This window comes from Cupressus sempervirens, chromosome 8, assembly GCF_028749045.1.
Source record: "Cupressus sempervirens isolate cs-2001-9-10 chromosome 8, ASM2874904v1, whole genome shotgun sequence".
In the NCBI taxonomy this organism is placed as follows: domain Eukaryota; kingdom Viridiplantae; phylum Streptophyta; class Pinopsida; order Cupressales; family Cupressaceae; genus Cupressus; species Cupressus sempervirens.
Genome location: NC_143125.1, coordinates 197,070,377 through 197,142,465, shown reverse-complemented (window position 1 = coordinate 197,142,465; position 72,089 = coordinate 197,070,377). Strand labels below are relative to the sequence as shown.

General features: G+C 35.1%; 1 protein-coding gene and 1 long non-coding RNA gene across 2 annotated transcripts; both read right to left on the bottom strand.

Annotated features, from left to right (window-relative positions):
• Positions 1-36,726: 36,726 nt before the first annotated feature.
• Positions 36,727-66,581, bottom strand: LOC149542198 (transcription factor TGA2.3-like). The gene is made up of 11 exons (XM_089797217.1): positions 66,207-66,581; positions 65,066-65,181; positions 64,731-64,804; positions 64,411-64,614; positions 63,774-63,839; positions 63,603-63,662; positions 39,344-39,421; positions 39,180-39,237; positions 38,239-38,510; positions 37,761-38,000; positions 36,727-37,559 (listed from the first exon to the last, which is right to left on the bottom strand). Exons 1-11 carry the CDS (start codon positions 66,317-66,319, stop codon positions 37,413-37,415), a joined length of 1,428 nt encoding a protein of 475 aa, XP_089653343.1. The 5' UTR covers positions 66,320-66,581; the 3' UTR covers positions 36,727-37,412.
• On the bottom strand, positions 40,732-41,799 carry LOC149542199 (uncharacterized). Its single transcript, XR_016355433.1, has 2 exons — positions 41,456-41,799; positions 40,732-40,934 (listed from the first exon to the last, which is right to left on the bottom strand). It is a non-coding gene; the product is annotated as an uncharacterized LOC149542199 (long non-coding RNA).
• Positions 66,582-72,089: the final 5,508 nt, after the last annotated feature.

Sequence of the window (72,089 nt, the reverse complement as noted above, 5' to 3'; positions counted from 1 at the left end):
TTTATGGATTTCATCTACACTAACTAATATAGGGTTATCACATAGTTTAGCCTACAGTGTAGATTGATCTAGTATCTTTTTTAGATCTTCCTCTATTAGGGGATTGATGTTCTAAGTAGTGAGATTAGAAACATTCTTCACTGTAATTGTTTTAGTATTTACCCTTGATATTTGTTGAGTGCTAACATTTGGCAATTGTGTATTTTGTACACTTTCTTCTTCTTGCTGCTCTTTCTCAGATGTTGTCTAGTCATCTATATTCATTTCATTACCTCCCTTAATTGTGCCTTAATTGTTTTCATCTTCTTCATCATCCTTAACCTCAATAGTCTCATGTTTTCCTTCTTTTACTATAGCTAGCCCATATGTGACTTTCCACATCTGTGTGGACTTCCTTACAACATCTTCAATATTGTTCTGTGATATGTTGAAGGCTCTATATTTGGGAACAAATATAATAGTATATTTCTTTATGGATTTAGAAATGTGTGCCTTACTGAGTTCAAGCATAACTTGAGCAAGTGATGTCTCCCTAATTTTTCTTTCTAGGTTCAAACAATAATGTCATTTCTACTTCACTCTTTCATATAAACTCTTAGGCATAGAGTTTGCAATCTCTAGAGGGGCTTTCTTAAAGTTTTCCATCATGGTATATATTGCCTCCTCTACTTGATTCTTTTCAAATTTTCCAAGATTATCAAAATCAATGTGAGAAAATCCTAATAAATCTACTCGATTTCTAACATTCTCGCATAGGTTGTCTAAATTTGAAGATGGATTGTGACTCACCACTTTGAATTGGCTATTGTCATTAGATCTTGTTGTTTCTTCATCAGATTCAACTTGAGCAATGTACTTTCTCCTTGGTCTTTTCTTTTCTCCTCCTTCCTGCTCTATGGGTTTGGCTTTCTCTTTTTCCTTTTGTGCTATGACACGTGCACTAGCCCTTGTTGTAGGTGTTCTAGGTTTGGGCTGGCTTTTTTTGGAAATTTTCTTCAATCTTGTCATTGTTTGTCCCTTAGCCTTTCTCTTTTTTCTTATTAGTAGGAGTAGGTGCTTCCTCAACTTCTTCTTCCTCGACACCTTTTGCAATTTCTACTTCTTCCTCTTTTTGATCTTCACCTAGTCCTTGTGTTAATGCAAGTGGTGGTTGGATTTGAGTGTCTTCTTCCTCTTCATCCTCTTCCTACTCAACACCTTTACCCAACTTAGCTTTCAACTTCTTTACTAGTTTCTCCTTCTTCTTGATGATAGAGGCAGTCTTTAGTTCCATGGTAATCTTAGATTTAGCCATCTCATAATTACTAAATGCTTTGCATTTTTATCTATATCTTCTAGCAAGTAATGTTGTTATTGGTGCAAAGGCCTCATCTACATTAGTTTCATATCCTAATGGCCTTAGCCATCTTATCCTTGAACTTGTTTCCTACACAAATGTATAAATAGCATCAACTAGGGAACAAACATCATCATAATGTTTTTCCACTAATGATACTCGAATCCTCAATCTTTTCTTCATAGATTGCTTGAAGTCCTCAAAGTAACTGGTCATTATTGATTCAAAATTTTTACCTAGTTGTTCAATCAACTCTCCTATTTGAACCACCACAAACCTATTTGTCTTCCATGCCACAGTGCCTAATGTAGGAAATGTGCTTTGAACATAAAAGAAGATACATATCAAAATAGATCCAAATTTTCACTAAGCACGCTTTGTTTTCCTTATTGCTCCTAGGTTTTCAATCAATTGTTGTAACTGTAGCTCAACAAGATCATATATATGATCCTTCTTCATAATCTTGTAGCCACATCTACTACAATACAAGGCACATTGTTCAATCTGCTTGATTGGTAAAACGTATGTGCAATTACCCTTATTACAAAATCTATTAGAGGATTTGTGATGGTGTCAATTTTCATTCCTCTCTTATTCCACACAACCCCTATTTTTTTCTCAATAACCTCTTTTGACTCACTCCTCATAGTCTTAGGTCGGTCTAGGGTTGGATACCCTATTACCTATGGATTATTCTTTTGGTGATTTTGATAGGCCCATTGTCTAACCATAGTGAATTATCATGAATCCTACTCAATACAATCTTGATCCATTTAGTTTTGAAAATATTAGGGAAATCTAGGGCATGAGTTAACCCTTTCTTCTCTACAATTTTAAATTCTTCCCCTAGCACTCCATTTTCACATAGTTTTCCATATGTTTCTCTAATTTCCATGTCACTCCAAATCTTACAATTGTAACATTTTCTAACATCCTAAATCATTAAAACTTTCAGTGGTATCATGGATAATGCACCAGAGGGGTCTTGTTTGTATGCAATGTCTGGTATAGCTTTGAAAATAGGCTGTTTAACTTCATTACTAACCAACTGAACATTTAAAACCTCCTTTCCCTCTACACCCTTTGAACTAAATGCCATTTTACAAAAATAGGGTTTTAAAAAATAGAAATAGTGTAACTCGACACAAGATAAATACCTTGTAAAATATAACAAAATGATTTCAAGTAGTTGTTCAGATCTTCTACAAATGCTTTGAATGGATTTCTAGATCGCCTCTAGCTTTCCTTGCTCATTCTTGATTTTGAATGATGTAGAATGGGAAGAAAATTGATCAAATACCCCTTTGAAGTGCTGCAATTAATGTTCAGTGCTTACACAGTTGTAAGCTCAACATAAACTAATTTCTAGCTCACTCGACATCCACTAGCATTTCCATTCATTCAAAAACCATTAAGATCTTGGCAACAACTAGCCAATTTGTTGGCTCGGCATCCTCTAGTATTTCACTTGGAAATCATAGCAAACTTTCATGCTCGGCAGTAACATGAAAAACTTAAAAATTTGTTTTCATTCCTAATAACATCTTACATATTTATTCATGCTTATGTAAACTTTTCAGTACTAGATTCTTTTGGAACTGATGTATGATATAGTTTTTGAAATATCGGTCCCACATACCTCTTGATTGCTTAGTTTGATACATTTTCAATATTTTCCTTGTCTTTTCCTTTATCTTTATTGAACTCACAACTTGGTACCTTTGACCTTGTTGGACATTATCAACTGATGTGGCCAATCTTCAAACAACTAAAACATGTGGTTTGACTAAACCACCTTTTTTAGTCACTTTTGAAGTGTGTCCTAATATAGTTCTCAAGAACATGTCTATACTTTTGACAATGATGGTAGTTGTATCTTGTATTCTAATCCCAGTTATAAGAGTTTTTATTGTTCGTTACCTTTGTTTTCTTTTCTTATGACCACATGGGTTTGGATCTACACTCAAAAGCTCTATGTCCATACCTCTGACAATTATAACAATATCCTTCAAATATTTGACTAAACCACCTTTTGTAGTCACTTCTGAAGTGTGTCCTAATATAGTTCTCAGGAACATGTCTATACTTTTGACAATAATGATAGTTGTATCTTGTATTCTAATCCCAATTATAAGAGTTTCTATTGTTCTTTACCTTTCTTTTCTTTTCTTATGACCACATGGGTTTCGATTTGCACTCAAAAGCTCTATGTCCATACCTCTAACAGTTATAACAATATCCTTCAAATCTTTGAGTGTGCATGGTCTTAGTTCTACATTGATGTGCTTGATGACCCAGTTTGTTGCACTTATGGCAGTGAACCATGCTTTTATGTTTGACATTCTAATTTACAGTCTTGCTCCTACACAATTAATAGGGTGTCCTTTCTTACCACAATTATGACAAGTAGGTTTAAAATTCTTACCTTTTTTGTTCCTTTCTTCATCACTTTTGGATGACTCTCTTTCTTCAATACTTGTATATCCCAGTCCAAGTGTATCCTTGTTAGGTCTTGGGGATCTCAATAATTGCTCAAAGTATTTGATGGCTTCACTTGGTTTATTGATATTTTAGAAAATTAATTTTTCCTTTTTAGTTCATTATGTAATTTCTCATTCTACAAGTTCAATGTTGGTTGCATTCATTATTTGACTCAAAGTATCCAATTGCATGTTAGCAATCTTAGTTAGCTCTAATGATTTCTCTTCCAATCTGTTGGTCAAAACTCTTTTTTCATCTTCAATCATGGCTTTGTCTTCCATAGATTTCTTTTTCTATTCAGTCACCTCACATAGTAGTATGGCTTGTGATTCTTGCTCTAACTTGAGATTTGTGATTTTTTCAACTTGGGCTCAGTTCTTTTCCATTAGATCTGCAACTACTATATCAAATTCATTGGAGTCTTCATTAGAAAATAGCTTAGTAGTGTCCATCTCTTTGTATTGTATCATTCTCCTCAATAGAATTCCCTTCCTTCTCTTTAAACATTTATTTAGGTCTTCTCTTACTTCATTCAGTTGGTGTAGAATGAGTTGTATTTCAATTCCCTAATTCTCAATGATCTTTCCTAACTTGTAGACTTCCATTTTCAAGATCTTTCCTCAAAGAATATCAATTTCTAGAATTACAATAGGAATGGTAAACTTCTAAGAGTAGGTGGTGAATCAGTAGTTTAAACTTTGACTCATAAAACATTCACCACACATACATCTCATACATTCAATAAGTATACTAAAATACCATGTGAAACATGTACATCTAAATCATGTAAACAAGTAAACATTCACACATATATGACACCATATATGATTACCCAGAAACCCTCTAATGAGAAGGTAAAACTAGGGTGGAGATGACACCCACAAATCTTCACTATTGTAGTAATAAAGTGTATCCACTGAAGGATACAATGTTTGATTATGAAACATGATCTACCCTATGAAAGGTCTACCCTATTAAAGGCTTACAAAGACTATTAGGTCTTACCCTATTAAAGGAATTCAACAGCCTATTAGAAGTGTGCCTTGTTAAAGGACTTTAACTCACAATTAAGTAAGCACCTTGTTAGAGAATTTCAATATAGCTTTTTTAGGACTACTCTGTTAAGAGATTTAACTAATTCACCTATTAGAATGTCTCAACATTGATCCTATGGTTAGCACTTTGTTGCTTGATGAAAAATCACCTCTAAGCTAATGTATTCTTGATCCTTCTTGATCAAATGTCTCTTTGTTGTATACAAATCCCTTCCTTTATTCTCCTTTAACTGATTCTACAATGTAATTTCACTTTACAATTCCTTAGCCACCATGAATGCTTTGTTTGTGCATGCAAATTTCTCTCTTCACTCCTTCCACACTCATATGAAGTTTAGGGTTTGTCCTCCTTAATAAGATCTAGGTGACTTAGGGTTAGGGATGAATCAACAGACGTGATTCATCCATTTTTCCAATTAAACCTTCCTTTTACTAAATTGGATGCATGTCCTTCATAGGGATTCTAGCTTAAGATTCATCCTTATCATAAAAATATCATAATTCAATCTGTAAGTCATCTCAAAAATGGTTTACATAGTATTTTGTGCTAGTACAAACAACTATGAAAAAATTGTGTTACTCGACATCTGAAGTCTCTGATACTCAGCTTATACTAATTTCTATACTATGACTCGACATCTAAATTATTTGGTTGTACTACTTACTCAGCATCTATATCACTCGGCATACACTATCTGCTTGGCACTTGAGTGACTCGACAGTCACTGTGGGCTCAACCTGCTCTATTTTATACATGTTTTACTCGACATATACTGCTTGTTTGGCATGAACTAGGTAAATGACTTAAGTGTATAGACACTCATTATTCAAAACCAATCTGAGATCAACATGATTAACTTTTCTTTGACAAGTGCACTTGCTAATCTTGTCAAGCATTGATTTCAAAATGTTAGTATCAATATCAATCAAATATTTTAGTCTTCTAAAATAAATTCTAGAAGGTGTTATAATCTCTTCCATTCCATCAACATAAGGTTGAGTGTTTTGCATACCTTGAACCGAAGATGATATGCCTTGGAAATAAGATGCAAAAGATGAAATATCACCTACTTGATATGTTGATGTTGTTCCTTCAACATGACATGATGGAGTGTGTACATTTTCAGATGTAGAAATTAGTGTCTCTTCAACTTGAGATGATGATATGACTCCAACATTGGAAGATGGTGTAACTTCACAATTCAATTGTCTTCTTGAGCGTAAGAGTCTCATTTGCTCTCTTTGTCTTTCCAATTCTTCCTCTTTTTTTCTTTGTATCGATAGTTTGTGTTCCTCTTTGAAAGACAATTCTTCATTATTGCATTGCAATTTTCTTTGTTCATGTAGTGGTTTCATTTTATCTCTTTTAATTGCCAAATCTCTCTCCCTCTCTTCCATTGTTTGCATTTTTGGTTTCTTCCTTGGCATGATGATGATTTCTATATCTTAAATTATTCAAACATCTAAATTACTCACAATCCATAAATTACAAATCATTCAAATACATATATAAATTACAATTATTTTAATGAATACACAATATATTGTGATTGAGGCAAAGGTTTATTGTGTTGTTTTTGGTTGTGCGATCTTTTAGCTCTGGTGTTTGCTATAAATTTCCAAATTTTGCTGATGTAACGAGCTTGAGAAGAGATCATCAAATTGTGCCTACATAGCTTTTTTTCTCACATGAGCACACTTTCTATGGCCTTGCAATTTGATTGTTAAATTTTCTCACCGACAATTGCATCAGTGGATTCTAGGAAGCATTGCTCTTATTTTCATTGGTTTCCTACCGATTTCTTCAAAAGTTTAACTCCCAACGTGTTGTTTTTTGTAGCTTATGTTCATTTAGGATTTCAATTTCATGTTATTTTCTTTCAATTTCATTTTTTTATTTGCTAGCCCCTTGTTAGAATAGGAACTCATTTTAGTTGCACTGTTAGAATTGCATTCATTGAAAAACCAAAAAATACAAAAAAATTGTTCTTTTGTGTATTATTTTGAGACAGCGAACAGATTTACTTCATTCTGAGATCATAATAGAACCAACAAAGGCCTCCTTGTGAACAATCACATTTATCTTCAACTGTGCAGATTTTGGTACATTGCAAGACAAATATTGAACCTTGGAGTTGATCTCAAAAGATTAGCTTTTCAAGAGAGGAATTGTGCAATGGATTCCTGCCATTGACCTCGTGCAAAATGACCACCCAACATGTCTAATTACAAAGTTCATAATAATAAAAATACACATTATAAAATTACTCAAAAATCTAGGATAAACTACGGTGTTAGGTAAATTTTGAGTAGAGCAATTAAAGAATTTCAAAAAAAAAGGTTAAAATTTTTGGGGAGGCACACTTTGCACTATGTTATGTTTTTTCTGAAAAATAATAGTACTTCTTTCTATGGCCCCCTTTTTTGAGGACCTAAAATTAAACCATTTTGAAAACAAAGTAGTTGTTTAGAAACTAGATTTAAAGGAATACTACTTTTGTTTTTGTCATAGCTTAAAATTTTGAGCATAACTATCTTCAAATTCTTGTCGAAGTTCAAAAATTGTTGATTTCAAAAGAAAAAAGAATTGGCCACTTATACCCCCTTTTGGCACCACAACTTGGTGCACTTACCCTATACTTCAAATATTGGCCTACTTTCTCAAGGAGCCTAAGTCTTTGAAAGATGTTGGGTCCAAAAAGTGTTGTCATGGAATCAATGAGTTTATCCTTTAACTCTTTAGTTTGAAAATTCCACCTTTTAAGAAAAGAAAAAAAATCATTAGATTCATAAATGAATTGAAGCTACTTTTTAATTTACTTGAAGAAATTGATCGAAGGAAACCTAATCTAGCAATGAAATTAAAATACGATACCCTATGTTTATGATCGGCCCAAATAAGCACAAACATTCATCATTAAGTTTTGCATAAAATAGATTATTCCCTACAAAATAATAATGGGATTAGTAGTTATTGCAAGGGACTGCATGAAAGGTCAGTGCATTTGATTATGAATATAAGATTGTATATTAAAAGAAATTATCAATCTTCAAAGTACCTAGAAGTTGGGCTACTCTTAGGGGAATTCCATCTTCATTTCTCATGAGAAAATGATAATAATTCTTTAGCATTCCTGTACGTCTAACATGGGTACATCCAGGAATGTCCTCATTGCCTCCTGCATAAAATGAATCCAATATTACAAAATTCCCCCCTAAGAGATAATAGTTCAAGGGAAATAAACACATGAAAAATGAGAGATAAAAAGAGGAATCTACTTAACAATAGATGTTGTCATTGCATTTGTGGCCATGCTATGCATTGTCGACATTGTAGTCGACATTACCTATTCAGTTTTGTTCCTTGTAGCATGCAGCATAGTGGACATAGGATCAATGTCAAGAGCTGAAAAAATAAGACTATTAGATCATAAAAAAAAAAAATTATTAGAGCTATTAAAAAAAAAATTGAGCAAAATACAAGTGTAGGATAAAACATGCAATGTTCTTGAACCACCTAAAGTATCATCATCTGGGGCATGGCCCTTTAACCTATTCAGCATCCTCTATAAAAATAACACATATGCATTTTATTTAATGACATAAATGAAAGAGTATACTATAAAAATTTTTATTGAACTTATCTTTAAAACTACATTAATACTTACTGTATAAATCTCAACTAGGTGCATCAACTCATCCTCTCTCTATTGTGTTTGAGGAGTCTGAGTTTGAGTTGGTGCCAATTGATTTGACATTATTGATATTTCATGAAGGACCTTTTGCATTGTAGCCATAGGATCAATGGTTGATGCAAAATCAATAAAGAATGGATCATACTCATCCTGCGGCTCCTCATGGCCTACTTGTTTCTTTCCCTTTATCTAATCAGCACTCATTTTTTAGAACAATATTATTAGTGCTATATTTTAAATCAATCCAAAATAGTAGTGAAGAATAAACCATAATAAAAATATTCATTAACATATTTCTTGTATCTAATTTGTACAACAAAAATGAGTGTTACTTGTTGGGAAGAAGAAGTCATGTAAGAACCATCATTGTCATGTGTATCATGTGGTTGTTTATCCATACTATATCCCTACATTTCCAAAAAAAATCATTGAGACATGCTAAAACACATGTGTTATTATTCTAAGTTAGCAAAATAAAAATAAAGATTTAATGGTGTGTTGGATTCATTCATTGGAGTTGATTTTAAATGTGCATAATATGTACCACCTTACCCATGATAGTGGTTTTGTTTGTATCTATGCGATCCAAATTTTAATCAATAACAAACTCTTTGCCTCCATGTATTGATTTTATCACACATACAAATATGTGATTTCCCTTACACACCTCCAATATTTAATTGGGTTACTTCTTAGTTGATGTGGATCATGCACTATTTATAAAACCTACAATATTCTCAGATTCTTTTGGCCTTCCATCAACAATGTATATAGCTACTATTTTACTTTTTTCACTAACTTTTTGTTTTATATAATTTTTTGCAAGTGCATACCTACACAAGTTTTTTTTTATCTAACAATCTACATCCAACTACTATAATCGTAGCAAGGTCCAATATATTCCATCAATTCAACAACATTTTTGTAAGAGACCTTTATGTCATCCATGGAAAATGGGCCCAAACCATGTAATGAGGATGGTGTTATGCAATATATCCTCTCACCAACACAAAAATTAATGTTTATTAGAGGAAGTTCATCGGGGACCCATTATTTCGGTAGATATTTGTACCTAAAGGGCACATCGGAGTTTCCTTCACTCTCATCATCATAAGAACATGACCCCCCTTAAGAAAGGAAAAAATTCATGCGCTTGTTGAATCTTTTTCTGATATTTTGACCTCAAGTCGATCTTCTTGATTTAGACATACTAAATGTCTCAGTTTCTTCTTCCATTCCTATATTTTCCTCACTTGAGGAAGACAAATCTAAAAAATACCTATTTGTTGGTATCTGCACTCCATGAAATAAGAGAGATAGATGGAAATGAGAGAGGTATTTAGAAATGGTAAAAGACATTAATCTCTATGGGGTGTATTGACTTATACATGATGATCCATGAGACTATGTGGGATGCTCATGAAAGGGCTTCGGGTTTCTGCATATGTAAATCAATTGTCTTATGTTAGCTAAAAAATTTATGATACATATACTAAAAATTAAATTTAATATTAGCATCACATACAAATTATAAACATTAAAAGGTACATGACAAGTTAATCAAATTAATCATTGATCTATCAAGAACTCAATATTGAATAGTATAGGCATTGATCACATAACTGTACATTTCATTCTTGTCATTGATAATCAAAAACCCCTTCAATGTTATCCAATCAAACCCCCCCTCCCCCCCATTCATATTATTATTTATCCATCTCATCATTAGGATAATTATTTTTGTTGACATCGTCACCACCACTATTATGGTCATCGACGTCATCATCATCATCATCACCATCACCATCACCATCACCATCATCATCATTATCATCACCATCATCATCATATTCTTCCTCACCATCATCATCATCAGTAGAAGCATCATCATCATGATTAGTAGCAGCATCATTTGCATCAGGAACATCATCGACTAACTCTTGAACGTGATCCACTTCTTCCTCTTCCTTGGTATCTTCTTCCTCCATCACATTATACTTTGTTGGCCTTCCTCTTGGATCATGTCTAACAATAAACGACCAGCCCAGTTTATGTGGAACCTCTAAGTAAAATACCTACTCACATTGGCTTGAAAGAACATAGGGCTTGTCCCCAACTAGCTTTAACAACCTTGTATTAATCATTGAAAATCTTATCATGCTTAATAACAGCTCTATCAGGACCATTTTTATTGAGCCATAGTATGTATCATTTGATGATGAGGATAACTAATTTGAAGGAATGAAAGTCACAATCAAGTATATCAACCAAAATTCCATAATATCAATTTTAAGATTTTCGAGGATGTAAGTCATTTTGAGATGAAATATTGGTTACTTGGAAGACTACACTTATCCCAGAATCACAAGTTCTCTTCATGTCATCAAAATTTTTGATGCAAAATTTATAAGCATTTCATAACATAGCCTTGTCGTGTTTCACCTACAATAATGTCAAACATGTCTAAATTATTGCATCACAAGTTTAAAAACATACAGTTGATTAACAAAGTTATAAGTCCTAGAGATCTCTTAAACCATATACTAAATCTATCTCCTTTTGTGTAACATTAGGATATCCATTACAATGATCTTGTATAACAAATGAAGACACGGATTCCCATTTTAATCTATGACCAGAATGTTGACATCGTTCAATACATACCATCATCCAATCTTTGATTATTTTCAATAAACAAATGTATTGCATCCAACTCCTTAGCAACTATACAAAAGTAAATAGATGACTTACAAAAAAATTATTTTGAAGATTAAGAATTAATTTAATTCAATAACATCTCATAATTTATTACCTTTCACTTTCCTAAATCTACCATTTCCCACTAAGTACTCCCCTTCAAATTTTTTAATGGAGTTGAGATCCCAAATGCAATCTATATGGGTCTTTGCTGCAAGATTAGGAAGATATTGAATAACATACACTATCATCTGGTATACCATATAACCCTTAGTATGTTCTCTTTTTCAAACCAAACCCTTCAAATAATTCTAGGTCCACACAGTTCAATCTCCTCAGCTTGGTGTATGAGGTAGTGTTCTTGTGCATCAAAAAAAGTTGAAGGTAAACACTTTTGCATTTCACACATTACTCAACGGATTCTTTTCTTCCAATATTTTATATCTTCTTTATGGATTTATTTAGATGGAAACCACCTACGAGGGATTCAAGACACAAAAACATATAAATATGAGACTTTGGGTCAATGAGATTGACTCAAAAATCACACAATTAAATCCTGATAGCAATATCACAATTTGACTTGTTGTGGAAATTATCTCCTACTTATCAATTGATGAGATTAAGGTGCTTTCTAATGAATGGTTCATAAGGTACAACACTTGGTGAAGGTTTTGCAAATGGGGAACTTGCAAGTTTTGGGTTTAACCATGGAGGAAACTCTATAGTTAAGCACGCTCAAGATGGAGTAGTACTAGGATGGGTGACCTCTTGGGAAGTCTCGGTGCTTCACCCCTGTGAGCATCACCTAGATCCAATGAGTGCTTAGTATTCCATTTATTCTCATGAGAAATGGATTCATTTTGAATCACTACTCATGAAATATGGGTCAATGAGTCTGACTCAAAATCACATAGTTAAATCTTGGTAGCAATATCACAATATATTACTTGTTTGATATATTAAACAAATATCACTGCTTACCTCATGTATTTTCTAGGATCATATATCACTTGTTTGATATTATTGTTAAAGTTGTCTGGGATCAATAGAGGTGGCACATACTACAACAATTGTCAACTGATCATTTCATTCTTTTCTAATGTAATACAATGAAAATTGAATGCATTTTCATAAATATATTGTAAGTACAAAATATCATGAATTACCTTGATAAGGTATGAAAATCATGTGTTTTCAACCCTAGTCCAAATTCACTTTTCTTTGATATGTGATTGCTTATATCCGCAACAAATCCTATAAGAAATTGAATTCTTTTTATGACTTCTTTTATGGCATTAATTTGTTGCTCCATTAATAAACAAAGAAGAGCACTTGCATTAATTTGGTCTCCATTGCTATTTGATTCAATGATATTTTTCATTGCATGATTGGAATCATTAATGTCACTACAAATTTTGGCAAGTTTTTCTTTTTCATGCCTTCTATCCAATATTTTTCACAGTATCTTTCTTACATTCTTTTCAATATACATAGTATCAAAAAAATGCACAATTTGTAGCTTCTTGTTGCAGGGAAGCCTACTAAATTCTCTGGGATAATATTTTAGTCCCTTTGGAAGGGTGGTCAGCGATGCCTTGATGACCTTCATGATCATCAATTACATAATTAACTAACAAAACACAATCAAAATATATAATTTCCAAACATAAATCATTAGGTGGAGCAATACTACCTCAAATTCTACTATATTCCAACTATCACAGGTGAGGTGCCATTATTCCCATTGAAAAGATGTTTTTTGGCACTTCAATACTTATGATTTTAGTGGAGGAAGTGCCTATACTCATCAAACACCTATTCTCTTAAACTTTTGGAATGATGAGATTTCATCTTTGGACCACACATTAGACATGAAAATTTTCCCTTTGTTTGAAGACCTACAAGATATCGATACAATTGGATTAAATATGTTAATTTTTAGAATTAGTATTATCATGTATAATTAGATTTCAGCATAACATACCACAAAAATGTGTCAACCCTGGGGCATCATAAATTGTCCACACAAGCATTGCATGGAATTGAAAAAAAAAATTCAATTGGTCTAGAGATATCATACATAGTGAAGCCATTCCATAACACTAGCAACTCATCAACAAAAGGCACAATATATACATTCATATCTTTCACTTGGTACTTACCTAGTTGAATGAACAACATGAAATAACTATTGTGGTCATTTCACTCCAAGACTTATAATTACATGTAGATAACAATAAAATAATAAAATACCTAGAACAATCATTGCCAACATAATGTGCTCCCTCTTTATTAACATCCATGGAGGAAGGTTATTGTTGATAACAAAAATAGGCCACACTAAGTAAACAAATCTCATCTCTCCAAATGGATTGACACCATTAGTTGCCAAAGAAAGCTTGAGATTTCAAGGTTCTTCTTTAAAGTGTGGCCACTTTTCCTCTATTTCCATAATTTATGAATCATCTACAGGCATTCGAATAATGTCATCTCTAATTCTATTATGTGCATGGTAATCTATTAACTGTCCCAAGCTACTGCACCTAAATAATCATTTAAGAAATGGAATAATGGGGATGTAATGAAGAACCTTCTAAGGCACCTTTTTTGTCACTTGATCATCTCAATATCTTCTCATATGGCATTCGGGGCATTCTATTGCATTGTACATGATCTTTAGTACAAGCATCTATTGCTTGATACTTCATTCCAATATATTTCATAGTGGCACATAATTCTTGATACAAGTGAGGAAGAACATTTGATGGTGGTAACAAAAAGTCACCAATAGCAAAAAATATGAGTTGTTAGTATAAACAATCTTAATGGTACATGTTTTACCTTTTATAAACTATAATGGCATATATGACAAGCCTCATCATATGTGACATTGTTATGTTGGATATATCATTCATAACCTCCAAATTCACCAACAACAATACAAAAGAGAGAAGAGTTGATAGGGATCCTTTTTAAAGGGTTGTGTTTGTCTTCTCAAGTAGAGGTGTATCATGGACAGCCTCAATTTCATCCTCATCATAATCATCATCATTAGCACCACCACCACCACCACCACTAGTACAAAATGTTTCATGGATCGACAATGCATTCGTACCATCATCTTTGAATGTGTTTTCTAGTGCATGATCGTCATCTTCCATGGGATCATGATCTTCCCCTTCAATACTCACACCTCCATGTTCCTTCAAGATGTGGTGGTCCATATCACGTACTACCCTAGGGAGATCAACCTATTTTAAAATGATGATAATCAAACCCTCCATCAATGTGATAATCAAACCTCCATTATGTGGTTCATATGTATATTAATTGCAAAAAATATATAACAAAAAACTTAGCAATGGATGATAATCAAACCACCCTTCAATGTGACCATTCTCCCTACAATGTCTCTTAGTTGTTTTGATTTTGATTCTTCTTGTCTTAAAGTCATTACGAATCTTGCAAGGACAATAAAATTTGTCCTTGCCTTCTCTTTGAAAGTTAGAAAACAATCTAGCGATTGTCTCCCTATTTTAATCAAATTCCCTTATATTATCTAACATGATCCTTCTTCATGGGAATAACTTATTCTTGTACCCTTATTGAATTGGTTGTACTTGCTAGATCTATCATTGATAACCATTTAAACATATACATTGACATTAGAGAGAAAACCTTGAAAAAAAATTGGACATGGTGTTCTTAATGTTTATATCTACACATATGATTTTGAAAGAAAAAATTTGGTGTACTTAATGTGTATATCTACAAAAAAATGAGACATATTGTACTTAATGTTTATATCTATACATATGGTTTTAAGAGAAAATGTTGGAGTAATTAATGTGTATATCTGTAAAAATATTGGGCATGTACTTAATGTTTATATTTGAACATATGGTTTTGAAATAAAAATTTGGTGTAATTAATATGTATATCTAAAAAAATATTGGACATGTTGTACTTAGTGTTTATATCTTCACATATGGTTTTGAAGATGGTAGAATTATTGAACAAGTTAGTCTTTTAGAACCTACTCAAAACTCATAGCAATATACTTAAATATGGTGTTCAATTAAACTCATAAGTGGTTGGAAAACTCAAAACAATTTTGGGAAAATGCATTTCACCTCACCTCGCTCAAATTCACCATTATTCCTTTTCAACATCCCACCTTTTCGTTTCATCCTTATTCATCACATTTCTCACCCAATGATCGACCCATATCACCCCTATAAATATGCTCCATTTATATCTCCATCTACTGCATCAATAAAACTCTCATTTCATATTGATTACTTATTTGGACTATCTTTCTCCCATTGATAAGTTTTGATAGTGGCAAAAAACTAATTATCTTAGTTGTTGATGAGAACCAATAGACATTATTGTCTAGCTTAGGGACATAAGGAGAAGATAAGGGTGCAATGAAGAAATGTCATAATTTGTGTTTCATTTATGCCTCTTCATTTTGATTTTTTTCAAGGGAAGCCCATCAGTGCTAATTTAGAAACCAACAATGCGTAAGAGTTTACAATTGTTCAACAAAATCAATGTTTTACAAGAAAATGCACCTAAAGAACTATTAGCTATCAAGTATCAAACACCTATGCCCAAGTTACAACACAATGTGAAGTTGATTTTAGATATGGTAGAGGTAGATATTCAGAAGCTTGATCAGAATTTAAGGCACAGGAGAGAGTTGGTGGAAATATACTAGAAGGAGAAGGAGTGGCTTTAGAGAGAGACTACACAGCAGAAACAGTAGCTAGACAACATAGAGGATATTATGGGAGCACTAGATAGAATCTAGGAATCTATTGCAGTAGGTACTATGACATTGGAATCACTTGCAAGTGTCTTTGAGAATTTACAGTCCAAATATCGAAGGGACTACAAGTTGTGCAATTTGTCATGTATTGCATCCGCATTTCCTTTGTCATTTCTTATAAGAGTGTTTCAAGGTTGGGAACCACTTCAACATTCTTTGCATGGCTTAGAAGTAATGTCATTGTGGCGAAGGCTTCTGCAAGGGAATGAGCCTCGTGATTATGGCATTTCCATAGAAGTGGAACTTGCTTCTTCAACTCCTTACATTCAACTCTTCATTGAACTTATTCTTCTAGTAGTGAGAATAGATTCTACAAATTCCTGGGAGCCAAGGGACCTTGAACCTATGCTACATTTTCTGGAGACATGGGAGAAGTTACCATTGGCCTCAATACTTCATAACATTTTGGATCATATAGTGATGCCCAAATTAATAGCACCAATAGATACTCGGGATCCTTATAGGGAGAATATGCCAATACATGAATGTTTACATCCTCGGCTTCCATTGTTGGGCCAATGTATGCAGCCTTTATATCTAACCATTCTTTATAAGTTGGGGAATGTGCTTCATACCTGGCATGCAAGTGATGCATTTGCATATGCAATTATATCACCTTGGAAAACTATATTTGATCATGCTAGCTGGGAACAACTAATTGTTCATTTTATTGTACCCAATCTGCTGATAGTTCTACAAGAATTTGTAATTAACCCAGCTAATTAGCAACTAGACCAATTTAACTAGGTTATGACTTGGTTATCTATTATTCCCATTTATCATATCGTTGCAATGTTGGAGACAGTATTTTTTCCAAAGTGGTAGCAGGTTTTGTATCATTGGCTTTGCTCAAATCTTGATTTTAATGAAGTAACACAATGGTTCTTAGGGTGGAAAGCTATTTTTCCCCAAGCTTCTTGCTAATGAGAGGATAAGAAGTCAATTAAATGTAGCCCTTGAAATTATGCATCAAGTTGTAGAGGGTATGACTATGAAACAACCTAGGGCTAGAGAGAATGTAAGTTATCTTAGGGTGACGAAGCAATGCCAATTTGAGGCACTTCAGTAGCAACAAGAAACAAAAGCATATGCTCAATACCAAGCCTTAGCTTCCATGGGCAGTGGAATTCACCTGAATAATTCCATGGGTGTGCCTCAGTTGAGTTTGAAGGAAGTGATTGAAAAATATGCAGAAGAACATGACATCCAATTTTTCCCTAAAGTGGGACGCACACATGATGGTCTTTAGGTTTATGGATTTGGAACTATTGGTGTTTATGTAGATTTTGTAAAACAACAAGTGCTTGCACAATCAAGAGATAGATGGGTGATTGCATCGTTGGAGTAGCTAGTTGAGATGTGTCGTAATTAAACTAGAGGAAATCATTGATAAACCAAACATATAATGAAGAGAAAATGTACACTGTTTAAATGATTCTCAAAAAATATCATATGCAACATTTTTGTGGAGCTTAAAATGGATGTCATAGGAATCGTATGTTGTAGAGATTATTCCAAATGATTTAAAGTTGTATCGAAAACATGTCTTCTCATCAATCAAAATAGTGTATTACTAACCATTTTTGTTCATTTGCACTTTCTCTATTTTCTATGTTATATGGAAATCATTTTAAAAGCATTCTAAATGAATTCAAAAGCCGTTTTGGTAGGTACATTAGAAAATCTACATTTTTTTTCATTTCCTGAGAATGACATGCCTTTGAACCCTTGTTAGCCGATAGGTTATATTGCATGGGGCTAAACTTGTCTCAACCCTTAAACAAATTCCTGGAAACCACTCTCCACAATACAAGCTCAGTAAACTATTAGGAAACTCAAAAATTCCTTACATCAAGTCCAATAACAATTCCTTCTATCAAGTCTGATAACCATCATACTTGTGGCTACACATGTCTAATCATTTTGAATGCTCTAATATTGCATATTTGATGTGATCTTCTAATCTAATAAGATTTTATATCCCTAAAATGTCATTTACTATCTATAGATTGAAGGATTGATTTGGGCTTGTTTCCTTCTAAAAATATCTGCTATGATTTTTGTAAAATTTATTGTGAACTCTGCCCATTTTTCCTGATCTGCATTATTTTTGTGCAAGATTTTGAGGTAAGTCACTTAGCATGGGTTAAGTGAGTTTTATTATTTTATTATTTGGATTCTAGAATATGTATGCAGTTAGATCAATTTTTCTATTGTGCTAAGATGTAATAAGCACCTTAAAAAAGATCTCTGTGTGTGTGTGTGTGTGACGGGGTGTGTGTGTGTGTGTGTGTGTGTGTGTGTGTCTGTGTCTGTTTCTGTGTCTGTACATACATACATACATAGACACACACACATGTGTGTGTATGTATACACATAAATATACATATTCATATGTATATATGTATATATACATACATACATATATATATATATGTGTATGTATGTATACATGTGTGTATGTGTATGTATATGTATGTATTTATGTATATATTATATGTGTGTGTGTGTGTGTGTATGTATGTATGTATGTATGTATTTATATTAAATTAAATTAAATTAAGTTTTAAATCATATTTCTAAAATCCCCTAATATTAATTAAAAATATAAAAGAAAAATTATATTCTACTTTCCTTCTAAAATTCAATCTTTATATGTATTTGTAAAAAAAATGATCCGACTTCAATTTACATAAGCTTATCCATTCCATTTTCTCCACAACTTAAGTAGGAAGAAGGGCAATCATGACATTCTTGAGAAGGCCCTAATTCATGTTTGAATATGTTCAACATCATTCCACGTCATAAAAAATGGCCTTCAAAAACTTGAGAAATAAAATAAATGGTAGGATGATCACCTATGTAATGCAAGAGCATCCCAGCTTCCAAGTCATCAATCATTTCGATGGAAAAGCTCTAAAAATGTGGTCTTAAAATTTATGAGGAATTCTAATTTCTTGATGTAAATAATTGTGTTCCCTATTTTGATGAATAATTTCTAGAGAGGGTGAGTCATAGGTCTAGATGGATAGAGTCGGTTGCAATGAATTTATCTTGTTATACACTTGTGAGATTCTACGATTGAATCATTGTAAGATTTAAATAGGATTAGCTAGAGAGCTTTTAGTATCTGAAACAAATATTTTTTGTTTCTAAATTAGTTATATCTAGTTACTGTAAGCCTAAGTAGGAGAGGCATAGAGAGGTCGAGTAACAATATGATGTAGAGAAAGTGACGAAAAATGGAAGGGAAGAGAGAGAGAGAGAGAGAGAGAGAGAGAGAGAGAGAGAGAGAGAGAGAGAGAGAGAGAGAGAGAGAATGATCATTTCATTTACTGAGATCTCATATTGGAAGCTTACTCATATTGTAAGTAGTTAGAGTTCTCTCATCTTGGAGAATTTGTAAGGATTTTCAAGTATTAATGTATGCTTTGTAAAATATTTTCTCTTCTTTTTATCTCCACGTTATGTTTTTTGTTATGAGTTGGTAAAGGTGGTGTTACCCTTTGTCATAGCATGCGAGTGGCCAAGACAAAATATTATGTATCAAACCAAATATTATCAATGAATGAGAAGTAAGTGCAATGAAAATATTTTGAAGGAAACACCCTTTACAATTTATCTACTTAATCTATTCTACATGCTTTATCTCCCCATCATTTGATATTAGAGCCAAAGTTTCATATTGTTAGAGAAGAGGTGAAAGACATTTATTAGATGCATGAGATGAGTGGTATTATTTTTGGTTGATGTGGAGGTAAATTGCCAAGGAAATCACCTTTGGGATCAACTTGTGTGATGTTTTTGGTATTGAATGTGTAGAAGATTACTAGTATGTGATCATTTAGAATTTGATAATTTCAAATGTATATTAATGGTTTGATGATACACCCATATTGGATTCATTATAACTAGTGCCAATTTAAAGTGTTAGTTATAAGTATTGATCGAGTACATTGCTACATTGGATGCATGCATTCCAAACATAGAACAACGTTGAACTTGAGGATCAATTGAAAGTCTAGAGTTTTTTCTTTAAAGAGATAAATTAGTATGGTAAGAAATAATTAAGTTGAATTACCATCACCATGTGCTAACAAAAATAGTTGAATTATAGTTAGAAATCATATTCTATGTTTTAAGAGCTCCAAATTATTGTTATGAATATGCTTTAAGATGAATCATAGATGAAACCCTTTGAAAGAATAATATGCCAACATAAAATTAACTATGTAACTCATAAAGTATTTGAGTGAGTTTTATGTGGAGATATATTCTTTTGGGTGTGCCAGTGCAGAAGTAGAATATTCAAAGCATTGATATTTTGATAACAATAAATCTAAGTCACTACGCTATTGAAGATGAGGTATTTGGTTTTAGTTACAAGTTTTTGAATCATGTGGTTTTACCTTTATTGTGATGATATTGAGATGCTATTGGTTTTGGATTAATGAAGTTAGTTTTATTCATAAAATGGTTTAAAATCCACCACAAGATGTGTTAGTATAAGTAACAAATAGAAGTGCTACTTGTGTTTCAAATATGTAGTTAAGTATTATTTTTTCTAGAGGTTTGGATATAATTAAACAAATGATTAAATGTTTTGGAGGTTATATTTACAATAAATTTGAAATTATTTAACATGAAGTATAGATTTGGGGAAAATGATTGAATTCTAGTAGCAAGAACAACCCACCTACATTTTGACCCAATCTTTTGGTATTAAAATGGGTATTCTCTTTGGATCAAAAATCTTAGTTGGGTGATTTTTTTAAAAACTTATAGAAAATTTAGAATCTTAAATATGGAAGGTAAAATTTTACCATTCTTGTTATGTCAAGATCTTTACGAAATCAAGCTGGCTACTAATGTATTGTAAATCTGTTAAAGAGAAGGATCTTATGCCAAATGAGTTTGGCAGAGCACCAATACTCTAGAACTATGCATGGGGGGGCAATGGAAGAAGCATTACTTATGTTCATAGCATTCTATATTACTTATAGAAAAAACAAAAGCAAAAGTGATTTTGCTAGAACAAATTTCCTTCTTGGATATTCCTAAACTAGTCTTTCTAGTAAGCCAAAACCAAATTTTGTCCCAATTATTTCTAGAGACTAACAAATTCCCTTGCCTCTTATTGTAGTGATTATCTATTTAGTAAAGATATTTGATAGAGATTGCATCAAGCTTAGTAAAACCTTAATTTTCTTGTAAAACCTTAATTTTATATGATTCAAAGAGGCGATGTTTGATGAAGCTTAGTAAATTGATATACAAGGAAACGTAGAGCAAGGGCATGAAGATATTACTTACTCCTCTTCCTCAAAGGCAATGCAAAGTAAGGCCATAGAGATCACAAGGGCACGAAAATGAAATGAAAAGATCACAAGGGCACAACAATGAATCCACACTCTTTCACAACTGATCTCCACCCTCATTCAGAGCTCTCCACACTCTTTCATGTGCAGCTCTCCACAATCGGTCAAATGGGGAATGATTAATGTCATGTTTTTTTTTAATAATCACGTGGATCTTGCAATTACGATGCCAACATCGGTATAATCATGATGTCTGGGACACTTGCAAAAAAAAACATAAAAATCACAAACAAATCACACTGCCATCGCAATTTGACTCCAAATGTTGTAGTGCCTAGATAGGGATGTGAGGACCCATACACCAAAAATTGAAACAAACAAAAGACTTGCCCCAAGCGAGGAAAGGAAAAAAGTGAAAAGAGGGGACCTAAATTTTTGCTTACAAAAAGTAGGGATGGGTATGCATGGCATAATAGGAACCTAGTCAAGCCAAGTGAAAATACTCTTACACTTATGTAATTAAAGGTCTAAGATTGAGTGTAACTAAAGGCGTGGGTTTCATAACAAGTCTCTAAGATTGTCAACCCAAGTTTGGGGTCTTAGATGGACCATAAACCCAAGACTATCATTGACCATCTCCTCAAACTTGAGAATTAACACAAGTGGGATAGGGCATAAGGTTTACGTCATATTTATGAAAACCTTGGCCAAGGTGCATTGTGGAAGTGTGAGTCAACGTAGGTGTTATAGATACTATCTACAATTAAGTGTCTATACCAAGCAACAAGAATTTGAGGGTATCATCGACTAAGAAGTAGGAACCCTTATGCCAATACTTAGGAAGCTTGCTCCCTCTCTTACCTCATCCCTTGCAAAGGGTTGGGCCCACTACAAAAGGAAGTGAACAAGGCAAGATCGAAATGGTCCATGGATGGGTGGTTAAATGCCCCAATGATGTCTTTTCCCAACTTGAGATGAGGATCTCACATTCATTACAACAAATAAATTTGTGAGTATTCTTAATTTTTCCCATGCTAACATTTTAAAGGATTTAGATGATTAGAAAGTCTCGTATGATTATAATCGCATGTTGCATTCCAAGTTTTGTAAGAAGCTTTGAATTGTGTATTATCCTCAATTTACGCATGTGTATAGTTCATATGTGAATTTAGAGTTAGATATAATTTATATCTTGTTATTCTTTTTCAACAAAAATAAATTCTAAAAACTAGACATTGTTTTCTTGTTTAGAAATTATGCATGTCCCTTAGAAACCAGTCAATGTTTTCTTCATTCAAAAATTATGCATGTAACACATAAATCGCCACAGCGGTAGAACAAAAAACTCATTTAACAAAACTCAATTTGTGATTTCCCATATTATCTAGCAACTTTAATATGATAATATATATTATGTCAATTAAGTTTTGACTATTAATATGATGGTGTATTTTTTTCTATACATTGGGAAGGATCCCAAAATGAAAAACCTCGAAGGAAAATAAAAATGGCCTAACCCATGGGCCCACTTACTAAGATTTTTCTCATCCAAAATTGTCATTCTAAAGCATGTTGAAGTGGAATAATACACACTTCAAAGTGGTGTCACAGATGAGTAATAAATTTGATATCCAAGTCACTAACCTATTACCATTACAACATTTGACATGCCAAGTGATAGTGGGATCATGATAATTGCGAACTCAAATCCATTATAACCACTTTTCATAAATGAGATTTTCCAACCAAGTGCATGGTGCAATAAGCACAATTAGGTAAGTCAATCCATGGTAGAACAAAATAAGAGAAAATATTTTAATTTTGATCCATAAACACAATCTTCATGAATACTTCCTTGTCCCGAAGTGCATAGGTTCCAATAATCTTAAATTGTTTAGTTTTCATCAAGATGTTGAGCCAAGAATCTGGTCCTATATTTGTTTCCAAATTAAATAATTATTTATAGCAAAAATATTTTATAGCTCCACCTACAATGCTCATTTAGCCTACACATGTATGCTTCTCATTTTAACTTGTACACAACCTAGAGATTGCATTTTCCCCCCTCAATACCTTTATTCTATGCTAGATGACTGTGTTACTCAATTTTGTTTTAAGCAATTCAGAGGGAGGAAGACAAGTTCAAGTGTTTATGTTTTTTATTCACTTGCAACGTATAAAAGACCTAAATGAATTGAGCCTTAAATATCTAGGGCAATATGTTGATTTTTAGTTTTTGTGTAGTTGGAAGGTGGGGTTGCTTTAAAGCAATTCAAGTTGAATGTTTAGTAACAACTTTAGTTTTTATTCTTTAAATAGGATAATTATGAGTTAGTGAGGTTGCATAAAGCAAGAAGTAATTTTATAGATGATTTAAAGCCTAAGAAGTTTCACGATACCCAACAAGGAGACACTTGTTGCAGTGGAAGGTTCGAATTACATCTATTCTCAACGAGATGTTGTGGAACTATGCTAGTACAGTACTAACTCCACCTACGAATGATCCTAGCAACAACTTTATTTTTTATTCTTTGAATAGGATAATTATGAGTTTTTGCGGTTTCATAAAGCAAGAGTGATTTTATGTGATTTTAAAGCCAAAGAAAGTAAGGAAATTTTCTTTCTTTGTAAGCTAAGTAAAGCAGTTAGGCTCTATATATGTAAAGTTGCTATAGCAAACTCGACAATACTCTAGAGGAGAAAGTTTGTTGTTAGGTTGAATAGAAGATCCAACAATTGTAGGTTTTTCTGTTAATATCTAATTGTGGTTGGCTTATGTTTTTTTTTTTTTTGCTATTTAGTTTCAATTAATTAACCTAGAGTATTAATTTTTATAAATTAGATAGAGCTTCTTTCTGTGAATTTATTGTGTAATTGATATGTAACTGGATTATAAGAAATTAACATGGTATCAAAGCTCTAAACTTTGAATATAAAGCCAAGATTTGTGAGGTTGATTCAAACCTATACTATGTTTAGGTGAAGGGTGAACTTCTCATACTTCTATTGCATGTTGATGACTTATTTCTACAAGGGCAAAGGAGCTCATATCACATTGCAAGTGAAATCTCGCAAAGAGTTTGAGATGAGGGATTTGGGGTTGATGCACTACTTTTTGGGATTAGAGTTGTGGCAAAAAGAGGGAGAGATTTTCCTTCGACAAAGGAAATACTTAATCAATATCTTGAAGTGATTCAAGATGGAGAATTGTAAGCCCATGTCAACACCACTCGTAACCAATTGGAGAAAGATTGATGCTTCCATATCAGAAGCAGTGGACCCTACTTTACGGAGACAATTGATAGGCTCTCTTATGTATCTGGTCAATACAAAGCTAGACATTTGTTTTGTAGTAAACTCTCTCAATCAATTTATGATAGAACTTAAACGTATGCACTAGATAGATACAAAGCATATTTTGAGATATCTCAAAGGCATAGTTGATTTTGGGATGAAATATGTTCAGCAAGATAAATTGAAGCTTGAGAGGTCTATTGATGCAAATTGGGCAAGCAATACTATTGACAGGAAGAGTACTTCAGGGTGTAATTTCAATTTGGGACTACGAGTTGTCTCTTGGTATAATAGGAAACTGAAGGCAACTGCACAAAGTTCTGCAAAAGCAAAGTATATGGTTACCAACATGGTTACATGTGAGGCTATCTAGCTCTGTAAACTACTAGTTAAGCTCTTTGATCAAAAGCTAAATCCAACAGTCATTTACTGTGATAACCAAAGTTGCATCAAACTTTCTAAGAATTCAATGTTTCATGACAAGTCCAAGCACATTGAGATCAAGTACCACTTCATCGGAGATTGTGTGGAGAAGGGAATAGTGAAATTTTGGTACATTCCTTCAGAAAAACAGATAGCAGACATCTTGACAAAAGCTTTAGTGAAGAATAAGTTTGTATCCTTCAAAGATAAGCTAGGTGTTGTGCAGAACACCTTCCTCGCTAAGGGGGAATAAATTTGTATTCAATCAGAGATAAAATGGGTGTTATACATAACACCTTCCTCTCTAAGAGGGAGTGTTGATTTTTATTTCTATATGTAGCTTAGAAGGTGGAGTTTCTTTAACGCAACTCGAGTTTGATGTTTAGCAACAGCTTTAATTTGTTCTTTAAATAGGATAATTATGAAGTTGTGAAGTTGCATAAAGAAAGAATAATTTTAATTTTTCTTATCTTTGAAGGATACAAGAATAAGGTTCTGTGCTTCTAGGGACACCTTTTATATGCTAATGCACCCTTTTCTGATCTGAATACACTCTAGTAGCTCGCTAATCGTTTGGCTACAGTGGAGTCTACTAATGTTGTCCTAGTTACAATCGCAAAATGGTTGGCTTTGTTGGAATTTGAGAACCACACTCTACGAGATACTATGTAATCTCTAGTTGTTGAAAATACAAACCTCAAGACTAATCTAGAATCTACTACCATACAAGTCAGGGAGTTAGACACTATCAAGGAGAAACAATCGGAGATTTTTGATAGGCATTCTTCATTGTTAACAGAGACTGAATTAAAGGTGAAGTATTGGGCTTCTTTGTGTAGTTCTACGGCTAAGGCTTCCCTTTCAGGCATTGAGAAGTTAGTGCAAGGGAAGATGGACAATGAGCGAATTAGGCAGACCCATGAACTAAAGTTACGAGTCTGTGGTCTCTCCTCCATTGATGATCCCTCGACTGTTGTATACTATTTCCTCGAGGATTACCTAGACATTTTAGACGATCACTCTTGATAGGTGTTGGTTAGGCCCTGATGGTACTCTCTTCATCTGGTTCATCTCCCTCTTTAACAAGTTGCGGGCTCTTAAGGCAAAGAAAAAGTTAATCTCTCTTTCCCCTAAGATCTATCTAGATGAGGATCTCACCCAATCACAGGTAGCAAAACTCAAGCAAGCTCGTGCCCTTGTTGTGGCAGCAAGACAAGAGGGTAAATATGCAATCAATAGAAATCTTAAAGTAGTAATCCGCGAAACCTTTCCTACAGACTAGGTTCCAAGGGCAACCTCAAAGGCCAATTGATTGGCTCAGCGGCAGTTGAGCACAGGCTCTTTGTGTCTCAACTGTTGGAACAGTAACGGTGTCCTCTGGTTATGCCTGGCTTAATGATGTTATTGGTTATGTCGACCTTCTCTTTATTAGAGAGACACATGAGAGCCCCATGTGTCCTCTTCCCGGTATTTCTAGTTGTTAGTGGATCTCTTCTTTTAGAGAGAAAGTCAAGTACTCTGGTGGATTAAGAGGCTCTGGTGGGGTGGCCTATCTTATTCGGGACTACCTTTTTAGTAAAATTTTCTTGGTTCATTTCGACAGCTATGCCAGATTCATGTGGATTCACATTGATCTAGGAACATTGCTCTATAAAGATACTTATATCATTGTCTGTTACTTTTCGCCAGCATCTTCGTTTTATGCAGTTCACGACACTAAGGGTGGGGACCCCTATGAGAACCTTCTTGAACACATTACCAAATTCTCTGCCATGGGGGACATCATTATTTTGGGAGACTTTAACACACAAACCAAAGACCTACAACCTCCTCTCCATGATCACAGGTTTGATCCCATGTGTATGATTGATTCTGGTCCTAGTTATGTTGGTCTGCTTCAGTTCTCTGAGGATTGTCAAGGGCCCTTCACCAAGTATGGTTGTATTTTGTTACAGCTTTGTGAGTCTTCTGATTTAGTGATCTTGAATGAACTCTCTTGCTTTCTTGGATCCAAACTCTTCACTTGTAGGCAACGTGGTGGTGGTGCTAGCATTGTTGATTATGTTCTCTCTACTGCCTCCTTCATCTCTCTCATTTGTCGCTTTACCATCTCTTGCCTTCTTCTAGCTGATCATGCCCTCCTTAGCATCACCCTTTAGGGACCCCTCACACCTTCTCCTCCTTGCTTATCTGCTTCTTCTTGCCCTCCTCTTCCTTCCCCCCATGCTCGTACTTATTTTTGCTTCTTCGATGGTGACGCGGAGCTCTTTATCCATCACCTTAGACAACTTCTCCCCGAAGACCCCTCCCCAACTCCAAGGATGTCACCTCCATGTTCCACTCACTTGTGTCCACTTTGTGGGAGTCTGCCCTTCTCTCCATTCCCCACTGCAACTTATCACTCACCCCTCACCCCACTCACACATCTTGCCCCATGAACCAGTGGTTTGATGAGGATTGCAAAACCTTTCATTTCATGCTTCGCTCTACTCCACCCACTACTTCCTCCTCTTCCTCTTAGTTGAGGCTTGACTACCATCGCTTTCTTTGCCATAAGAAATAGAAATTCACTTTACTGCAATGTAAGTCTCTTTGTGCCATGTTCTTCTAGTCCCCAAAGTTATTTTGGCACACCATGTTTCTTTGCCACCCACCCCTCCCCCTCCCACCTCCCTCTACTCTGGATCTTCACTCCCTTGCCTCCCATACCTCCACACTCTATGATATTCCTGGCTAGCCCCTTCTCTGTCTCATCCTCCACCCCACCTGTTGTCACATTTTCTCCTTCTCCCACATTAGTGAGGCGGTTAGAGTTATGAACAATAGCAAAATTCCAGATGAGGAAGGATTTCAAACTAAATTCTTCAAGTTGGGTATCTCTATTCTGGGTCCCTTTCTTACAATGCTCTTTAGTCGAGTGGTTTGTGTCGGCTTCCCTGACACTTGGTCCCAACATATTATCTATCTGATCCATAAATCTGGTCTAGCTTCTAACCCTGGAAACTATAGGACCATCATGGTTAGGCATACCTTCGCCAAACTCTATGTGACTATGCTGAACGGTATCTTGTCCAGTGAGCTAGATTAGTGACATTGTTCGGGCTATAGGTCAAGTTGGGTTTCATTTAGATTTTTAGACCACTAATCGCATTTTGATTTTGCAGGCCATTATTGAGGAAGCTCACCACCGCACGATGAAAGTTTATTGTTCTTTTGTTGACTTTCGCAAAGATTTTGACTCTATTCCTTAGGCGACTCTCTTTCAGCATCTTAAGGACATCGAGATCTCAAAGATTCTTATTACAACTATTATGAGGTCATACGAGCACATTGAGGGAAGATTCAGGACTCCACAAGGCTTCTCTGATCCTATCCAAAGCACTATCAGGGTGAAATAGGGTTTTCCTCTCTCCCCCACTCTCTTTGGCATCTACATTGATGAGCTTGAGGATTTTCTTTGTGATTGCTCGCTCCCTGGCGATGGTTGTTATTTACATCAGGTATTGATCTATATTCTCCTATTTGTTGATGATGTGATTCTCCTAGCATCTTCTCCTAATGGTCTTCAACAGCTCCTTGATGGCTTGGCCTCTTTCTATGACTCATGTGAGCTAGTTGTAAATCTGGGCAAGACTCCAATTATGGTCTTCAATTGCTTGAGGACATCCCATCTCCATTTTTACTTCCAAGGTATCGAGATCGAGATTGCATCTTCATATGCTTACTTGGGGGTTAAGTTTTATGGACCTCGATTAAGCCTGAGACCAGCCATGTAAACTAGAGTCAACAAGGGGCTCAAATCCCTTGCTATTCTTGAGCGATAATGCTTTTGACACCACTTCCAGGATACCACAACTAAGATGTCTCTTCTTGCCTCCCTAGTCAAGTCGACTGTCCTTTATAGCTCTACTATTTGGGTCCCCTCCCTCTTGGAGTCTAACTAGGCCTCTGTTGAGAGATTCCAAACTCTTTTCCTTCGGTGCATTATCAAATGTCATCGGTTCACACCACACAGCATCGTTCTGGCTAAGTTTGGTGCTCACCCTTTCAGATTGGGGACCATCTTTGATTTAGTTTGGCTCCTTCATCAGCTCTGGAGCTTTGTTGATTCCCCCGAAAATCATTACAAATATTCCTACTTGGCCTATTGTTCCTCTATGGAGGTTGCGAGTTTAGACTCTGGTCACAGGTCTCATTGTTGGTACACCCAGGTTTCTACTCTGTTGGGCTCGATTGGTATTAGTTTGGATCGTCTTCCCCCTTCCAATTTTCTTTCGATGCTCTCGCCCATCTTCTTCCACCTCAATGGGAGTTGAATGAGAATTTTAGACTTGACATCTACAGAAAATATGTTATCACAACCTGGAGGAATCCCCTAGGTGGGCTTCGTCCGCACATGGCCCTCTATGTTGAGCACTTTCTTGATATTCAAGATAGGATCATCTTACGTCCTTGGTACCTCACTCGTCACTGGACTCCTGCTCTTTGCATCTCCTTGGGATCTTTTAGAGTGGGTTCTCACCGGCTACATATTCAGACTGATCACCAGATTGGTATGGAGATCAAGATCTATCGACTTTGTCACCTCAGGGAGGTCGAGACCAAGTCTCACTTTATTTTTTGTTGTCCCATTTACTATGAGATCTGAGGGAGATTCTACTATTTATTCAGAGTGGTGGTCTCTTCCCTCATTCTTCAGATATATTGACCAACATTGTCTTGCACTCTATCTTCAAGAGACCATGCAGCTTCGCGAGCACACTATACAACTCCAACCTTGCTCGACATCAACCCTTACGCAACTCATCACCTCTTTCTTTAGTCCTACAATCCCTGCCTGAGGATTGAAGCAGCCTCTCTACACTATCTCGATTCACACCAAATCTGTGAGACCTCGCAGAGATCACACTTGGCAACGTCCCTCTAGTAGACCGCAGAGGCGACCTTCCAGAGTACCTAATTACCCTAATGTCCATCTTTCCATTCTGGACTACTTCTCGCCTATGAGAAGTTCTTGTTGGGATAAGGTGACTCAATCTTACCACGTTTTATTGCTTTATTTGTGCTTTCCTGGAAAGTTGCTAAATGAAGTTGGATTCTTCCACAAGAAAAGACTTGGAGTAGAAAAACACTAAAATAATTTTTAGATGCATTGAATGTAGATGCTTTAGAACTGTTTCCTCTTGTATGAGAACTCTATAAGTACAATCATTATTGTAGAGAATTAAGAAAGAGATGAAAAGTTATTTACACAGGGTTATGTTGCCGGATTTTCTCTAGAATGGAGCAAGATGTAAATCTTCATGTGAAGGTTGAAAATGTATTGTAACTTCTTATTGAATAATACATTAGCTTGATGGTTTGGAGGGTGGGGTTTTTACCTGGAAAGGTTTTCCCCACGTATATTTTTGTTCTCTATTCTATTTCATTCTTCTAGTTCTATGATTGTAGAATAATAATCTATATGTCGTAATGATGCTGAAATTTATTTAGATCAGTAAATTGCGATCACTTTCCTTTAAGGTTTTAATTGTGGGAAATCAACTACGTATGTTTCCACTTTTATGGCATAGTAGTATGCACTTGTATTTGCTTATTAGAAGTTGTTTAAGGAACTATTGTATACAGGATGTGCATACTGATCTCAGATGACTTTATGGGGTGCTCTCTTTTCCCTTCAATTGGTATCAAAGCCCATTTTTGTGAATTGCATGTGAGGATTCACAAAGTTTTTGGTTATAGGCATTTCTTCTATTAAGATTTCTTAGCTTGCAAAGCTTGAAGAAGTTTGTTTTGAAGAAATTGACTGATAATTAATCCTTTGATGAGTAAAGTCTTGTAGTTGATTTATTGTTTCAGGAGACAGCAGACATTTCTTGAAGGATGGTGAAGATAGAGAAAATAGAGTTGGTCATGTTGAAATGACATTGATCTGGGGCTTTTGGTTGACAGCAGAATAACTCTTGATGCATGGGTATTTGAAGGTGTCTCTTTTGTTACCTGGAATGCATAGAGGCTATGGAGTTGATCATTGGATGATCTGGATGCTTCTGGATAGCCTATCTCTCTCAGATGCATGTACTAGTAGTGGTTGTGGGATTGGTCTACAAGTGGGCCTAGAGTTCCAATACTATGTTCTCCTCTTGGATGTTTATACATGCATGGCTTGGATTCGTGTTCTTTGGGTCTAAGGGGTTTATAATTTTTTCTAAAAAATTTATGGTGATGTTCATCTATGATAATCCATTATTCTGGGTTTAGTTGTTTGGTATTTTATTCAGACTTTGAGTCTTCTAGATGAGAAGTGGGTGTGGATGTGCATGGGTGTTTATAAACACAATGTTTTTGCAAGTTTTGCATGCTGAAATAAAAACTTGTAGTTTTTTGTGGATCTACTAAAGAGCTATTGTCTAGACTCTTGTTCCTTTAGAGTGGTACCGGATGAAATAGTTGCAGTTCTACATGCATGCATTCTTTGTGCATGGTGAGAGGAGGTGTTTTTCTTTCTCTGCATGGAGATGTTGATACGTGATCAGTCACTCAGCATTTTTGCGGTAATGTTTTGTTGGATTTCTAGACTATGGTACTTGATGTGAACATAATTGGCAAATCAGATTTGTGGTTGATCTGATGTTCGAGTCATGTTATCTACATGATTATTCTATTTGATCTCATTTGCATATGTCACTAATGTGATAGTGGGTTTGCATGTTGCAATGATTGGATCTACAAGTTATGCAGTTAGGTGGGTAGGCCACCCATTTAATTGCAGTGGGATAACTTGGATGTGGACTGTCTACATCCACCAGATTTGATTCAGTGTTGGTGCAGACTTGTTAGCTGGCCTTGTTTGTGGTCACTTGTGCATTTGTGTGGTTGCTTTGAGATGAGAGGATGGATGATATTTGAGTATTTGGGTAGTAAGTTATGGAGTCCTAAAGCATGGTGAATTTCCTTAGTGTGGAGATCTTGGTTTCACCCAGTGTGATGTGTGGGCCTGGATGATTTTCAAATTTGGAGGATGGTGTGTCATATGCTTGGAGAGCTTAGTATCACGCTTCAATGGGAGCTTTAGCAGTGGTTATAATTTTCCATCATATGGTGATGGATGATCTTCTTTAGTGTTGCAGATGTTGGAAGATGCCTTAAATCCTATTGCTGCAGAAGGGTCTTTCACATTTGTTGGTTCACTAGTTGGAGATGGTGTCTTCATGTGATTGGAGATGTTGACATCTTTAGGATTCAAGGGGTCCTTGGTAGAGATGTTGTTTATGCTTTTATTTGATATGTTATCATGGTGGCTTTTATATCATGGTTCTCTCTTTATTACTAGTTTAGAGTTGTGACATGATACAGTTATTTGATATGATCACATGAAACATGTTATCTCTTTGGAGGAGATAGTTTAGATCATGATGTCATGTTTATGTTCCTGATTCCATGGTTGAAGCTTTGACATTGATCTTATTTTAGTTTCTTGGTATTGAGTACTTTGATCATTTGCTTGATACTTCATGACAGTGCTATGTTGCAGTGGAGTGATTGATTATAGGTGCTTGTGGATACTTGGAGACTTAGGTGAGGCTAGAATTCTCTTGAGATGAGAGACATGTTGTTGAGATGTATACTCTTGATGAGATTTCAACTGAAAGTCCGAGGAGCCTACACCTTTGTTGGACATGAGTTCAATAGAGACCTATGAGGAGATTGTTCTTGAATAAGTCACAAGGTGACTTGCATATCTTGGAGGAGCATTTGCATTCCCCACTCTTGGTCTACTCGACAGCTTATCTCTTCAAAGGTATTGCCCAATGTTACTTTTAGGTGCTTTATTTTTTCTTTCATATTTGTGGATCTTGAGCTACAGTTAGATGGTTCTAGAGGATTCATTGTGAGAGATGGATAACATGGTTATCTCCTTGAAGTGTACTTTCATTTATGATGATAGTAGGAGATGGTAATGGGCTGATTTCTTCAAATGGGAATTGGAGTTGTTTGATCTTCTTTGAGAGGCTTACATCCATGTAGATTCATGATATCATATTATGTTCGATCTCTTGAGGTTAAACAACTTTGGATGTTGTTGTGGCTTTTCTCTTGGGGTTGTGAAGGAGATCACACTTGGCACAGTTGACATTTGGAAGTGTTTGTAGAAGGACATGCTACATGCTTATGATTTGCACTTTCTCTCTTTGGCCTTGGTTATCTTCTTGGATGTTTGAGTTCACATAACATTGTTTTTTGAGATTTGTTGGAGCTATGTGATCAATTTTATCACTTGCACTTTATTGTTTTTTGGTGATGACATGGTGGCTCCTTTATCTCTTTTATTTGTTGGATGTAGAGAACATGGGAGAGTTGTGGAGATTGGATGAGAGAGATGTTTCCTACAATGTTTTTGCTACAAGATTTGCATATCTTTGTGGATGGTCCTTGGTACTACATGGTTTCACTTTCTTTGTGTTGTTATCAGTAGACTCAGTATGTCGTTGATTTTTTAGATTCGACATTACCCATGCAGTGGGAGTTCTTGTATGTGTTTGGTCTTCATCCACTGATTTTGCACATACAGCTTGAGGTTGCAATTTATGGATTAGTTATGTTGCTGGCATGAGTTTTCTGGTGTTCGATACCTTTGAGGTATGGGTGATTGGATGTGTTAGCATTTACTATGGATGTTATTTTCAATCTTGTGGGTTTATCAGTTGGATTGGACAAATCAGTTTGGTTGTTGTTCTCGCTGATGTTTTATCTTGTTTTCTGGAGGATGACTTCACAGTTTTGTTGGGCTAAGAAGTTGATGTTTTTAATGCTTCTGTGTAGCTCATGAGCACAGTTGAGTGGTGTCAGGATGTGTAGCCTTTGTTATCACAAGGATCTTATGCTTGTGTTATTTGGATAGATGTCTAGTTGGAGCACGAGAGCATATGTTATGATTTATGTTGTTTCATGGATAGTTGTGATGATATAGTTTCATTAGTTTGAATCTTGTAAAGTCTTTGTCAAGTGGAAGATTGTTGGGATAAGGTGAGTCAGCCTTACCACGTTTTATTGTTTTATTTGTGCTTTCCTAAAAAGTTGCTAAATGAAACTAGATTCTTCCACAATAAAAGACTTCAGAGTAAAAAAATAAAAAGTTTCTATTTTTTGGTGATCTATTCTCTTATACTTTGTTTTTATGCAAGAGTTGTGCATAAGGAAGTTTCTAAAATAATTTATAAATGCGTTGAATGTAGATTCTTTAGAATTGTTTTCTCTTGTATGAGAACTCTATAAGTACAAGCATTGTTGTAGAGAATTAAGAGAGATGATAAATTATTTACACAGGATTATGTTGCCAAATTTTCTCTAGAATGGACCAAGATGTAAATCTCCATGTGAAAGCTAAAAATGTATTGTAACTACTTGTTCAATAATACATAAACTTGATGGTTTGGAGGGTGGGGTTTTTACTTGGAAAAGTTTTCCCCACGTATATTTGTGTTCTCTATTATGTTTCATTCTTCTAGTTCTATGATTGTAGAATAATAATATGTATGTCGTAATGCTGCTGAAATTTATTTAGATCAGCAAATTGCAATCACTTTCCTTTAAAGTTTTAATTGTGGGAAATCAATTGTTTGTTTCCATTTTTATAGCATAGTAGCATGCACTTGTATTTGCGTATTAGAAGTTGTTCAAAGAACTATTGTATACAAGATGTGCATACTAATCTCGGATCACTTTCTAAGGTGCTCTCTTTTCCCTTCAATTTTTAACTATTTTTATTCCTTTTTCTTGGTTCTTTTGTTTGTTTTGCTTTAACGTTCATTCTATGGACATCGTTTGGTGCTCCCTCTGATGGTGTTTGTTGTTTGCCCTTTGTATGTCTACAATCCCTTATACCCTCGTTGGTCTTTTGTTGGACATTAATAAATTTATCTTATCTTTAAATAAGATAATTATAAAGTTACGAAGTTGCATAAAGCAAGAGTAATTTTAAGTGATTTTAGAGCCAAAGAAAGCAAATAAATTTCTTTCCTTTCAAGCGAGGTAAAGCAACTAGGCTCTATATATTACGCTAAATAAAAGATCCAATAGTCGTAAAAAATTTTCCCAAACTACGATTTCCTGAGCATATTTGTGTTATTGTCTAATTGCATTTTACTTTTGTTATTTTGTTCCCACTATTTAATTTCAGTTAATTAACCAAGAGTGTTAATTGTCATGAATCAGATAGACCTTCTTTCTGAATTTATTGTACACTTAGATATTAACACAATAATCAATACTATTTTAATTGACCCCTTCATTGTCATGTGCCAGCCCACAGATTAAATACCATGGTTTTTAACGGTCTTAAAAACAATCACCAAGGTGAAGGACCTCAACGTTCTTCGCATATCTTACCGAGGTAGGCCACGCATAGGATGTCAAAGTCCTTATACGGAATCCATTCAAACAGAAAATTGTATATTTTGTGCAAAATAGCAGACAATGGAGTAGCAACAAAAAAATAAATCCAGTGGGCCCCTGGCTGTGCACTTCATTATCAAGAAGACGGACAGGGAAACAAAATTAAAATAGAAAAATAAACCCGTCCCATTTTATAATGGTGTTGTACTTGTAGGAAAATAAATCCCTGACACAACCATTATGGGATCCTGACAACAGAATCTGATGACAGTACAAAAAAATCCTCACACCATAGAAGCTTAACAAATTCAAAGCAACTGCATTCAAGTAACCATAGGTATTGTGCAAAAGACAACCATTTTCAAACTTATGGCTCTCTCAAGGAAGACCAACTTTTCCTCTACAATTTGACAAACAAAGCATTTTGGTTGGTCGAAGGGGTATCTTATTTCAATTTGGTTGGTCGCAGAGGTATGTTGAGCCTCCAAACAATGAATTTGAGTGGCATTGATTGTAGTGATATTAAACCCTGCTACCGTATTTTTTTCCAGTATTGCTACCGGTACCTCACAACATAAATCTCTGTCTTGTACATCCCATACAAAACTTTGGTCTTAATTTTACGATTAAAAGCTTTGATATTCATGACAGCTTGATATTGAGATACTTTGCAGCTATAATCACATTGACCATGGTTAAAATTAAAATTATATGTTATATAGAAGCATAATCAACTAGTTGATTGGATGCTAAGTGATGACCATGCCAAAGCGACAAAAGGCTTTCATAAGCATCTCTCTTGCATTCCATCGTATCAACCATTTTGATCATTCGACTCCCTGCCAATCCTAAATTTCACTATTACGAGTAAAAGCAACTATTTAACACATTATTTTTAATGGTCTTTTCTCTCATTAAGCATCTCCCTTATTTCTTAATTTACACGGATTCTGATTAAAATTTTAACAAGACAATTTCTCTTTGCATTGGAGGAAATAGATTATAGTATTTAAATATTTACAGTGGCTAAACATGATACAGAAGAATGGGGCAGTGCAAGTTTCCTACAGCCGAGAATTGGAGTGCCCTTGTAGTGTAATGACCTAAATGATACACTGCCTGATTAGAGCAGTCATTTAAAAGATCATGTAGCATGCCAAAAGAAAACTTGCGACTCCAGCTAACTAGCTTTAACTTTGAGAAAATAACATAATTTCCTTGTTTATGGAGCTCAGGTTTGTGTTAAGTTATACAGAAGTGGCTCTAACAATACATGTTATGAGAGAGGCAAAAGGTTCTGTTTGCATGTTCCCAACAATTAGAACATGCCTTCAGACATTGCACAAATATGATAAGCAGCACTGCCTTAACGTGACTTGATATCAGGCACATGCTAATAATAACCTTCAAGGATCCTCATCTGAAATATTATGTTACAAATGAGACCACATCAAAAAGTTACTTATGGAGGTCATTCTCGTGTGAATATTAGCAGCAACAATCCTATATATTATACATTCTTGCCTAGCTAATGTAAAGATTTATATAAGTGGACCTGCTGAACTCTGAAAATCCTAACGTGGACATATGAGGATTTTTTTTCCTAATTCGTAGGGGATTGTCCCAGTTCACAAGGGAATTCTTGAAGGTGATTTCAACATTCATCCGATAACACCAATACAAGAAGATTCCTAACAAACCTCCAATAGTTGAAGAATATCTTCCGTGTTGCATTTTTCTTATCCACCCTTGCAACCCTTTTATCAACTCTATCCTGTCATAAGGAGAGGTTTCTTTCAGTTCTGCTCATAGATGTGGCAATATCCACTCCCCAGGGCCGCAACATAGTACAGATTCAAAGACAGTTTCCCAATAAGCATTTTACTCTCTTGGACGAGCAAGCCAAAGAGAGCTAAGTGCACGGAGACAAGAAAAGTAATCACTGATAGCAAGAAGAGCTCGAGCAGCTTGACGGGTGGTCAAGATTCGATGCATTTGTTGTAGTGTCTGTTGCCGCAAATTATCAGCCTGTGATAAAATGCCCAATTTTAATTAATCCAGTTTCATATTTTACCCTCATGCCAAGCCGGACATAAAAATATCAATATAGGTCTTTCAGGTTATATAACAAACAACACCATACTATTATTCTAAGAGGAAAAATACAGATCTGCTGCTTGTGATATAGAAAGCAAATTTTTATAAGAAAAGTTCTAGAAGAACAGTTACCTGTTGAACAAAATTTTCCAATGTACCCAGCTTGCCCATTGCAATTGCCATTTGTCCCATATAGTTTGCCACGTTTCCAGAGGAGCCTAAAGATCCAGAAGCAAGTGTTTCTGCTAATGATTGTTGTAGGGCTTCCATTCCTTGTGATAAAGCATCCTCTGCCTGTTGTGATGAATGTTGCAAATTATCAATGCATATCAACTGCTGTTCTGTTAATGGCTCAAGGTGAGGAATGAGTATCTGCATACATAAAATAAGCATCTGGTAAGGGCAATACGATTTTCTTGGATTATACTATATACAACATTTTCCTCAGAAAGGAGAAAACAAAGAAAAGGAAAGTGGTGTAGTCAATACAATGGCTGCTTGTTTTGCAGTGTACCAGCAATTCTAGCTTCAGCGGTCTTACTTTCCTAGCTCACAAAAATTAAACGTGACAAAATGCTCAAAAACATAATAAACCATGAAACAGAATTACCTTCAGAAGCTCGGATGGACGAAATCCACCCATCCACATAAAGCATCTTTCGGCAGGTGTCTTCCACATGCCTGAGACCATATGAAAGACATCAGACTTTGCAGCTACATTCTTCAGACGAAAAATATCATCATAATGTGCCATAACACCATCCACCAGAACACGTAGCTCATTATCCCCCACATGTGAATTCACTGCAGCCCTCAGGTCATTTATCTGCCGATGTTGGTCATCCAACCATCGTGCATACTCCATGTCAAATGCTAAAGCTCCTAAACAGGTTAAAAAATCATGATTTCGGGTCAGAATTTGTGGAAGCAATAGTCCGTCTATACTATAACTTAAATAACTACCATACTAACAACTAAATAAACAAGTGAGTATTCCATTGATAATATAAAACATATGTTTAGAGGATCAAGAGAATCATAACAAAGACTCTGAGCTCCAACAAAAATATTCTCGAGAGTAATTTTAACACTTAATTATTGATTATAGACCTTGTGCCATGCTAAATCTTCTCTATCATAGAATTTCATTTCTACTTGAGTGGACATTCAGATATTTATAAGAAGGGTAATTTCAGATAAAACACTAAAATGGCCAAGAAGTCAATCATATGCATGGCAGCCACATATGCAAATCAGGTGGCAATACAAGAAGCTGTAATTTGAAAGGAAGAAATCTAGCTCTTAAGCAAATGATCTGGCAGAAAAATTATGTGGAAATGCTTGCCTTGAACTTTCTCCTTTCCTATAGAAGAATGGAAATTTTACCATATTAATTTGTTGTTATCACAAAGTAACCACTTTATATGTAGAGGAAATAGAAGACGGAAAACAATTTAACTGACAGAGCAAAAATCTTTTAGTAATTTCCCACTGTAGCACGCAACTCAAGGTCAACAAATCTAGAGTTAAAGCTTAGGAGAAAATGGATACCATTTCCACCAATTGAATGACTTTGATCCCCGGAGACACCACCTGCTATGAAAATTCCCTGAACAGGAGGAAGCATAATATAGAACTTATTATTAATCTCTCTAGAATTGAGTGGTGGAAGAATAATGCAAAGTTTCAAAATATCAAAAAACAAGGCCTCATACCTGTTGCCGTGCACGTTGAAGCTCTTGCTCAAGCTGGGTTAGCTTTAATCTACTTGTTTCGAGCTGCTGAACATATGCCTATCCAACAGCAGGCAAGAAACCACGCTTAGTTTACAAGAACATTCAACAAACAGCTTTTTTTGATTGAAGTCACACTATCATTCCTATAATTTTAGCCATCAAACCAGTAGATAGATAATGAGGAAATATCAACTGCAATTATTGATGCACATGGTGCACTAGGACCTTACAGTGAATATTATAATTGTACTGGAAAAGTCATTTACAATAAGCATGCACATAATTACCTAATTAAAAAAAATTCTTGCAAGCTGGCAAACAAGACTCTTGCATATCACCCAATACCAGGGAATCAAAATTATCTTTCATGAAGATCCACATCTAACAAATATGCTTTGTTAAATGGCTCTTTCATTTAAAGAAACAAATATATTTACCATTTGATATAATTAAACAAAATATGTGTACTTACATAGATTATTAGGGATTGCTTGTAAGAAATCTTGCCATTACTTAAGAGTCTAGTGGAGTTTTACTTCAGAAGAAAGCACGTATAAAAAATTGAGCAAATTGAAAACAAATTATCAATCATAATTTAAATATAAAAGCAATTAAAAGTAATTAAACCTTACACTATTATTCTCTTTAACCAAGTATGGTTGCCATTGAAAAAGAGCTACGTGTACAGAACCTGGATACAAGTTTGCTAGATTGTTATCAAGACGTGTGCTTGTCAATCACCCAAAAAATCATGTTGATGTCTACAGATTTAAAATGGTTGACATAAAACGCTTCACACTACAACCACTAACAACCTTTACAACAACCAAAGACATCAGCGTACTCAGATAACATATTTCTGATATTTCCTCAATAACTGACTAGTATAAATCAGAATTAGAGGAGTTTTTTAGCATCGATCAAGAATATGATCCATTACAACCAATCTCTGTATCATCCACACTTAAGTGAGTTGAAAATTTAAAATGAATATCAGATTTATATAATTTGACATTACACGATATAGCTGATAGCAGGGAACATCTAATGCCTAGTAGCCTGAGAATTACTAACGTGTGTAATAATTGAATCAGTAACAATCTAAAGAAATAATCATTTCTGTTGCGACTAAAATTAAATATAGTCTCTGGAGTGCTTGATACAGCTAACTATGGTAATCGAGGCCACCAGCCCTCATTCAGTTTGTGGTTTTGGTTCACAAATTTGGAGCAAACTTTATAAAATACAAGAAGAGGGATTCATTTCAAATTCTTTCATACACACAAGAACACACACACAAATATGAAATATAGTAGTCATAAAATGTATCTCCTTACAGTTTCACATTCTATTTTGTGCCCTTGCTTGGGTGTACCTGCTCCTAGGTCATTTCAAGCCTTTTTGGGCCATATCACATCCTATTGTTGTCAAATTGAAATAATCGAATTAGTACCTGATTTCATAAACCTTGACACTCGTGACTCACTTCCAGAAGTCCTATTTTGGTGGGACTATGTTCAAGGAGTCTAAAATTGGCTCCATAGTCCGCACAAGTAGCCCAGCAAATTCCCTGTAACTGCAGCCGTTGTTAGTGACAGCCTTCTGCTTTTCAAGTCTGGTCTCAAATTTTGTACTTGACCAATCAAAGTTTGCCTAAATTGAGAAATTTTTTGAGAGCCCTGAACTCTGGAGCAATCATTTGTCATTCACGAAGCCTAATTCCTAATTCACTCTATCATTCCAATTCAAGAGTCCTAATCATTCAACAGCATATCTGAGTACAAGAGGCAAAAACCTACCTACAGCAACTTATCTTCAACTATGACTTAATGATAAATTTTGTTCAGTAGTCATGCTATTGAATCAACACTTTTAAGGACTTATCTAATTAGCACTGCATCACCACCATTATCAATCAAAAGGTATAATCTTGTCGATTCAGCATTCTTTTATGAATTTGGCCTCTGCCCTACCCGGGGTACACTCTTTTACATCATTGGCTGTTGTGAAGATGGAAACACCAACAAGGAATTCGACTTAGTCAAGCCCGCCCCTACATAGCCCAACCTTTTTATCAATGAGGTTACCAACCTGATGACAGAGTTGGAAATCTGCACACAGAAAATTGAGACACATTGTCCCAGAACATAGGCAAGATCCCCCGGACTAAGCTGATTAGCTCCATTGTCCAACACATTAAGTCTGAATTTTGGAGAAAGATATACGAAGCCTCCTGATCCAGAATCTGAAACCTTAGATAACAAAGACATCTTCAAGACTAGTGCATCTATCTCCATAGTCCGACCTATTCAGCTGCATTTTCCTCTCTATATATCATTTCCAGATCTGTATTTTCATTTTGCTTTTTGTATCTGTCTCTTCACACTGAGTCTTGTCAACTTTGCATCATTTTACCCAGTCATTACATATTCACATCAAATCAAGTCAATTCAAATGACACAGCATCCACCACTCCTTTGGGACTTGAGTTGGATCTTGTTTAATTATTTCCTGCAATGATGATAAATTAAGATCTAAGTTTATCTCTAGGTGTGTGTGGGTGTTGAAGTTAAATAATTTCATAATACATTAGCCATAGTAAAATTAAATAGAATTAAAATACAAAAATATTATAACTAGAATACATTACATTAAACCTTAAAATACAAACATCATTTGACTTGTTTTAAGACAGAATAGGATTAAGTTTTGTTTTACTTCTATATGAAATGCTTGAAAAGATTCGTGCATTGTTGATTATTGACTCCCAAAGTCCTATTGACACAAAAGTCTGCACCCATGCCCAACGTGATTTCCCCGGGCAACCTCCTGTAACATGAAAACAACCTCCAAGTGTGGAACTTGCGCTCTGAGGTTGAATCTCCAGATGCACCAGATGCTCCTAAACTACCAGTTTGAGTGAAAAGAGAGAAGGAATGCATTAAATTAAATTGCTGAAACAGAAAGGGGGTGATGCACCAGATTGAAACTCAGTTACTACTTCTGCCTATAACTGCACTAAACATCAATGAAACACCAAACTGCACAAATCTTAACTCTATTCTATATCCAAAGAATTTCTATGCGGGTTAGAAATGGTCAGATGCTGAAAGGAAAGAGAATTTTCAACATGCAGCAAATGCAGGCTGGTTAAACACAATATGCAAACTAAGAACATACAAAAGAATATCCAACACTAGGCAGAAATCTGCACAAGATAGCTAAATGAAAGAGCAGGTTTTCATTAACGGAAGGCAAAGGGATACAGTTGCAAAACATACTGCTGCTGCAAAATGTAAACAAAGAAGAACCTAGAAATTATTTACAACCTTTACCTTTTAAAAGATTCGGGCATAACTCAAATACATCTTGAAGTTTAACCCCCAACTAAACTAGAGTTATATTGCACAGGAGAGGAGCAATAAATATCAGAAAGAAATCCATTCGTTGTATGCAACTTGATCTTGGAAGTGACAAGGAAGACCAAAATGAATGCGCCCAGCAGATAGAAGGATAAATCTGACAGATTTGATCCTTGCAAGCAATAAAGAGGCATGTGAATACATTGGCATCATGCTACAAGGCCCAAAAAGTCACCCAACATTAAAGAACTGGCCTTGGAAACGTGTTGTGGCCGGAAAGAATCAAATTGTGCTGCTGTCATACAACACGGGAAGGGATAACACAAAGAATTAACCCACCTGCATACACCTGTAGAGTTGACCAGCATGGAAAAGATCTGATCTGCCAGAAAAAAAGGTGAATTGTTGATGAAGAAGGTTACATTTGAAATGGATGACTCGGATGTAATAAAAGATCTCTCAATGAATGATTAAAAGTTTAAAACACGACCGTTGATTAAAAAATCCTTAAAATCTGACAGTTTGCACAGTTTACAATTAACAGTGGAAGAACCAATTAAACATTCCGCCATTTTGCAAGCTGCCAAAATGACCTGCGAAACAGCGAAATGGGTTAACATGAAAGTTAACCTCTGCCACGTGGCACAACCCATTGGTCCAACAGAAGGAGAACACATGGAACATTCAAACTAAACCAGTGTTACACCAGCGCGGGGATGCGGTGGTGCGGGGAGTCGTCAGGACCAGTTTCGGGTGCAGGAAAAAAATAGCCTCAATTTGGGGATGGCGGGGGTGGGTGTCATGTCCCCAATTTTTTGGTGACAGTTCGATTTAATTAATTTAATTAATACTGGTTGTCCAAGGACGACTAATTAATTATTTTAATTAAATAAATAGTTATTAAAAGATAACTTTATATTTAATAAAGTGACTTGGAAAATATTTAATAAAGTCACTTGAGGGATAAGATCAAAAAAGGTTCTAGAAGTCTCTGGAGAGGATGGAGGGAAAAGAATAAATAGGCACCCCGGGGCTCCATTCGAATCAGGCAGTTGATTATCTCTCTTTGATTTTCAGATTGTGATTTAATCACAGGTGCATTGTGGAACCTAGGGTTTTTACAATTGTCACAGTTGGCCATTGAGAACGATAACTCTCAATCGGTACACAATTTTGAGGGTGTGAAATATCATCCGAATTATTGCAGATTGGAGGTGACATTCAGTCATTTCATCAGGGCAATTATCTGTGGCTTAAGGCCAATTTCTGTGGTTCAGATTTAATGCTTCTAGAGACTGATATCAATTTAGATTTGTAAGAAGAATTTGAGGATTATCAAAGATCATTTTCCCAGCTTGGTATTTACGCACCAAGTGGAGGGTTTGCTATGCAAGGCTGAATGCGACATTGCGACCTAGCCAGGAAATCCAGTACCTTTGATTACGAGTTTCATGCATATGGTGATTACTGTCATCATTCATAAGGGCACCTTAGACACCTGCGGAACCAGCAGATCCATGGTACGAGCGCAGTTGCAGAGGCATCTGGGCAGTGAGGGCACCTACATTGCAATCAATATCGGTTCGAATTCGGGCCCAATAGTGAAGGGCAGACGTATTACAGTCATCTTCAAGCCGATGGCGGGAATAAATTAACCAATTTAGGTGCCGTTAACAGCAAGATTATCATATATGAACCGCAGAGTCCATGATCAGTGCCGGCATCATCGCTTGGCGAAAGTTTGGAAGCAGGGCACGAGATACAGTCTGGGTGCGTCATCACAGGTTGCGATAGTAATCATCTACAACAGATCTAACTTTGGTTCCAACCATAATAACATGGGTTACGCAGCAAGTTTGGAGAAATCATCCGAAACAACTCCGAGCTCATGCACCAGTCATAGTGTTTGAAGCCTCTCGATTGAACCGCGGCTCAGTTACAATTCTGGGATCCACATCGAGGGTGGACAGTAGAATTTGGTTCCATTTACATGCGATTCACTTCCCTGATACAGGCAAATTCAGTTTGGGAGCCAGTAGAAATTCATGTTAGGGAATACGGTCGGACTCCATTGAATTCTTAATGTGCTGTGGCGACAAAGATAATGGAAGTAGCATGAATTAAAGCATCAGACTCTACCGGGTATAAGAGACTAGTTCAGAATCGGCACATTCCATAGAGGCCAGTAATCTCAGGGTCACTTCAGTGGTATCAGAGCTGGAGTATAAAGAGTATTTTTTTTGGTGCTGAAGAATTAAGAGTTATTTTTGGTGTTTAATAATCTTGTCGGGGTTATTTCAGTGGGGCGGTGGGGAAGCGGGGGGGGTGGTGAGGGGGGTAGGGGAGGAGGGGGAGTGGAGGGAGGGGGTTGCATAGTATATATATAATATATATGACTGAAAATGCTAATTATGAAATGATACTTCAAAATATTATATAACACTAACATACCAAATATAGTTGAATACAATGAATAGAGAAAATTGAAATGTGATTCACAAATCATAAGTTCAAACTTCAAACTTGAAACCTCATAACCATTACTAATGACCATTTAAAAAATTAACTTAGTGCAAGATGCAAGATTCAAAATTCATTCTTCAAATATAATTCTATGAATATCATATATCATAAAGATGCTCATGATGACAATGAGCCGAATAGCATGAAATAGTGAAATAATAATAATGTATCATAGCCATATCAAAGTGAGTACCCAAGAAGCACCCCGCAAGCACCCAAGAAGCACCCCGCGAGCACCCAGGAAGCACCATGCGAGCACTCGAGGAGCACCCAAGAAGCACCCAAGAAGCACCTGCACACCCAAGCACCGCATCCCCCCAGGGTGATTGACCGGTGCGGCGGGGGTGCGGCAGCGGAAAAACTCCCGATGGGGGTACTTGGGTGTGTGACGCACCCGCACCGGGTGCGCTGGGGTTTTGACCCGGGTGTGCACACCCGGGTTATACTGAACTAAACTGATGTTGCTATTTCTCAAAGGGTCAACTGAGCTGGTGTTGCTATTTTGCAAAGTGTCAAGAAGAACTCCTGCGAAATAGCAAAACAATAGAAGGTTTCACTATTTTGCGAAGGCAGAAAAGTGACCCCTGCAAAATAGCGATACACAAACAACACAAAGGTTGGCCGCAGTTTTGACGGGTTAAAACATTGTAAAAGAATCCAGCCCACAGAAGATCTCAGATCGGTTATCTGTGATGGGCTGAATGGGGGCAAAAGTGGCTAACAAGTCCATCTACAGCTTTTCAATTTTTCGAACAAAGCCCAAAGGCTACAAAGATCTAAATTGGATGAAATTCTAGACTCTTTCCATTCAAACTCCAAGTATGTCTTCAAACAATTTCCCAAACAAGGAAAACAGCACATGGCAGGGAAAACATGGATACAAAGTAGAAAAAATAAGGACACAGCTCTGATGCCAATGCTACCAGTAACCAAATGCATCACAACAGAGGAGAACAAGTGACAAAAAACCCTGTTCCAGATTATGATTTGGGTATCAGATGAAAAACTACAATTTTGAATTTTTCTGAGATTAAGTAGAGAAACCATGTTTTGATGTTGGACTCAATGTGGATTTGTTGCAGGTTCATCTGGGACAAACCTGCTCAGGAAAGCCACCCTCTAGACAATTCCCCCACCAGACGAAACTGTGTGTGGATCAGCCCCAACACCAGGGCCCATGTGCAAAGAACCAGTAACATAGGTTCTGAAATTAAGTTTTAACCATATAAAAGCTTACATCCTATAAAATGAGTATTGCTGTTGATGGCCTCCAAGAACTACTGTGCAAAGGTAAATCATAGCAAATGCATCAACCAAGAAATGAAAAGCAAACTGAAAAGAAAATAAATGTCCTGCAAAAGGCTATACTGGACTACAAGCATGCATCAAATTAGAAATTTTTTTCTACTTTGCACCCCTTAAAACATTCACTTCATCAAAATTTATGAGGATTCCACTTATAAATATAGCCCAGTACAGGGAGATGAATAGCTATTGTCAAGACAGCTTCAGCACGTGCATTGTGCAAATCATGACAGTCTGCTATTTTTATTTTATTTTTCTTGCAGGAGGAGGGGCTGCCCAACTAGACATATAAATGCCCTGCACAAGGCCATACTAGACCACATGCATGCATCAAATTTGACAAATACTTCTACTTTGCATCCTTAAAATATTCACTTTATCAAAACTTATGAGGATTCAACTTATAAAGATAGCCCAGTACAGTGAGATGAATTGCTACTGTCAAAACAGCTTCAGCGCATGCATTGTGCAGATCCTGGCAGTCCATTATGTTTTAGATGTGAATTCATGCACAAACCTTAACTCTATCATTACTGTTAATAAAATTCAAGTATCGGAAGAAATTTGTTTTCAGTGCTTGAAATGGAAGGTTTAGTGATGACAGTTTAAAATTACACAAAAAAACCAAAAGCAGGTTGTAAGAAACAGAGAGCAATATGAAGTATCAATCAAGAACTTTGTGCAAGACAAACCTCATCTATCGTCAAATCTATTAGACAAACATTATGAAGTATCAAATTAATAAGAGAGACAAATACTCATACATAAGAAAGCTAAAAGTATTAGCGGAATATGGAATAGTTGGTCACTTTAATTTGGGGGCGACAAACATGAGCTGTCTGAAAAATTGCAAGATTCTGAGAATTGATTTGAAATATCAATCCTCGCTAAAAATGAGTCCTTGGAACCTAGAATGGAATGAATTTAAAAATTCAAACAAGTCGGTTGCACTGTTTGTACCAACTGTAATAATCGAGAATCAAAGCTATTACCAGCTTGAATTTGAAGAACCGTTTGTTTCACCAGTACAGCAAAATATTGGAAAGGGGTTTGAATTCGCTTGTACAAAATCATGTAAAAATTATTTAAAAACTTATATATATACATATTTATGAAGCCTAAAAGCATGAGCTAAAATTAGAATGTCACATAGTATCATAAAATCGTATGATTTGAACAACAAAAATACCATATAAAACTTGTAATCATAGCATCATGACTAGTGATCATGTATTTCAAGTTACAAGACAACATAAGACTTTCACTTACACTTTCTAGGGTTAAGGATGTGAAAAGTTTATTGAATTTGTAAAAAGAAACACGTTTTGGTCAGCCACGAGGCTCAGTTCACACAAGTTCAACCATGATTTGACCTGGGCTAGACAAGTTTGCCCAGGTCTGTCTGTCTTGGCACCAAGTTCGAGCCGGGGTCCCCGAAATTGAACCCTGGCCAGACCAGACCGTGAACTGTACCCAAACCAGGTACCAGTTCGTACACAGGCTGGCAGGAAAGGATGGAGGACAAACCCATGTAACTAAGCATATAACAGATGCACTACTAGTTGTGAACTGGAGTAAGGCACCAGCCTAATCTTTAAGAGTACCATTACCAATAGAACCATAAATATTGCATCTATCATAGATTATAAGTGCAATGGATACACATATATAAACAGAACCTGGCAAGTTACTTGCCCAAAATCTCACCACCAAATTATCAATGAATATTTTTCCAACTCACACATAACTCACCAAAAGAAACCAAGGTTGTAAGAAAACACACTTAGTGCAGACAAATAAGCCTTACCATAAATGGTGGTTTACATATTTAATATTTTCGAGTTCCAAAATTATGATAAAAGGTGTGCACCATGAAGGTCCATGTGGTCTGAAAGCCTTCATTTGTGCTTGGTGGGGACTGAAGGCCTCAAATTGTGCTTGGTGGGGGGCTACACTTTTCAACCCTGCCCTATATTGCATGGTACAAAAGAAGAAAACAATTCTTGCCATTCCTTGAAAGCTCCATTATTATCTAAAATAACAGGAATGAAATTGGGGATCCCTACAGCAATTGTCTTCATTTTCCCTTGGATCAATTGCATCTTTCCTGTGAAGAATCCATGTAGCTCCCTTGCCCTGTTTAACATTTTCCTAGTATTAATGATTACCACCTTGGGTAATTCCTTTTCCTGAGGTAGCAGAGGGACCAAATTATCAAAAAATTGGGCATAGGGCCCCCATGTTGTGAAAAGAGGAGATAGAAGGTCTAATGTCTCTGAGCACTTGTATTCAAGGTACACACAAGGGGCGGTGTGGATCCCAGAAAGGGCACTACCAACCCCAGATTTCCATTCTAGTTTCAAAAGGAAAAAAAATCCATTTTGTGCCCATGTTTCCTGAAGATGAATTGTTAGTATCATAGAAACAATACTCTATCTTGGCAACGCCAGTCCGACTCGGGACTTGGGCAAAACCCAGCAAAACTTGATAGGGCTCAGCAAAATACCAATTTCTAGTGAGTCTCACCAAAAGCGAATTCCTGTCGAAATGTAATTTATAATCATATGACACTGTTATGTCAATTGAACTTATTTTTTGATCTATTTAAAAACGAAAACCCACTTGAACCTGTGTAAATTTAATTTTATGCATGTTTTTAGATTATTTAGTAGTTAGTATATTTACAAAATAAGGTTTCTTTAGTGTTTAAAAAATTGCCAATTTCCCAGAGTCCCAAATCCATGTCAAATGTTTGGCTTGCTGAGGTTTTGCTATGTCCCATGTTTTTCAACTATGGTGTTCATAGAAACCTCCATCAATAAATGAGAGAGAACCTGCTGTTAAAAATGCAAGCTCGTACATATTAAAAGAATCCTTGACAAAAAGACATTGTAACTTAGGAATTATAATTATGTATTTATAATAATATAATAGATGCAATCATTATGAGTGAATTCTTCTCAATTTGCAAAAAAAATATTAGAGAATCTGTTGATCACAAGAATAGAGTGACGTACAATTATAAAAATTGCTAACATGCCCACCTTCATGTTTCAATTCTTAGAGGTTAACATATTCAACCTCAAAACATTGCAGAAAAAATTATAAATTCAGCAGTTCTCAAACAAATTCATCCATAAGATCTGTCGGATTTCCGGATTTCCACAATCCATAGATATGGTAAAAATGCTTCTGGAATTGATTATGTGCAAATTTTACATCAACATTTCGGATCATGCTACATGATCCATCATCAATGTTAGTGTATCAGACTGTAAGTGTATTACTATTCTGAATAGTTCCCCAAGATAAGAATTGATTATAATACTGTATGATGATCAGGGAATGCAGAAGAAAAATGTTTATATTATATACACTGATATGCACTGGAAAACTTAGTAATTTATGTGTCCGTCATGCTTAATGATCAGCGGAGGTAAAGTATTTATAGATGGGAGGGTTGACCATGAGTCACGACCGATAGGCGTGATGAGTCACGTCAATCGGTCGTGACACAATAGTCACCCCTGATAACCTTTCTAATGCTGACGGGAGAAATATGAAATGGCAGGAATGTTAACAAGGCAGTCGATAACATATATATATATATATATATATATATATTTGAATATCTAAACATATAAGAATAACATAAATATCCACACAAAATTCATTTAATAAATCTTTATAATTTATGTTCAACTAATCTATACATTAACACTCCCTCTTAGATTAGTAGGATAAACACACAGAAGAAGTCTCTGATCAGAAGACTTCTTTAAACAATGTCAGATAAGTTTGATTCATCAACAAAATGATATTCATCAACTTATATTTGACATTATGTAACATGAGCGTTGGCCTATCAAAACATCAATCATATGATATTCACCAAGCACTTTTGAGTAATGGCCTATCAAAACATCAACTGAATGATGTTCACTAAGTACTTAGTGTGGTATTGGCCTATCAAAATATCAAGGCAAGATATTCACCAAGTACCAAAAATATATCTATACAAGCAACTTGTAGATAATCGATTTTAATGATATCTAAAATTAATAAGATAAAGCCTTTACATGAAACAATTACACAAAATGAATCATGTTACAACTTATTGTAAGGACGTCACTTTACAACAACTTCTCCTAATACAAGTGAAATCATTTTGAAGTCGTCACTTCTCAATGATTAACACAAGTTTCATAAATTTATATAATATATGTAACAGAGGTTTCCTAATACAAGTGAAATCATTTTGAAGTCAGTCACTTCTCAATGATTAACACAGGTTTCATAAATTTATATAATATATGTAATGTACAATAATCAATTTCTCTGAGACATTTCCTCAGATTTTACAATCATACCAAGTTCTTTACAAAAATGTTCCACCTTTGTCTTAGCCAATGGTTTGGTAAGAGTGTCTACAATTTGATCCTTTGTACTAATATATTTCAATTTGATTAAATCCTTCTCAACCATATCTCGAACATAGTGGTATGTTATCTTTGATGTGTTTTGATCTATTATGAAATATTGGATTAAGAGATAGTTTGATGCAGCTCTGGTTATCACAATAAATAGTAGTAGGTGGAAGTGGTTTTCCAAATAATCCACATAGAAGCTTTCTCAACCATACAACTTCTCTTGCTCCATAGATGCAGCTATATACTCGGCTTCTATAGAACTTTGTACTACTAAAGACTACTTCCGACTAAACCAAGATATCATTGTTGAACCTAAGGTAAAACAACATCCTGAAGTGCTTTTACAATTCTCTAAATTTCCTGCCTAGTCAAATTCTATATATCCGCTTAGATTTAGTTCAGTTTTAGTGTATTTGAGACCATATCCAATTGTACCACTGCGATACCTAGGGATGTGTTTTGCTGCTACTAAATGAGTTTGTTTAGGTTCACACATGAACTGACTAAGAAAATTTACAACATAACTGATGTCTGGTCTTGTATTTACCGAATACATTAAAGAACCAATTATTTGTCGATATAGAGTACGATCAACATTCTCAGAATCTTTTGTTTCTTCTTTGAGTTTCTTGAAGTTTGTTTCCATAGGAGTCCTCATTGCCTTGCTGTCCGACATGCCAAATCTTTTGAGTAGGTCCAAGGTATACTTCCTTTGATTTAAGAAGATTCCATTTGAATGCTGCCATACTTCTAGTCCCATGAAATAGTGCAATATTCCTAAGTCCTTCATTTCAAATTCAGATATAAGATCTTGTTTACATTTGTCAATAAGATGGTCTTCTCCTGAAATCAAAAGATCATCAACATATAAAACCATAATTAACATATCCCCCTGTATTACCTTGTAATGTAGATTAGGATCTGCAATGTTTTAAGAGAAATCAACTTGATTTCTCCAATTTTATCACATCTAAAACATTGCATTTTGGAGAAATCAAGTTGCTTTCTCTTCCCTTTGAATTTCTTTTTCTTCTTATTTACTTGAGTAGAGAGAACTTGTAAATCCTTTTTTGAGGAGGAGACATTTTGGCCTCGAGCTACTTGCATACACTCTCCTTGTATGCAGTTAGATTTAAGTCTTTCAAATTTAGGAACTTTGAACAAGAGCATACCCCTTGTCTGAAAGTATCCCATAATGATGGAAGGGTTTTCAGAGCCATTATTGTCAACTCCTTTCCATCACAGATGTGTCTTATTGAAGAGAGTTGATTTCAAAGTTCAGTTATTCCCATAAAGTATGAGGAAATTTTCTCTCCCTTATTCATTTTAATATTTGACATTCTGTTATTTAATATGATAATCCGAACAGCATTATTTATCTCAAACATATTTCCAAGAGCATTGTACATCTCATGTGTAGTGTCTAGTTCTGAGATTACATGAAGTAGATGAGTTTTAACACCATCCACAATGAGCTTCATGGCTTTATTGTTGTCATTCTCCCATTTTTCCAGTTCATCATTTCCTTTGGGTGGTGGGTCAGAATTTTCAATGAACTTATTTAGGCCATGTTCTTTCAGTATGAGTTTTAGTCATAGTTTCCAACCTGCAAAATCTGAATCGCCTTCTAATCCATCTTCTAGTCTCATGCCGTTCACCATATTAGAATTATATTTGACTAAAGTCTGATTTTGGATCGCTTCTTTAAACCTACTCTGATACCATGTTAGTGTATCAGACTGTAAGTGTAATACTATTCTGAATAGTTCCCCAAGATAAGAACTGATTATAATATTGTATGATAATCAAGGAATGCAAAAGAAAAATGTTTATATTATATGCACTCGAAGACTTAGTAACTTATGTGTTCGTTGTGCTTAATGATCAGCGGAGGTAAAGTATTTATAGATGGGAGGGTTGACCATGAGTCACGACCGATAGGCGTGACTCTTGTTTGAGTCACGTCTATCGGGCGTGACACAATAGTCACCCCCGATAACCTTTCTAATGCCGACGGGAGAAATATTAAATGGCAGGAATGTTAACAAGGCAGTTGATAACATTAATTTATTCATATACATTTGTAATTATAAAGATTTATTAATGAATCTTGTGTGGATATTTATGTTTTTCTTATATGTTTAGATATTTATATACATTTGTAATTATATATATATATATATATATATATATATAAAAACATATAAGAAAAACATAAATATCCACACAAGATTTATTATATTTACAAATGTATATGAATATCTAAACATATAAGAAAAACATAAATATCCACACAAGATTTATTATATATATATATATATATATATATATATATATATATATATATATATATATATATATATATATAATTACAAATGTATATGAATATCTAAACATATAAGAAAAACATAAATATCCACACAAGATTCATTAATAAATCTTTGTAATTTATGTTCAACTAATCTATACATTAACAATCAAGATGCTAGAGAAATCAAGGAGCATAAAATTATAAATTCATAATCATATCACCTGTTTGCTAGTATGGGTTTAAATTTTTTACCTGAAGAAAGACATTTAAATGAAAACACGTCCGAGCTCAGTTTTCAATTAATAGAAGTTGAAATATTATTTTGCCTAAATACTTTGAACAAAAGTTCTGATCTTAAAAAGATCACCTAACAATTTCACCTATTCACTGAATTTCTAGTCAGAACATTGACCACAATATAGACGTGCGGTTTGAAATAAATAACAAGTTTTTATATAAATTGATCATATAATATTTTTTTGCTATTAATATCATTGACAAAATAATAGAAGCTTATGCAACATATCATAACATTTTACTATGCAAATGAATTTGAATATAAAATTCATAGGATTCTATATTAAGTATGTTTTATTAAACATTAAAAAGGGGGATGTTAGAAAAGCCATAAAAATGCAATTCACAAGTGTTCCAACTATCAAGCAGTATCATCCAATCCTGTTCCTCGCAACTTAGCTTGGAATGTGTTGATTTTCTTAACTACCGAAAAATACCTATGTCCCAACACAATATCCTAATCTGAAAGCAAAATTAGCCAAGGATCAGATATTCACAAAACACCTAAAAGAGCATACAGCATGTTGATATAATTTGACTATTTCATAGAACCATTATTGATGAAAAGAAATATTTAGGAACCAGCTTCTGATAATAAATCTAGTTTTGTGAAGTATCTGCATTTTTGCAGCTTACAAAACATTTTATTGCAGCATGAATTGGACAATTAAACTGAATCATTATCTTGTTAAAGATTTAAGTTATAGAACAAGTCAAATGTACCTTTTCTCCCAACGACAAGTTTCCTTCACTTTATTTGTGGTAATATTGTTGGTCATTGACAAGAGTCAATACCACTTCTGGTTTCTATTTAAATTGTGTTTCTGGGTGCTTTACCCTGCTAGTAACCTACCAGGCAAGATTAAGGACTACAGACTATTTAATAATAATTTATCCATGAAATTTATGCACATCTTCGAATCTGTCAAAAAGATTAAGGTTGTCCCAATTGCTTCTCACAGAATCCTAGATCACGAGCCTATTATAAATCATTTCTCTCAGAATGTTCGTAGTGGGACAAGAGAACAGGATTCCACTCTCAGGGACAACAACAAAAAAGTAAGATCTTAGTGACAGGTTACAATAATTAGTAAATAGAGGCCTCACCAAGCCCTCCCTCAAGCCTATAAATAGAGGCCTTGTCTCAAGCACTTTCATCTCCCATTATTGCATCGTTATCATGTTGGTTTGAAATTTGAGCTTTCATAGTAGTTTGAGTTTAGATCTTGCATAGTGATTTCTAGGTTGCATACTAACCATTAAAAATTAAATACACAACATAATGTGCCAGTTCATCTCATGAATTCCCACAAACCAGATCCAGTTCATACCCAGTCCAGATTCTGGGTCGGATTGGGCATGTAAATAAGACTATGGGTCCATCTGAGACAAACCAGTGACAAACACACCACAACCCAATAATAATAAGAATGAGCCCATTTATTTTATTTTTTGCCTGGTGTAACTGTTAAGTACCCTTTTTCTAACAATTTTAAACAAACAAAAAAATAAACAGTTTATTTGTGCATCAGTTTGATACAGAAAATAGAGCTCTAATTAGCTCTTTTGTGGACAAAAGCCACAATAAGAAGCAAGTTTCAAACTGAAAGAATGGTTTCTGCAAATAAATCCACAATGAGGGGAAAACAGATGAAATAAAAAAGGGAAAAAGAATGCTCTGGCCTTTGAGCACCTGTCCAACCAACAGCACACAACATACTTGTTATTATATGTTTCTGGTTCTTTCATCCTCCTGTTCATGACTGCCCTTACCAAGCTAAAGGATTTTTATTCAGAAAAATATTTAAGCTGTTAAATGGTAATACACACTAATTTACTAAATTGTAATGGAACATGTGCATATGACAAAATAAAATGTCTTCCTAGAGATGAAGAATCTCTACATTAATTATCTAGGCCATAAATTAATTAACAAAATAATTTAATCTTTCTGGAAATTAATCTAGATAAGGAACAGCCTAGACGGTATTGGAATCTCAGATTAAAAAACTGAAATGAATATGTATTTTAATTTCGGCTAGGACAAACTGATTTGACTTCAACATGGGAATGGTGATGACTGTTGTGCAAAACCAGGAGTCAGATTGCTGGTATTATTATTTTAATATTGAGCACTGAATATCTACCATGACATTCAAGTTTAACAAATTGATGTTGAAGTCTTATTTTATTTTATGGTGATTTTGTTAATTGATAAATTATTATTATTATTAATTATACAATGCTTTTTGTATTATGAAATTACTCCCTATTTTAAGTATGCATATATGTATAGAATTATATTATTATAATTACATCTCTTAAGCACAGACAGACCCAAAACAAACCCAACACCAAGATATTTTTTTACCAATTACCAAATGATACCAGTTCAGTATATGAATCCAATTCTGGCACGTGAATTGGATTTGTGGATTCCTGATTTTTTATTTTTCCCATTAAGATTCATGAGGATTTGTGAGTGCAAATAGAGGCCAAACTTGGAAATATATATATATATATATATATATATATATATATATATATATATATATATATATATATGGCCTCTAGGTCCTTGGGGATTCATGTTCCAGTTCGATTCATGGGGATCTGCGTGTATTCGTGCAGGAACCTTGTTTTGGAATGATGATTTGTCCAGATTCGCGATCCGCAGATCCAGACAGATCCACAGTTCAAAACAAGAATCCTGCCTGAATCTGGATCCAATCCGAATCCAGCATCCCGGGCACGAATACGGTAACTAAGCCAAATACTGAACCCTGTAAGCTACTTAGCAGATAACTTAAGCAAACTAGAATAAGGTTCTGGTCCCTTCCCTGATGAAGATTGAATTTCCAGAGTAAATATGACATTACAAGCTTTATCTACATTGATTGAGCAATGATCAATGACACGGTCATCCTTCACTCTTCATAACTAATAGGACTGGAATGCCTTTCTGTAAAAAAAATTGAATGAGGAGACTAAAATATGTAACACTAGATTCCTCCTGATACCACCCTGAGTGATGTGTCTGCTGGTCCTATGTAGTTTGGAAAGAGATCTCTTTTAAACAGATGAGTATCCGGAAGACATGAGCACAAGCTGTGAGCCAAGAATATTGGGATTGGAAACTAAGTAAAATCTTTTTTTCTAACATTACCCCTAGGTGACCTCCCCTCAATATCCTACCCAGACATGTTTCTTTAGAATGCCCGTAGCATTTGATATTCAAGTAAATTATAACATATTTTCAACAAATGTCAATAAAGTCTTGGGTCTCTACTGTCTGTAGGCTTGGGCATAATTGCTCATTTGAAAACAGGAAGAAATTGAATTAACATTAAATTGTTGACTGTTTCAGGAGAAGCCCACTTGGTTCTGTACTGTAGGCTTGGACAGTAGGCTTGGACATGAATTTCTCAATTGACAACTGGAAGAAAATGAATTAACATTAAAATTTTAAATTGTTGACTATTTTGGGAGAAGCCCTCTATAGTGATGACTTAATAGATACTCTTTAAATTTATTTCAATCTTCCATGGAAACCATATGGCATATGTAATGTAATTATATAACCAATAAACTGATATTGAGAAAATTTGATCAAGAAAGGACCTCCAAGAGACATTCTGAATAAGAATTGAGAACAACATTATAACCGATGATTTCAATTTTATAGCTCAATCAACAATTTGTTTGAATGGAACAATTTAACTGGCATGAGCCTTAGTTTAGCTCCTCACAAAACTGAGGATAAAGAATTGGAAATAAAAAAGCATTTTGATACTTGTTGTATGCAGATGGGTGGAATTGAATTACTTCAAGATTTAACACAAATGCCTAACACCAGTAAATGTCTGGTTTTTTGTATGGATCTTACCAATATAATGCTCAATGGATATACAAGTTATTTGGGTCAAATTGTATGGTTCCAAAACTTTAACATGAATTTACTTTCTTGGCATTGGTGCACAGTACTTAACCAAGAGAAGTTGATTTTGGTATTAAATGTTGGCTTTGGAATCTAAGAAGAACTTTTTTTATTCTAAAATCATGTCATAAAGAGGTTATTCCTTATTATAATGCTTTTTGATTTCCTAACATCAACTACTGTGGCTGTGGGTGGGGCTCCAGGACATCCCAGTCTCATTAAAAATGCTGGATGCATCACCAGTACTGTCCATTACTCCAAGTCCATCCCCATTTCCAAAATCTTCCAGAAAGCTGGGCCTCATCCCCACAGAATATTAGTTTAACAATAAACAAATGTGAAAAATATCATATGACCCTTCACAGATTACCGTCAGAAGCAATTTAAATGTTAGTGTGTGTGTGTGTGTATATATATATATATAGATGCCCATCTATACATAGTGGACTTTAAGATCCTGATCCTGTTCCTTCCCAGGTATATCCAAGGTTCACCCAGGATCAACTGCAAGCACTCTGGGTACCGAGGGTACAGATCTTGGTCAACTCCCAGGCCATCCCAATCCAGAACCAAGGGCAGAATCAAACCAACAAGAGATGGAAGCATTATTGCAGAAACCAGGTAACATGGCATAATCATACCGTTCCTTTCAAATATTTTTCGATTACCTACAAGCTATGTCACAAAATCCATGCTTGTGAAATTGAGCGATGATTAACATTTGCGAAATAAAAATTGTGATTGACTTCAACTACCATAAAAAATGAAACTTTTGATTTAACTATTACAAATATGTTAAGAATTTATCATTTAAGTATTAAAATACAGTAAATTAAAAATATAGATTAAATGTTTTAAAATATTGATTCCTTTGAATATATAAATAAATCATCCCTCCAAGCATTGATTCACCTTATAGAATTGAATCTATTTTATTTTGTTAATGACAAGAAACAATTTTAAAAACCTAGAATTTGGAATACAAAAACGCAGGCAAAAAGTAACATAGCAAAGCAAATGAATAAAAGTAGAAATTATTTTGAAGCCGACAAAAGAGATAGGGCCTTCCATCCTATATTTTGTCAATCCATGCAAATCTCTAATGAGAGGGCAAGCAAGGAAAATTGAATGCATCCAAGTATGGAGAAACATATGTATCCAATATTTTGGCAATCCATGCAAATCTCCAATCATCAATCAGCTTTATCTCTAGGTATGGAGAACCATATGCATTTATGTTCAGGCCACAAAACCTCATCACAAATCAGATTTGCAATTGCCTCCACACAAACTCCCAAGCTCACATGAAACATTCAGTGACCAGCACCAAACTCATTCCAACTTCCCTGAATCACATGAATTGATAATATTGCAACAGTTTGACCAACAAGATGGTTTGAATCTGCAACAGCATATGGTCACCATGTTGGAAAACAATTTCAACACAAGTGGCACAAATTGTAAACACCAACAGACTAACAAGATAAGGAATCTTCTTGTTTTTTCAATATATTTTAATATAAAAAACTAAGCACCTTTTTAGAAAGAGCTTAAGGTCAACTGCAACAATTTTCTTAGTTTTTCTTTAAATTCACCAATATTTAAACTTTAAGTATTAAATTCAGTCAACCTTGTGACATAGCTTACAAGGTTGCACGTTGTATAGCCTCCCTAGTTTGCCATTTACGTCCCTTTAAAAGGCTTTGGCAATTCTCATATAAACCAAGTGTTTGTGACAAGGGCCTGGATTATTAAAAAGTGTGGCATTTTATTGGACAAAGAGGTCAAATTTGTAGAAGAATCACTGAAGCGCATAAAAAAGTCATGAATCGAGACAAGGGTGTTCAATGTTTTTTATGAGCAAAAATATTATAAAAATTGGCCCTTGATTAATTTTGTAGCAATGTTCTCTAAAATGCAATATTCTTGATTGTTGTGGATGAGAGGGGATGAGCAATGGCCACTATATTGCTAATATCCTCATAGCAACCATTGAGAAAGTGGGAGCCAATAAAATTATTCAAGCCATAAACAAACAGTGCAAAGAATCATAGATCTGTAAGGTCGTTTATTAAAGAACACCATTCAAATGTCTTTAGGACACCTTCTGTAGTTCACTAAATCAATCTTTAAAAGATTGGGAACAAGATTGAAGCAAAAATTGTAGGCAAAGGCTGCCGAGATCCAAATGTTTACCATCAATCACCACAAATCACAAAGTGTATTTGGATCATTTTCCTGTAAGTGAAGCATTGTAATTTTATATTTCTGAATCCTTTTTATTATTTAATATTGTATTATTTGTACTTCATTACTTAAACTGTAATTTGATAATGCATTCTAATTCTTCTTTAAAATTTGTTATAATAAGGTGGGGTGGGTGTAGCAGTGCCAGTGGCGGTGGCAGTGGCAGTGGGAGCAAACCTTGTAATTTATTTTTGAAAAGATTGTGGAGACCATTTTTGCTCAAGCTCAATCATCTTGAAATGAGTTGTGAAGATCAAAGACACGCTTCTATCACTGTCATTGGACAAACCTGATCCATATGCAGGCAAAGCAACAGAAGAGGACAATAAATATTAAGCAAATGATTCTAGATGACTCTCGGTAGAATCATGTGGAGTATCTCCTTAGTTTTACATAAATGAGAAAGAGTAAGACCCTAGCAAAAAAATCTTCAAACAAGTGCACAAAACTATTAAAGAAAGATGACCACCACACTACACTTTCTTGCTCTTGCAATGAGTCATAAATATTAGTACTTTGAGATTCTTGCAACGCCAACAAAGACTGCTCCATACAGAGATGAAGTCAGTGAAGGCTGCGAAGCGACATTTCATAGACTCTTACTTGACCTTGGTTTACAAGATGTAGACACGAGCAAGTTCATTGATTTTGTACTCCACTAATCAAAGTGATAAAGCTCTTCATGATAAGTTCATGAATGCTCAAAATTTGATGGTTTCCATGACCAACAATACCAACACCTAAAACCCCTAATGATTTTAAAAAGGTTCTTTTAATTTTTACAGTTCCATTATTACTTTATAATGTGTCTATTCACTCTAACTTCAACGGTTGCCAGTTCATCTACATCTAAACAGAACTGGAGCACTAATTCTTTCATCTGCTCAATAAAGAGCAACGCATGGCACTCGAAGGGGCAAACAACTAAATGTATGTGCAGTTTAACTTGTGTCTCTTTTCACACATACAGCTGTTAGACAATTGTCATTGATGTCAAAGCTTGATACATGAAAAAGGATATAAGAACCTGCTGTTAGAAAATTCTGCTGTGTTTTAAAGACTTTGCCTAGTGTCTGTTACTAAGCAAATCTCACATAAAGCTAGTTGTCAGTTTTAAATATAAACAAGAATGTTTAATGATATGATAGGACAAGCCACATCTAATTTATGTCATTAAATAAAAAGCTTTAATGTGTCCTTAAAATAAGATTTAACGTGCCTTCGAAAAAAAGATTAGATGCAGATTTGATTAAGTTTCATGATCAGGTTTTTGCACCCAGGATATTTTCATTAAATAAAAAGCTTTGATGTGTCCTAAAAACAAGATTTAATGTGACTTTAAAAAAAAGATTAGATGCAGATTTGATTAAGTTTCATGATCAGGTTTTTGCACCCAGGATATTTTAAAAATCTCTCATTTTGAGAATCCAAACAGTAGTGTCATTTAGAATAGGTTTTACTCTTGAAGAGTTTAATGGATATTAATAAAACAATTAAGGGAAGTGAAAGATTTTTTTAATGATCTAAAATTGGAGATGGAGGGTGATGAAAAGAAAAGAAAGGAAGACCAGATTTATGAAGATTGAGCAGAGTACAAAGAAGTTTTTTTTAAAGCAAGGTACAGAAGAATTTTCAAGCAGAATCTATTGTTGGAAGTTGCTGCCATGTATTGACCAGAGCTCTGAGGGATTTTCTGCTTCTAATAAGTTGAAACTAATGTTTGTAAGATCATACGTGGGTTGTTAACTACAATTTGTTAGAAGTTAATTAAAGCAATAGTTTCACCATGGTTTTTACATTTTTCCCTTAGATGTTTTCCATGTTATTTCTGTTTTTTTTGCATGTGTTGTTTGTTTGATGTTTTTTAAGTTTTATATGCTGGTGTTTATTAATTAAATCTATATGGCACTAAGAACAAATTGTTGAACTTCATATTATATTTTATTTTTGAACTTTAAATTTGAACAATGACTAGTTTAAATAATTGATCATTTACGCTTTGCCTTTAAATGACATTCAAGCTTATGGTGACCTTGTTGACCATATGATGTTATGTGGTATTCTAAACTTAATTCCTACTTTAAGGCTGCAAAGGTGTGTGTGCATGTGTATGACTTTTACATGTTTTGAGTACAGATGGACCAAAAACGAACCCAACCCCAAAGAAATTTCACAGACCACAAACTCCACTCAGTTTGGTACCAAAGCTGACAACTAAGATTTTGCGCTGATAGAAAGGTTGTGACTTGATTCTACTTTACCATATCTACTTTTGGTAACCTCTCCCTATCATTTCACTTAAGCATCTTGTTTCTCTTAGATGCCATGATACTTATGGTTGTAGTAGCGGTGGGAAAGAAACATTAAATAAGATTTGACATCAAATACAAATTGCTAAAGGTCACTCTAATTTTTTTCTCACCAAAGATCATGGAACCATGTTAAAGGAAATTGAGAAGGTATAGTAATCAGCCTCTTCTCCATTTTTTTTACACATGGCACGTAAACAATTGATGGTAGTCTGCTACAAACCAATTTTTAAACACTTTAAGCTTTCTATTGTGAAAGTACTTAATAATGGCATCCAGTCCCTAGTTGCCTATTGGCATATCATGATTTGGGTCAATGCACATGACTGTGAAATCTATATCCTTCATATTTCTGCTTTTGACAAAGCATTTTTATTGTTCTATAGATATTCCTTTTTCTTTGGATATGCCATTTGGAAGTGCCAGTGGGAAAGGTTATCCTTTGAGAGGGCACTTCTTCTCTCAGCAACTATCGTCATCCCATGGTAAATAAGACAATATTAGCAGTACCATTGCTTGTGGCTATACATAAATCAGTATCTTCTAATAAGTGTCGATCTTTTCAATATGTAAATTTTGGTGCATGGCCCAAGGAACAAATGTTGGGTAAAGCAATACTCCAAACACAAACAGACAGCAATATAATTTGCCATAAATACATATTTAGATCTTAGTAATATGGTGCACAAAGTCTATCCTATCCTTCATCCCGACTCAAACAATGAGGAAAAAAGCTAGATCCTTCCATTTAGAAGTGAAAGATTCATAATGTAAACAGAGCAAATCTGTTGCACAGCATGAGGCATGATTCCACTCATACAAAGATTGGCAAATCAGAAAAAATGAAATCTGGTGCAGGAGTAGGTAATCGGCAGAAAAGATTGAGGAGATGGAAACAAATTTCATTGATAGGCAGTAGAAAATGCGTACATGGCCATCCAGCATGCATAATCTCATTATGATAGCAACAAATCTAAGTGCAATCACCTTACAATAATGTTAACAAAAAAAAATGACAAAATTCAACCATAAGGGATTTTTTAGGTCTATAAATGCAACTATGTCAGTCAACTCTACAAGGTACCAACCATAAGGAATTTTTGAGATCTATAAATACAACCATATCAACTCTACAAGGTAGGTTCAGGGCCACAATAGATTGCAAAATATTTTACTTTGTGTAATGGTTTTTTGTGCCTGACAACTTTAAACACATTTCCATTAACTACTGATTTACAATATATTTTTCCTTTCAAAATAACATTCACAAAAGAAATTTAAGCAAGAGATTAGTTTGACTTTTTTGAGATAGGTTTTCAATGTACTCCTTTGTTCAAGATAAGTCTTTCAATATAATGCTTTGATTGAGATAGTTTTTCGATATATTGCTTTGTTTCATATAGGTTTTCAATATACTAGAAGTCTTCAAGTAAATATTTTAACACTCTCAATACAGTATTAACATAAAACGTACAGCAAGATATTTTGCCAAGAACACACATTGTCATCTCGCTTACCTTTTTTCTCAAGCGACTTTTTCTGGCTGCCTCACGATTCTGAGCAAGCCTCCGGAGTGTCTGCATAGACCAAACAAATATTTTTTACAGAATCTTAGTTTTATTGCATACAGTACCATATACCATATATAGTAAATTTTAAGCAAAAGAAGCGAGCTACAGAATACTGACCTTTTGATCCCCAGATCTGTTATTTGACCGATCTCCAGAACTGCCTCCGTGCTGGGCAAGTTCCAACTGATTTCATAATAGCAAACAGTTTTAAGCTTCCCATTATTACTTTTGACACTTAAAAGAAACCAACTAAAACTAAAACAGATAAACCTTAAACGTTCCCCGCAATGTTGCTTTTTACAATTTCTACAAAGTCATGAGGATGTCCCAAAGAACTAAAAGCACTTTCTTACCAAAAAAAAAAAAAAAATCATGTCGATATGCAAAGTCTAAAAAAGAAAAAATATTTACGATATAGATATTTCATTCCACACGTATGTACTGAAACTATCAATTTGTGATAATTTACCTCCATATCGATTGAAGATAGATACACTGGATTCATTCTATACTGAAAAAAGTTTTCAATATGAGCAGAATAAAATATAATCACATGAAAAAACTGACTGACTAGAAAGCCAATCTGTTGCCTGGGTATTTTCGTAAGCAGATGCTTCGAAATAGAAAATAGGAGCAGCATTCAAAGTGAGATATTGAGAAACACTATGAGATTCCGAAATTGCTGCTACAGATAAAATTTTGATTAAGCAAGTTCTTGACAACAAAAACTTCTGTGCAAGAAACGAGCTTTCACCTTTTGATTCCCTTTATCATCAGTATCAATATCTGTGGATGTATCCGTCCGTGGGCTTGTATCAGCCATCACGGAATCTTCCCAGGTATCTCTCCGACTATTTAGTGGCGTTACAAAGTTTGATTCGGCTCCCCGATTAGAGGAATGATGCCGTGACTCCACAGTATTCACTGAAGGGGCAGTAAAATCAGACGGCGGCTGCAACTGCTTTTCCCAAGCACACAACATTAACAAACGTCAAATTGACTGAAGCTAATGAAACACGGATTGACTGTTCAACGTCCCAAATTTTCACTTAAACATAAAGAAATGGATCTTACCCTGCCCAAATTAGCAGTCTGTAACGGCCCAGAATGACTGATGTTGAGGACCTGCCTAGTATTCAGCCCAGAACCTTCACATACATACAGGATGTAACAGATAAGTAGACGTCATTCTTTTACTTCAGTAAAGAATAAGATTCATTTAGCATCATTGAAAAGCCAGCTTTATATTTTCCAGCATTCCGTATCGTAAAAAAATTTAATCGTCCTTATCGATATCATCTAACTTTTCCAACATGCTAAATTTTGGAAAATCGCTGTTCTAAATTGAAACGTTAATGGATAAAACCCATTACATCGCAATTTTTTGGAAGATAATGAAAAAAACCTACTTTTGGCGGTAAGAGCAGCCACATCATCCAGATTAAAACCAGCAGTCTGTTCAAGCTCGCCAACATCAACAACTCGCGGTTGATAAGGTTTGCCAACGTCCGTACCAAATGTACCGCTGAAACGTGAAAACAAAAATTAGTGTCAGGCTGAGAAAACAAGTAAATGTCCTAGTATTTGATACTGAGAGGCACAAATCATACGATTCCCATAAACGGCATTCCAAACTACAATCATTAGTAACGGGGATATCATTCTAACACTTATGAGTTAACGAAACAAAATCAAATACTTTAAAGGATGAAAAGAAACGAGCAATATACATGTGGCGGAAAGACTCCTATTACAGGAAATTTGGGAGTTTTTAAAAGACCTTTAACAACAAATCGATCTATATCGATTTTCGACTATTTTCAAGCACTTCAGATAGAAACAAAGGCGAGAACTAAAACCTCGTTACGTTTGACAAACAAACAGTGTTCTGAACCAAGATCACATACAAGAGTAAACTCCGTCTAATGTTCTCAAACTTTAAAACCAAAACATCTTTACATGATTAATGGTTTCCGCCAATAAAAAGATATTTGCTGAAAATTTACGACATTCGAGTGTCCAAGAGCCTTGTATTTCGAAGGGCAACTTTTCAGTTTTTGCAGAGGACATATTTGCAGACGATCTATACAAATTTTTCATCCGTTACTAATGTGGAAAAAGCAACAATAACGAACAGGGATTCCTTATTTCATTTACATACAATAACAGTTCGGAACGAAAATCACAAATAAAACGACAAGCCAATCCAACAGTTTCAAGGTCAAACACCAAAGAGAAACAATTGTTTTTTTACTTGCTGAAAGTCTATCTTTCATTAGCATGTCCGGAAGACCAGTATTTCAGGCAATTTGCCCTTACTTTCAGCAAAGGACTTCAAAACCAATCGATCTAGAAGAATTCTTAGCTTGAACGACTTATGCAAACTGTTACAAACTTTTAGCTTAAGCGCTAAGTTAGCCAAATAGTCAAATAAAATCCTTTCCACGGTCCTCTCCATTATCCTCTCCTCAAGCATGCAGCTGCTCAATAAAAAACACAACCTCGTCCAACAGAGGCCAAAAACAGGGCAAACCAGAACATTTATCATACATTGTATGCGAGGCAGGAGGCGCGGCGAAGCTCTGCATGCCGAAATTATCCCGTCGAACAAAAAAACTGTCTACAGCCGGCGCCGCAACCTGATGATCGCTTTTACCGGCCATCCATGCCGCATACGCCCCAAACCCTCAGCTCCTCTGCCTCCTTTCGAAAAATACAAACCGAAAACCCGTCGAGAGTGACGAAAATCTATGTCACGGAAAAGGAAATCTTCCACTTCCTCTCTTCCTCTCTTCAGCTGTCACTGCTAATGATGCAAACCCCCATCCTCTGCGCGGACTCGAACTCCTCACGCCTAAAAAAGCCTAAAATTCTCAGTTTTACCGCTCCCTGGATGCTCCAACCGGAGAAATATCAAAGAATCACCCCCCTCTCTCTCTCTCAAACAGCCCTTTCAATCTCCTTTTTTTTCCACTTTTTTTTATTGCGCACTGCTCAACGCCGGGCGGGACGTCCCGTCCCGTTCACACCAAGCGCAAATTACCAGGCAGGCAGCGGCACAATGGGGGAAGACTATTTAAGCAAAAACGAATCGTGCCGTCGCACGTGCGTTATTCCGGCAGGTGAGAGATTTATCCGGTGACGTATTCTCCCTTCCAACCTGGCCAAACAGTCCACACAGACGCTGCCGGGCTCTGCAGAGGCAGCCAGTTTACGTCGCCGGTCAGACAACGAATCCACGTTAAATACTCGAAAAACGTGTGGCCAGATTTGCTCTCCTTTTTCCCTCCTCGGTTCTCGCATCTCCTCCGTCCATTCAATGCGAGATAACATAAACGTAATAAAATATTTTATCATAAGCTGGCGGAAATGGCAGCCGCCGCACGTATGAGGAGACCGGGGTTTTAACCGTGGTTAAGGGGACTGGTTCACGTATGTCAATTCTTTTATTTATCCGACGACGCATCGTTTTCAACGGGTGTTTAGTCAGGTGAATATTTTTTTCATTTTTCCTTGTTTTTACCCCGAGTGGGGCGTTTGAACAGTTTGTCCTTTTGCGTTTGTCAAAACAGGGCACCGCGCTGCCCGCTGCCCCCTGCCCCCTGCCCGCTGGGGGAGCATTCAATGGAAGTAGGTAGTACAAGACTTTGAGAGGGTTCCTCACAAACGTGTGGATTATCTTATTATCTTGAACTTGGTTTCAAACACCATTGATTCCCTTGAATGAGAGCTTCTAATCAAACCACTTTATCCACAAACACTCATATGCATAGGAGTTGTATTCCTTTTGCTGAACTAATAACTAATTATTATTTAGACTATGCTTTCAGCTGATTATTGTAAAATTCTTGCTCTTCGCCTTAAGCTTTATCTAAATTTATATTATTTTACTTTATTAAATAAATGAGAAGTAAAAATAAATTTAGACTATATATTTTTAAGTCTTTTACATTTTTCAATAACAAATTAAATTTCTACAATCTATAAATTTGAATAATTTGTTTTGATGATTGTGATTAATTTTTTGCACCAACATTTCATATCATACTCTATGATCCATCATCAACATTTGATTTTTTTCAATGTTTTTATTTTGTTTAAATTTTATTTTTACATATTTTTCAATTCAATGTCAAAAATCATTTAGATAAGTAAGAGATATTTCTTTATATCTGGTAAAACTTTAATATTGTTATGAGAATTTGATATTCTATATTTAGTCAAAGTATAATATTGTTATGAGAATTCAATTATATGTAATTTTTTGAGTCAATTTTGTTGACTCTTGTTCATACATAACAATTAACAAGAAGGTATATAAGAGAATACTTAGCACTTATTTGCATGTAGATGATGTTCACATAAGTGAGGTCACCTGTCCAAGTGCTAAGTACTATTCCACCTCAAAAATTATTTTAGTAATTTTTCATATTTAGATACAATAAAATTTCTACTTTTGAGAAATAATAATTAAATTCAATCAACTTTAATGTAAAGTTTGTATCTTTTACATTTTAGTTGGTGTCTAGTTTTTTAATCTAAAAAGTTGCTTAGGTATGTTTTTTACTTTATTATAGAAAGTTAGTTTTCTAAAATAAAAAAATTAGGTGTGCTAAAAATTTGTACTTTGAAAATTATCAATATACTTTAATTTATAGATTTTATCTATTATATTTTTTAGTTTTATTTTTCTTTGAACCTTTTTCACTTTATTAGAGAAAATCGATTTGATAATTTTTTCAAATTAGGTGTAACAAATTTTGTACCTTAGAAAAATATCAATTAAATTTTATGGTGCAATGAAGCACCTCATCATGTTAAAATCATGTTTCAAGATTTCCCATGATTTTCAACTAATCTAATTTATATAATTTCTTATAAAAGTAAAAAAAAGAAATAAATTAGGTAATCAATAATCAATAATCAATCACATTGCTTTGATGGAATAATAGATCATAAACTTTATTAGTAACTTAGATTTTAGTGGTACAAAATTGAAGAGTACAAAGATATTATTATTTTAATGTCAACCAAATTAATATGAGTGTGCTTGAAAGTTATTTAATTTAAATTAATATTAAAAATTTATTAAGTCATCTTATAAGTTCAATTTAATATCAAAACTTGTTTCTTAAATTTTAAATGGTGTTTTCAATTTGGATCAGTCGAGGTCTAACATTACTTGGCCTTTTCTTTCAAAGCATCAACTTTCTAGAGATGTGTCCATCCTTTAGACTTCTTTAATGTGTCTTTCTTTGCATTTCATTTGGGAACCCTAAGTTTCTCTATGTTTTACGCAAGCACATATTCTCTATAGTCTACAGGCGATTCTATCCTTCATAATGTGTGGTGTTGGTGTGTGGAAATATTTGGTTTTTCCAACATTGTTGCACACCCCACCTCTATTTGTTTCTAGTACTTTCCTCGAGCTTCCACTTGTCTTTCCAGTGCTTTCTTGGACTTTTCTTCTTTTTGTGGTATTTTCTTCTTGCACTTGCTTGTCATGTGTAGGTTGTTGGAGGGTTTGTGATGCAATGCAAGGTAGGAGAGTCCCTAGAGGAGATGTCCTAACCACCAGCAAATAACCACAGTGGAAAATAAACAATAACACAAGATCTAACACCAATTCACGGCTCTTTATTCATAAAATAACTTATTACATGCAATGTGTTGGGTTGTAAGGCCTTCTCGATTATGGCCAAATACAATAGCAATTACAATAATAGTTTTGCAAGATCCCCCAAGATCCAACTCAATTCCTAGCTAGCCCAGATCTGTAACATAATAGCAATCTGGTAGAAACCTCCAAGATCTAAACTTGTGCTCGCAAGCCACCAAGCAACCTCCTTGTTTCTAAACCGCAACCACTAGCTCTTCTCACAAACTCTCATTCCAGATTCCAACTCGAATCTTTGCTCTCCTTCTTCTTATTTTTCTTAAGACACTACCAAGCCCTCCTTAAATAGTCAGCTAAGCCACAAGTCGGCTAGTCAAGCATTTAATTATAATATAGGTCCACCTTGGAAGAGTAAACCAAAACTATAACAAACATGAACAAAACTAAATGACAAGTTATAGTTAGGTCCACACATGACCTAATAACATGTGTCTCTCTTAACAAGATCCCATTTCATCATACGAAATCATGCGAGACAAAAACTCTACACATTTCATGTGAAACTATCCAAAAATCGATACTCGAGCAAAATCACGATATCTCCTAGCTCTAATTATATCAAGAATTGTGCTTTGAACTAAAGGTATTAAGTTAGGTCCTCTACAGCCCCTTAAGAATGTAAAAGTTGATTCCTCAAGGATAAGTGTGCATCCATCCCAAAATTCATGCACAAAAGCTCGTTGCGAAAATTGATAGAATTCGATACTCTAGGAGAATTGCCATATCTCCCAATTCATAATGAATTAAGACTTGCACTCTTAACCAGAGATAGTACTCTAGGCCCTCTTTAATCCCTAAAATTTTCAACCTCTGAATCATTGCACAAAATTAGTTACGTCACCCACAACAGGCACACAGAAACCAAAAAATACAACTCCAGCAGCAAGGTAAAAAAGACTCTAACTTCAACATGATAACTCCAATCTCTATGCGCACACAAGACAAGGGTAAGAAATAAATTAGGTAAGTAACAATCAATTGCATTACTTTGATAGAATAACAGATCATAAACACTATTAGTAACTTAGATCACCTTTCTAGAGATGTGTCCACCTTTTAGACTTCTTCAGTGTCTCTTTCTTTGCGTTTCATTTGGGAACCTTAAGTTTTTTTATGTTTTACGTGAGCACATATTTTGTATAGCCTGCAGGTGATTCCATCCTTCATAATGTGTGGTATTGGTGTGTGGCAATACTTGTTTTTTTCCAACATTGTTTTTTTGATTAAGTAAAACGGGTTTTTTATAGGGGTGCCTGAAACCCACCAGTTAACAAAAAAATACTACTTATAGTCTAGTGCAAGCTATAAAGAAACATAAAACAACATGCCAAACCAGGCCTATAGAACTAAACATAATAAAAAAAGCTACAAAGAGGAACAGACAGATAAAAACCACAAAAAGCCAAGGGACAAACAAAAAACTAGGAGCACCAATTAGGTCACCATATATTTGACCAACTCTGCAATCTTGAGCTCCATCTTTCCCATGGTCTCTGACACAATAGTCTTCAAATGAAAATCATCCAGAGACTCCTCATTTTCCCTCTTCCTCTTGTCTAATCTCCTTCTTATGCTCAGACTCTCATCCTGCAAGTAGTCTTCTTCATCTACGACCCTGATTTCCTCTTTGTCCTTTTCCTCCTTCCCCCTTTTGCTTTCCTCCAACATCGAGTGCAGCTAAATAATATTATCATTTAATCCTTTGATAATGTTGAGGCTCTGGTTGGTAGAGCTATGGAGAGAGCTCTCCATCCTTTCCACTCTTTTTTTCCAACATTGTTGCACACCCCACCTCTATTTGTTTCTAGTACTTTCCTCGAGCTTCCACTTGTCTTTTCAGTGCTTGCTTGGACTTTTCTTCTTTTTGTGGTATTTTCTTCTTGCACTTTCTTGCCATGTGTAGGTTGTTCGAGGGTTTGTAAGTCATTTCTCTTGATCACACTCAGGTGATTTAAATGTTGCAACCTTTACAAAGTGTCTCTCACATATCCAATAATTATTGTTCCCTTTGAGATGAACCACTCTATAGGTTTCACATGTCCTTCCCTCCATCTTCTGATCAAAGGCAGTTATCACCCACGTCTATGTGTTGCATTTAAAGGATGGGTTGCTATGGTTGCATCATCGACATGTGTTAATAAAGTGATGAATTTGACAAACTAATGTGTGATAATTGTAACAACCATCATGACATTCACAAAAAAAGGGGAATGTGGTGGTTCTTTTCTATTGAGAATGTTATTCCCTTCTCTAAGGTTGTGAAGGGTATTTAATAGGGTTTCTTCCAATATTCAAGGAGTTTGATCTTTCCAATGTCCATACTTCTTCTTCAAAGACTTGTCCATTTGAAAGCGAGCAAGAACTACAACACTACATGTGAATATTATCTTATAACTATTAAAAGCATTAGCCCTACTTTGGGATTTAAATTTTTTTTATTATATGGAAATAGGTTTTGAAGGGCCCTTGAAACACTTTTTACAAAAGAGATTAAAGATTTATACCATTAAAGCCCAAATCATACAACAACACTACAATAAAATAGACCAGCCCAAAACAAAAGGCTAGATGAGAAAAGGTCAATGGAAAAAAGGACAAAAACTAAAAGACATCACGTTTAGAACAAAAAGAGATCAGAGCAACAAAATAGAACATTTCTAACTTAGACACCGTAGAAGCTCTTCAATCTCTAGGTTGAGCTTATCCATTTTTTCTGTTGCTTGTTTTATCTCCTTAACCTCTGTCGTGGCAGAGGA

Excerpts from the sequence above, each read along its gene's own strand:
- LOC149542198 (XM_089797217.1), bottom strand. The coding sequence starts at position 66,319 with ATGGCCGGTAAAAGCGATCATCAGGTTGCGGCGCCGGCTGTAGACAGT. Across the intron at positions 63,663-63,773 it reads ACAGATCTGGGGATCAAAAG|ACACTCCGGAGGCTTGCTCA; the intron begins GTCAGTATTCTG and ends TGGTCTATGCAG. Across the intron at positions 39,238-39,343 it reads TTCAACGTGCACGGCAACAG|GGAATTTTCATAGCAGGTGG; the intron begins GTATGAGGCCTT and ends CCTCCTGTTCAG.